The sequence below is a fragment of the Populus trichocarpa genome, chromosome 18 (genome assembly GCF_000002775.5).
Source record: "Populus trichocarpa isolate Nisqually-1 chromosome 18, P.trichocarpa_v4.1, whole genome shotgun sequence".
In the NCBI taxonomy this organism is placed as follows: domain Eukaryota; kingdom Viridiplantae; phylum Streptophyta; class Magnoliopsida; order Malpighiales; family Salicaceae; genus Populus; species Populus trichocarpa.
This window is the reverse complement of record NC_037302.2, coordinates 5,481,975-5,554,063: the sequence shown is the minus strand read 5'-3', so window position 1 is coordinate 5,554,063 and position 72,089 is coordinate 5,481,975. Positions and strand designations below refer to the sequence as shown.

The window sequence follows — 72,089 nt, the reverse complement described above, 5'->3', positions numbered from 1 at the left end:
TGCAAAACCAGGTGTATTATCTTTTCGCGATAAGCTTTTTGGTTTTTGCATTCTGTTTTGATGTAATATATCATGTTACGAACTTTGCTTGGATCATTGATTTTGCGTTCAAAGGCATGCTGGATCAGAAATCATGAATCTAATGATGATTGTCTTTCTTTCTTGGGTTTTTGATAATTATAAAATGTAGGTTTTTTCTTTCATACAATCATGCCACTAAGAAACCTTGAAACCTGCGAAACTTAGCTTGCATAACAGTTCTTTCTATTTTCAACTTGGGAGCAGGAGAGGTTTTGAGTAAAGAGTCTGTTCGTTTTGTTAGAATCTTCGAGTTTATAACCTAGGTTTTTGCATGGAATAGAAGTAAGAAAGGAAATATAGTAACATTTGCTTCTTTTTTCGGGCTAATGTGTTTTCTTTACTGGAATTCCAAGGAATTAAGATGAGCAGCCACTAGATTTTTTAGTCATGAACGTTAGCGGGACAATATACATGCATAATTAGTAGATAGTTGCTTTCCTTATGAAAGAGTCGTTTCTAAACCCAGTTTTCATAATCTGCAGAAAGATAGAGAATGTAATGGCATATTCTGCACTTTCAACATTTGCAACCTGTATTGTGATACTAACTTCGCATCTAAATGATATTACAAGTTTCTACTCTATTGAGACTGGAATATGTCAGCCATCCACTTGACTGAATTCTAGAGCATTTGTATCTGGATCTCGTGTAAATATGGCAGGCCTCCCAGACCGGCTAAGTGTATATGGAATACCTGAAGAACATAACACCATAAGGCACTGCATTCCTTCAACCAGTTACAAAGCTAGTTGTCAAAATCATTCTTTAGGAGCTGGTGGACTATCCTCACTCAAGCAGGTTAGGTATGTATGTTCAGAAATCCGACTTCATTTGGCACGCAAATGCAAATATATACAAACATGAAAATATACGAGCACATGCATTAGGCAAAGAGTGATAATAGAAGAGTGAGGACAGAGTGGTGTACCAGCTTTATCAAGGATCACTTTTAGCTTGGACACATCCTGAATGGCAATGCAAGTATGTCGATCCCGGCCACCATGTTCAGGTCGTCCAGTTAAGGGGTCAGGATTGGGAAGCTCCATCAAATGGATCATTTCAGAACCCACCCACAACCAGGCACCCCTATAGGGAAGTTTATCATGTGGCCTTTCTTCATTTATTTCAAGCCCTAATTTTAAACAGAAAGCAAGTTCATTAATATCTGTTTTTCCATCACGGTTTACCTTGGGGGATAAAGAAGGGGATGATGTATAAACACCGGCCAAGAGATAGTGACAAACCTAAGATTCCCTGATAAAATTCAAGAGACCGTTCAAGGTTATCACACAGCACTCCAACATGGTGAACACTAACAACTCCATAATCTGCAGGAATTCCAGCAAATTAACAGATACAACTTACACCTCAAAAATAGCAGCTAGCCTTTTCAATCGTGCACTCTTATTTAATACGTGATACATAAAGCCATTGTTTAACACAAAAACACACATGTATACGCTCACAAAGAGTAAGGGATGTGGAAATAAATTTGCACCTTCAGATGTAGTCATACCATTCAATTTAGGAAGAGAACTATTGAACTATGTAACTATATATATAAAAGAAAAAAAGGATTTCGTCCTTGTACCTTCTTAAATTTTTCCCCCATCCATACAAGGAAAACAATAGCAAATCCCTCGATTCCCACTTTGGTTGACACTCTCATAACCAAGAGCTTCTCAAAAAATTGATAAAAATGAAACTTTACAGCAGGAGCAGTGTCATTCATGCTTTAGATAATTTTCTCTCTTAAAACCAAACCAAAACATGGAATTGTAATCTAATGGAAGCTTGTAGCATGTAGAACATTTTAATAGGTCCTAACTTTGAAGAAGCATACGTTTTAGTAGCTGACAAGCAAAGGATTAGGCAAAATGCATATCTCTTTAACACTTCATTACAAATCCTCTATGAAGCCACAAAAAATATATGTCAAATCATAACATCGGTTCTTTTCCCAATAAAGCTATCAAAGAACAAGGGTTTAGATCATTAAGAAAACTAATTAGAGTCGAGAAAAATTAGGCAATCCTCAAATGCATTTGACACCATGAAATAGAGAAAATGTTAAACCAATTGTGAAAACTGATCCCATCCTTTAAACATTCACCAAATCATTTTCTGATCGTTACTAACCCAGGCACATAGTCTATTGGATACTTCGTTGTACATACATAGACAGTCCTCATCTATATGTCAAACTTTTTTTCTGAAACAACTCTACCTTCTTTCTTCCCTACTAACTATCTTCCTAGCACACTGCCATAGTTCCTAAATGAACCATGTTTTGGTCTATCAGTATATGTGGAGCTCGCATTGAGTTCTATTTCAATTTGTTTTTGCAGAAAAAAAATCTTGACACTGTTAAAATGCAAGGAAAAACATAACTGAAGGGTAAATCAAGGAATATGTTTCAATTTTTCCCTAATTTAATTCAGTGTTAATGCAAAGAAGAATCATTTCCAAAGGCACGAAATACAACAGAAGGTGTTGTTCAGTATGTGAACAAGCTAGGGTGCAGCAGTTTTCTAATCATGAACTAATTTGTTGTTGACTGTTAGAGGAGTGTGATCCAGTAAATGAGACAGGTCAATTTCTAGAAAGATTGAGAACATTCACATTGCATCCAAATTAGACCCTCCAAATCTACTTGAGCAAGACCAACATGGCATACTGACTTTCGATCCAAATGCAACTAAAATGGAGAAATATCTGTAACATAAAGGAGCACAAAATCAAACAGGAAGAGTTACCGATCTTCTCATTGACACATGTTGATTCTTTCTCAACTATATTTGTTTCAGCAGAAAGCTTAGCTTTTGTCTTGAAACAAAACCTGGGAGACCTACCACTACCAACATTGGTTTGATAAAAATGGCATAGTGAGTTTACAGATATAGGTTTAGCAGTTGCACAATTCACCTGCAATGCAATAACAAAGATGGATTAAAGATAAAAATAACCAATGGGAGCAACAATCCACAGCTGTTTGATGGGCAATATCAATATCAAAAGTACAAGAAACAATAGAATGAGACATGCACGCTACCAATTTATGCCATCAAAAACCTTAACCAACACTACCTACCAAAATGCATAAACTGAACACAAACATCTAGTTCATGAAGGTCTTGTAGGCTAGGGGTCACTGCAACAAAGCGGAACAGTCTATCAACATCAAGAAGTCCTTTGAGGCCTTTTCCCATGAAGATTGTGTGTTCTGGCCGACTCTAGTCTGGATCAATCTTGTTCTTCCATTGTTATTTCCCAGGTTGGAGTAGCTCTTAAGTGCCCTTCAGACAGATTGCAGAAAGGCCAGGTATGGTTTTCATGTCCTCTACTTTTCTTTGAAAATATTGCTGGCGACATAGAGTCATTGTCAACTTCAATCAGTCACCCTAATGTGGTTTTCGTCAAAGATTCTCTGGTGTTAATACCTAAGGCATGTCTTATTGATTCATAAAAAGAAAAGCAAAAAGAGACAAATAAAAAATCCTGGTCTTGCATCAAAAACATTGCAGTAGATCATTTTAGGTGATGGAGCGAATTGTGCTGTGATTGGCAACTATTGATTGGTCGGTGATCGAGCGAAATGTGCCATGGTTAGAGCTAGGTGATAAAGCAGCGCAGCAGTTAATTCAAAACATACGTTGGTGACTGCACTGGTAGGTCATGCTAGTGATACTTTGAGGCATTTGAGACAATGAGGTACAAAAATTAAACTCGTTAACTAGACTATAAAGGGGTAATAATAAAAAAAACAAAAAATTCAAACAAGATAAAAATACAAAATTTGCCTTATATATAATATATGAAAAACAATATGACACTCACTCTCTCTTTCTTGTCAAGCTTTCTCTGTCCCTAAAATCATATTTTCTCTCTTCTTTTGATCCAAATTTGAACCCTAAAAATAATTTATCATATCCTTGCAAATTGAATCAAATAACACAGTTTTAATTCTTAGAAGTGAAAAGTGCCAGTTCAACTGTAAATTATCGGGGCTTTACGTTGAGTTACGAAGTTCTAATTCTAGATAGATAGGATGAAGCATCATAGGCACTGCTGTTTTGATGCCTCACTATAAGACTTGTAGTAAACTTGAACTTAACAGCACCAACACTGTCTCACCATCCTTTTCTTCATTTTTTTCTAAAAAATTTGCAGATGATATTTGATTTTACTGCAACAGTATTGTTCAGTTATGAATAAGAAAAATCAGGGGAAAATATAGCTGAAAGTTTCACCAACTTCTTGCAAGGACTCATGTCAATCCCCTTGAATATTCCTGGTACTGCATTTCATAGATGTTTAAAGGTAAGTATTTTAGAAAACTGTTGTTCTTCTTCAAGGCTTCATTCGAATCACTTCTGTTTATGCAGAACCAGAAGACGGCAATAAAACTAATAACTATAATCCAGAGATTCACAAAGGAGATTTTCTTGAATGGAAAAATAAATGCAACAACCAAGCAACTCATGTTGTCATTATCTTATAATACAACTTTCTGTAGATGCTTTACCCACTGTACTATTATACAAATTGCTTCTCCTACATCCTCAAGTTAACAAGCAGCATTTGTATGCCATTTAATATTAACAAAACGGGAAAACAAAACCTAAATCAAACTTTAAAACTTTAAGAAGGGTTTTTTTTAATTATCGCGTACAGGGTAAATTGCGGCATAAGTTCTGCTAAAGTCTGCCTCAATAATGTCAAACTCTGGAAGCCCACATATGGAAGCTGGTTAGAGTTTTTTTTATGTATTGTAATTTTTTAAGAAACATCATTCTGGATTGTTTGAAGGAAAATGAAAACCCATTATAGATTCTGCTTTTTTTTTTTTTTTTTGAGACAATAAGAAAAGAGCTCATAATCCAAGTTACAGTATCTCCAATTTAATTAGCAATGTATCAAGAATATAATCCAAAAAAAAAACAAGAAAAATCACCAATTTTTCATAAAAAATTGCAACTAGTATTAAGAAAGTATTAGTGTGAATAATATTATTACCTTGTGTTGCAGAGCAGCGGTGGCTGATGGACTAGGAAGAGAAGCCATGGATGGGATGGAAGGGAAGCGAGAATGAGTGATCTGGATTTTGTTTAATTCTTTGAAAGGTCCAAAGCCCAGACAACATCACCCGATAACTTGAGGTGTTAACCACTTGCTGGCTAATTTTTCTGCACCACAAATTTTCACGAATAAGCCACCACAACAAAATGTCATTCACACGATATCAACTTTTATGAGTAATTACAGAAGTTATCTAGGTTTCCTCCTACAAGGCATAAACATAGTATCCCTTCAAACACCTTTTATGAGTAATTACAGGAAAAAAAAAAAAAAAAAGTCTCTAGTTTACCTTGAGAATAATCGCAGAGAGGTTTTCTATGAGTTCTGTTCTTTAAATTGTTATTCAGTTTTTCGACCCATAACCTCTTTTACAAAATAAAATTGTTATTAGTCGAGGTTATTTTTAAATTTTATTTTTATTTAATTTTTTAATATATTTTATTTGCAGCATGTTTTTTAATAAAATTTAAAACAATTAAAATAATATTTGTAAGGATTAAAGAGAGAAGAATTATATATATATATATATATATTTGCTTTGGATAGAAAACATGTCTTCTCAATCTTAAACTATCATGTCATGATAATTTATATGCAGTTGTATAAAAATATAATTAATTTAAGAAAATTATATAAAAAATTAAAATTAAAATAAATATTTTATTATTATTGAATATTTATGTGCAATTTAAAAAAAAAACTTTACATATTATATTCATATACAATAATTTATAAAATAATGACAATAAAAATCTCAAATCTAATTTTAAAATCATGTCATAGTTGGATATTTTAAAATGTTCATTTTAATATTTTTTAAAGCAAAGTTCTATTGTAAAATATAAAAATAAAACAATATAATAAAATAATATATGAAAAGCTAAAAAGATAAAGCTCCAACACATCTAAGCTCGAGTGCCTAGCCCAACCTACATACACTTTGGCTTTTTTAAAAATAAAAAAAAAAACATGCACTTTTTTCTTTTAAACTTAAATCAACTTGGATAAATAATGTAATATTCACCACAATAAATTTTGGGTATTTATGATAGTCGAAAAGAGAATTCTAAGGTATTTAGACTCTAAAAATCAAAATTTTAATTTATTTTTATTTAAAATACCTAAAAATTATTATAAGAACCTTAATAACCTCAAATCTATTTTTACCAAATCCTAAATCATTTTCTAATCAATCTAAAAACTCCAAATTAAATTGAATAAAAAATATTTCTAGTTCCAAATCTATTTTTTCAGCATGATTAAAAGCCCGAATCACCTACATTGAACCATCCATTAAAGTTGAACTCATTGATAACAGGATCATTTTTTATGGTTAAAAGGTGGCTGATCAAAATCTATCTCTCCTCTCTCAATATTTAGAGCATCTCCAAGGGGAGAGCTAAATGAAGAGCTAAATATAAAAAATTGTACTTTTAGCTTTTGCTTCTGCATTTCTTCATTCCAACGTCACAGGCAAACGGATAGCTATTTTATCTATTTGTCCTGTGAAGAGCCATTTCTATATTTCCCTGTAGAAATGGCAAAAGCAAATGACTGTTAGCCAACAGCTATTTTTATAGCCGTTGGCCAACAGTTTATTTTTTTTCCTTTAAAAGCAGGAGGAAAGAACTTGTAAATTTTAAAATTTTGTATTGTGCCTCACCCTTCTCTTAAATTTAGAAAAATAAGAATCAATTATTCTCCGATTAATTAATAATATCGGTTGTGTTAATTAGCTGAAATTAAAAGGTATGCTTGTTTAAAAACTTTTTCTATTTTCTCTTTTATATCTCTTGATTTTTTAGATCTTTTGTTGTTAATTTGATATTTGTGATGATTTTTATTTCTTTGTTATTTTATGTTTTTGATATGGGTTAAGGAAGACAATTTTTATTTATGTTATTATCTTTGATAAAATTGAGAGGAATTAATAATGGTAGTTGATATTGATAAAAATATAGAGTGACATATTTAAAATTTATTTTTGATTGTCTGTTTTAATTTGAGATCAATTATATTTTGTCTTGCTGAAAATGCAATTAAACCAGTATATCAATCCTCTTTTAGTTCCAAAAAATGGTCAAATTGTTATGTTAGAACAAGTAGGAGGCAATGCTTATTATTAATTCACATGTATGGAAACTATAAAATTGTTAGACATTGAATGTGAGCTTCTTTTACACTCTCTTATAAGATTTTAACTTGAGGTTTTTTTTTTAATATAAATGGATTCAAATTTTCCAAACTCTTTTACCAACTTTCTTATGAGCGAGTCAGAAGATATTCTCTATCAACCAAGTGATTCTAATCAATTAATTAATGACTTAACATATTCAAATTTAAATGTCCATTCGGCAAAAAAATCACAAAGAAGTAAAAATTTCTCACCAATGAAAGATAGTTTACTTGTTTTTGCATGGCTAAATACATGCAAGGATCCAATTACAGGAGTTGAACAACAAACAAAACAGTTCTGGGCTCGAGTACATGCTTACTTTGTAGAGAATGGAGGAAACTTGAATAACCGTTCCCAAATAAGCATCTCAAGTAGATGACAAAAAATAAATAGAGAAGTCGGTAAATTTGTTGGATTTGTTACTCAAATTAAAAAACATCAGCAAAGTGGAATGACCAAAGAATCAAGGGTAATTTTAATATTCATTTTCATATTAAATTGTTTAACACATATTTTAACACTATTTAATTTCTCTAATTTTTTACCAGATCAATGATGCTCGACAAATGTATGCTTCTTGCGTTGGCAAACGATTTCAACTAGAACATTGTTGGGTTATCTTAAGAAAAGAACCCAAATGGCAATTTGAGCGTGTAAGTCAACATCAAAGGTCAAACAAGAAACAAAAAGGTCATATCAATGCAAGTCCGGCTTCATCAGCACCATCTACCTCTGATTCTGTTAGTTTAGGAGAAGACAGTGAACCGTTGATTTATCAAGATAGACCAATTAGTCAGAAGGTTGCAAAGAAACGACTTAAACGTAAACAAGGAAAAGATAAAGTTAGGGAGGTAACTGTAACAAATCTCTTACAACAATTCAAGGATACTCTAGTTGAAATTGAGGATCAGAAGAAACAAGACAGAAAAATTATGTTAGAGCAACAAGCTATGATGATTCAACAAAGTCAAGAGAAACAAGAATTGGACAGGATTGAGAAAGAAGAACAAATTATGAAAATGGATATTTCTAATTTGATCTAATTTCTGCAGTCTATTTTCAAAATAGAAAGTTAGAAATTATGCAAAAGAGGGGTTTTAATTTTTAATTAACTAGATTGATTTATTGTTTAATGTAATGCATTTTTAATTAAATATGTAGAAACTTCTTGGTTATTTTAAATATATTGTTATAAAAGTGGTATCAATTCATAATACTTTTTTGAAGTTCTTCTAACACTTAACAACAATAAGTAGGATTAATTAACTTAAAAGATAACAACCATAATGAAAAAAAAAACATAAAAAACTTGAAACTTATGATGACATAAGAAGTTCAAATCTAATGATTCTACTCGTTGCCATATTGTTCCCATAAATGTTCAACCAAATCTTCTTGTAGTTGAGAGCTAGTTACTCTATCCCTGATTCGATTATGAGTTTGAAGAAAATCATGTAGTTCTGGTATTTCACCATGTGACACTGATATAAAGGAATTGACTTCACGTTCATGGTCAAATCCAAGGTTCATTGTTCCTTCATCCTCAATAATCATATTATGCATTATTATGCAAGCTTTCATAATATTTGCAAGCATTTCTTCATCCCAGTATCGAACAGGTCCACGTACAATTGCAAAACAAGATTGGAGCACCCCAAATACCCGCTCCACATCCTTTCTTGCAGACTCTTGCTTACTTGCAAAATATTTTCTCTTTGCTCCTAATGGCCTTGGGATTTTCTTAACAAAGGTTGACCAATTAGGATAAATCCCATCTCCTAAATAGTATCTCATTGTATATTCATGCCCATTAATTGTATAATTGACAAGAGCAATTCGACCTTCAACAATATAGCGAAGATAGGTGACCGATCAAGAACATTAATATCATTTAATGATCCAGGCATTCCAAAAAAGGCATGCTATATCCAAAGATCTTGTGAAGCCACTGCCTCTAGAATTATAGTTGGTTCACGACAATGACCAGTATACATCCCATGCCATGCAATTGGGCATTTCTTCCATTTTCAATGCATACAGTCAATGCTCCCTAACATCCCTGGAAATCCACGTTGCTCTCCAATTGATAATCGACAAATATCGGCCTCGTTTGGTGCCCTTAGATACCAATCACCAAAAACTTCTACGATTGCTTTGACGAAAGCTCTAAGACTTTCTATCGCAGTGGGTTCTCCAATTCGAAGATATTCATCACTAAGATCTACAGGAATATCATATGCAAGTATTTTATGAGCTGCAGTTACCTTTGAAGGTAAGATAAACCAAGAACACCGAGAGCATTTGTCCTTTGTTTGAAATATGGATTATGAGCTTCCACTGCATTTGCGATCCGAAGAAAAAGACGACGACTCATCCTAAATCTTCTTCGAAATTGACTTTCAGTGAATTTAGGATTTTCAGCAAAATAATCATTATATAACCTTAACTTACCTTCCTTTCTATTACGATTGATAATATTGTGACCAAGAATAGAGTCACGATACCCTGTTCTCCAACCTTGATTATTCAATTATTTTTTCAAATTTTGAAATCTTAGAATGTTGGTGGTTAATTTTTGCCCATTTAAAATTTTAAAATTTAAAATGTTGGCGGTTATTTTTTTAAAGCTTGAATTTTTTTTTAAAAAAAATTGAAAATCAAAATTTAAAATGTTGGCGGTTTTTTTCAAAGTCTGAATTTTAATTTACTTTTAAAAAATTAAATTTTTAACAGTAACATATAAAACTGAAAGTTAAAAATATTCATATAAATAAATTTTAAATTTAATTTAAAATTATATCTTTTAACTTTCATATTACTTCATTAATTTTATATTACTTTTATAAATTACTCATATTAATTATATAATTAATAACATCATAATTATATTATATATAAAATATCTAAATTACATCATGATTTAACATGAAATATATTAAAATATAATTAGCTTTTCTAAATAGCTTTTTACCATTGGAATACACATAATCAAAAAGGCTATATTTAAATTATTCAAAAAGCCATTTTATCCATTTGGCTCTTTAATATAGCATTTTCCATTGGAGATGCTCTTAGGGACTAAAACGAAAGAAAGATAAAGTCTTATGACTAAACTATAAGAATTTAAAACTACAAGGACCAAATATGAAAAATTAAAAATTTCAAGTACCAAAGTTTATTTTTCTGCATCCCATGAACATTAAAAATTTACGTTGTGGATTTACAATGCAATCGCTAATACATCTATGTCCGTGTTAAATTAGCTAGCAAAATAAATGTGCTAGCTCTTTTAGTTTTTTTCTTGTATAATATTTCAATCAATAATGTTAATGATTTTTTTTACCATATAAGTAGTGATCCTAATTCTCTCTCTTCCATATTAATTTTGAACTTGGAGTGTGTTTGTTTTTACTTTTTTAAAAAATTGAATTTTTTTTCTTATGCTTCAAATTAGTTTTTCTTAATGATTTTGGATTATTTTGATGTGTTGATGTCAAAAATAAATTTTAAAAAATTAAAAAATATTTTGATATATTTTCAAGCAAAAAATACTTTAAAAAGCAACTGCTACCACAATACTAAATACTATCTTATTGTATCACCTACCTCGGAGAACCCATCCGGGTAAAAATCCAATATATTTAAGGAGAACAATTTTACTTAATGTATTATGTATTTGACATCATCAAACCTAGTTGAGTCTGTTTTTTATCTAGTTTAACCAAAGTTAAGATAGGTTGGATACAAATTTAATTCGTTGTCATTTAAGAGCATGTTTGTTTGTGTGGTTAAACCATGCTTTTTTTTTAAAAAAAAAAATTGAATTTTGTTTAGCTTTAAATTAATATTTTTTAATGTTTTTTTATCATTTTGATATGCTGGTGTCAAAAAAAAAATATTTTAATATATTTTCAAGTGAAAAACACTTTAAAAATAATATTTATCACATTTTTAAACAGGCAACTGCATCTAAAAAGTTCACCCATCTCATCATCTAACCTATATTTGAATGGTATTAATTTTTTTCTTCTTTATATAGATAGTTATTATAAACCTTATAAAACGAACCTAACTATTCCACCTTCCCTTACTAACAAAATCTTACTTTATAAATAAAAATAATTATTATTTTCTTTAATTATTTTAATACATATAATAATTATTATTACAATATTATATTTCAGAACTTGTAAAAATAAGTTTATAAATTTACTTTATAATTGAAGTTTAATTTATAATTATGAATGTATGATAATAGTGTATTTATTAAAAATATGTAAAATTAGTGTATTAGTAAAGTATTTATATATTGTATTCTATATGAAATACTAAATGTTATATGATGTAATTTTAAGTGATTGATATATTCTTTTTAGATACATAATAAGCAAATTATCCAACATTATATTCATAAACATAAAAGAGATACAAAATGATTTATATATACAATTTTATTAATAATTAGTGATATACTATTTATTATAGATAATTAATATACTTAAGATATAATTTTAATTTTCTAATCACATGTAGGTGTTTCACTAATAATGTCAAAAATATAAATAAATATATTAAGAACATATAACACAATAACCAGCGATATAATTAAAGTGATTAAAGTAAAGAGAAAATGGAAAAGAGATTTCAAATATAATGTTTTTATATTTTTCTTAATCTAAAAATAAATAAATAATATGACCATCTTGTGTTATGTGATGAGTATTAGTAGAATTCAATAATAGATGTAGATTATTTGAGATTGTGGTAATCATTAGAAAATGTTCAAGATAATTGGACTGTATACTAGAAGATGATTAATATGAAAATTAATGATTTTGATAACTCGACAATGTTACCAAATGGGAAAATGTTGCTGGATTTTTAGTAAATTATATATAAAAAAATCATAGCAATCTCTATATCAAATGTATATTTAATCCTAGAAAATTGAGTTGTTACACGGTTGTTCTTCATAGACTGAGGGCTTGATGTGTTAGAGACCACTTCAATATTAAACTTGTATTACCTCACACATACTTCAATGAGATTTCTCAATTTCTTGATCTTTATATCATCTAGATCAATGAACTAACTTAAATCGGCTATATCGAGGCTATCTACAAAGAAATGAATCAAAAGTTTTAAACCTAGCTAACTTCTCCTTAAACAACTCACACCACTTACGTCGATGCAACCCCTCATTTCATTTCTTGTCTTTCACCTAAACCGAAAATCATCTTTCTATTTAACAACTTCTCAACTCGGCTTGCCACCTCACTACGCCGATATCGAGAGTACACTTTGTAAGGAGGTCTTGACACTAGAAAGATTTATTAGTATTCTTCTATGTTATGAGTTAGATCAATAAAACCAATGGAGAAACACCAATAAAATGGGTCGAGCAACTAAATTAAGGCTTGGAGAGTAGTCCTTTAAATGGGGAATTGGAACAGAGTAACCAAATTTACTTGACTTTGAATCGTTGTTGCTTATTCAACTACATTCTATTCCCAAAATTCTTACAGCTCCTAAATGGTGTTAATTGTCGGCTAAATATGATACAAATCCAGGAGGTTACCCTGAAAGTTTTCTTTTAAGCAGTTACCTTTTTGTTGTTTGAGAGACTTGGATAAAACCCAGTATTATGATGCCTTCTAGAATTGAGCTTTTCGATCATCCATCCTAAAACATTATGACAAATTAATGTAGTCAAAGTTTCAATTACATCTAGCCTGCCTTTTATGCCCTAACACCGTGAAAACCCTTAAAGTTTGGATCTAACTTGGTTAATTGATCAAGGTAAGCTCTAAGTCTCAACGGGTATATCACTACTTGAGTAGTCATTAACTATCAAGACTAGAAAAGAGAAATAAACATAGACAAGGATGAAGTCCATTGGTATAACTATCTCATGCTTCCTAGCTTCTAGAGGTTCACCTTGTCATGAGCTATAGTGCAGGAACAAGCTCATCGAGAAGCCACTACTTCCTCCCTAATGTGTGAAAATTATTATGTATCGTGAGTGTGGGGGATGGTTCCATATCAATTCCAGAAATAAATCATAATATAAAAAGTTCATACGCAGGTATAATATATATATATATATATATATATATATATATAGACACACACATAGGCAGAGGGGTGTACAAGGCTGAGGGGGGCTGTAGCCCAGGTAAAAAAATAAATCCTAACCTTCAGTGTCCAAAACTCTAATTTACACACAAATGTAGTAATTAAATGCAGCAATTAATAAGTTCTGAAAAAAGTTGTTTTAGTGATCTAATGGGTCTAAATTAAATTTTACTAAAAAAATCCTGATTTGGCATTAGTATTCCCATCTAGTATTATTTAGGATTGCAAAATGATTCTTAGCAAACAACCAAAATGCATAACTCAGTAAAAAACTAGTAGAAATATTGAATTTTTTTATTAAGATTTTATATAAATAATTTATCTTTTATCCAACAAATTGATAAGAATATCTTCATGAAAAAATAATTAAATTATACTCTTTCCTTTATCTTTAATATTTTAAAAAATACAAATTGATAAGAATATCTTCATAAAAGATTTTAGTCAATAGATATTATGGTATTAAAAGCAAGATGTTATTAAATATATTAATCTTGGTTCGGTTAAAATTTAAAAAACTAACCAGTTTTCTCATGACATCCATTAACTAAATCTTGTTAATACATTTATTAAAATTTAATTATTTTATACGGTAATTTATGAGCTTTTACAATAAATTCTCTTATAAAATAGGAAAGATAAATATTAATCGGGAAACTCCTTGTACTTAGTTCTGCTTTAGAATCTAAGGACAACTTTAAATCATTTAAAGTTGATGCTATTTGCTAGCTTGCTAAGAAATTTTATCATGAAGATTTCAATTAACATGAGATGTATTATTTGAGATCTCGGATAGAGTATTATTAGATTGATATGATTCATTATAAGAACTTTTAGAATATGTCTACCATTTCTGAATTATGTCGAGAATTAGTTAAAATAAATAAGTCACAGAATTATCATTTGATTAATAAGTTGATTTGTTTTATTTTTACTTTGTTTATTTTCATTGCCACCATAAAACGAGCATTTTCAGCAATAAAACATGTTAAAACCGTGTTTTTGCAATGAAATAAAAGATGAGTTTTTAGCATATTTTATGATGATTTACATTGAACGAGAGTTTGCTGAAGATATTGATTCGGATTCGATCACTGATGAATTTTATTCCACAAAATATGGAAGGGTACAACTTCGATAGTGTAATTTATTTTTATTTTTTTAATTTTATATACTTTAAATTTGAATTAAAACTTTATTATTAACTTGAAATTTTTTTATATATAAGTTAATAATTGATCTTGAAAAATAATTTATATATATCTGCTTGACAGCCTAGGGCAGGAAATATTCTTGGCTCCGCCCTTGTGTGTGTGTGTGTGTGTGTGTGTATAGACAATTTACAAGCCAACACACTAGCAGACACAACACAAAAGTTAATCATTTAGAAAAACAAATGGAATAAAAAATTTAAAAAATCAAACATATCAACACAAAACCATAAACCATAAATGATGCTTATGACATTCATACACAACTTAAACCAAACAAAATTATGGTCCCTGGTAGAGCCATCATTTTGTTACTCAGGACATGACCTCCCAACCCTGATCTACTTGCGCTCGCTCATGCGGGTCTCTAGTGGTTGCTTTTTAGATAGGAAACCCTTCATGAAATGAGAGAAATGATGATATGACATCACACATTCAAATAAAAGAGTCACCACCTAGCATTAACAATCTTACAAACCTAATAACTAATTTACTAGAGTGTGGGTAAGATGTTGGTTATATGGAGGGAAGATGAACTCAATCAACAATATCCCTCCAACATCTAACTTAAGTCCAGCTGCAGTGAACACATTAATAATCATAGAAAAATTTTCTAGTTATAATGCATGCAAAAAAGAGTGAAATAAAAAAAAAATAAAAAAATATATAAGAATCCCTTTCTTGGAAATATGGTGGCCTTAGGACTCGATGACACGGGTAATAAAATTAACATAGAAGCACATAAGTAAATAAGATTTCAATTATTGATGTATAGGATGGAATTCTTGATTTTTACCACCTTTTAAACACGAGGTGAAACGCCAAACCTAGTAGAACCAGACATAAACTACACAAAATATAATCATCATCATCAACCAACCATATTTCCAGGTTTTTTATTATTTATATATAGCATGCAATACATCATCACATAAAAACAATCACGTAAAATAAGAGAAAATATGCTTTCAAGTGATCAATCAATGGCAAGATGCTAAGGGTGAATCGATTAGAAAACCCAAGTTTTAAAAGGATTGATAAAAAAAAAAATCACTCATGGATGGATTAATTAAACACAATATTTTGAATAGGATTGGTAAAGAAACAAATCGCTCCTGGGTTAACTGATTAAGAAACACAAGTTTTGAAATCAACTGGCCAAAACAAACTTCTCATAAGTGGATCGATTAAACATAATATTTTAAAAAGAATATGTCAAGAATGAACTGCTCATGGGTAAACCAATCATGAAACACAAGTTATGAAATTAGCTTGTCAAAACAAACCGTTCATGAATGAACCGATTAAACATAACATTTTAAAGATGATAGGTCAAAACTAAACCTTTCATGGCAAACCAATCAGAAAAGAAACACATTTTGAAATCAAATGGTCAAAATAAACCATTCATAGATGGACCACTTAAACATGAGATTTTTTAATAAAGATCATTTGAAAATGAACCGTTTATAGGTTAACTGATTGAACATGAAATCTTTTAAAAAAATCAATTGAAAATGAATTGCTTATATGTGAACCGATTAAACACAAGGTTTTGAAATTAACTCGAAATTCATTACACGTTGATGATTAGGACGCAAAGATAATCAAGCAATTGATATATACCAAGTCTTCTCATTTCAGAAAAAATCAAATCACAATCAAAATCAAATCACATTTCAGATTTCATCTCACAAAATAATTCATGATGATGTATATGCAATTAGAGGTGAGCAAAAAAACTGAAAAACCGAGAAAACCGAAAAAACCGAACCATGAAAAAAAACCGATTAAAATTTTGAAAAAATCAGCCAGTTCGGTTCGGTTTCGATTTTATAAGCCTAAAATGGAAAAAACCGAGCCAAACCAGCAAAAAACCGAGCCAAAACTGAAAAAAACAAGTCAGACCAAAAAAACCAAGCCAAACCGATTTGAACCAGTTTTTGTCCTAAAAAACCGAACCGAAACCAGTCGATGTGAACTGGTTTCGGTTTTTTGTTTTAAATTTCGGTTTCGTTATTTTTTTTTATAAAAATCGAACCGAACCGAAAATGATCACCCCTATATGTAATTAATCTATAAATCAACAACTAATCTCATATGGCAACAATTAATTAAATTATATGATACGAGCCTTTTGATCACATGGTCAAGTTGTTAGTTTATATGTCTTGTAGCCAATCAGTTGGTTATGTGTGACATTATTTTATTCATGTAGAACATATTTAATTTTATTAAATAAATGTATTATTTATATTTAATAATTATTTATATTTAATTTATGAATTTAATGTTTGATAAATGAATCTACAATAAGGATAAAGTTCATGGAACAAAAACATTTTGCAAAGAAAATTATAAAGATGTTATAATTATATGATTTTTATTGCATCAAAGTATTTTTCTTAAATGTTCATGATCAATGGTCTCTTAATAATAGATATTTATTAGAATTATTGAGACTAGTATATATTATATTCTTTCCTTTATGAAAGGAAGCATATGATCTCATAAGCTGAGGTATGATAGATACCTAGAACTAATATATAGATGCTTGTCAGATAACATGTACACTGAACTGACCCGCATGAGAATTCCATATGGAGATATCACATGCGTTTATGGAAAGGCTTACATGACGGTTGTGTAAATGATCCTTAGACTTGAAATCACTAAATTATCTTATATAGAGAGTGTCAAGTTTTGATCATGTTACACATTATCCTAATAATGATAACAAATGAGCAAACATTGAATATAAACATAAACTATATGAAGGTATTTGAGTGATCAAGAGAGGATTCACCACCCTAGATGAATTAGGAAAAATATTCTACATGTTCTCAAATAGTATTAATTATTAAATCATTGTGTAAGGTGGAATGAGATGCAATAGGTTCTATAAGAAGATCTTGATCTCGATTCTTTTTCATCAGTTAATGGTGGTTGTGTATATCATAGCCAACCAAGGGGAGATTGGTGACGATAAAGTCTCGAGTGGTCACGATTTTCCCTTTTCCAACTAATTTTGGTGATGTTAGCCATTAAAGCTGGTCATGTTTTAGTCGGGGGAGGCGCTCCTTTTTGTGGTGGTCCAGTAGTGTTTGGTGGCAAAAATATGTAGATACAACTACTGGAATTAACACAATCAAGAAGAGAAAAGAAGGCGTGGTTAGGTTCCAATGTGACGTGGTCTACGGTAAGATCAATGAGCTATTCTCTCTGATTTAATCTAGCAATCTAGATGTAAGTTGTTTTAAGCTGGATCAATGGTTGAGATTTGTCTGGGCTATGATTTGATGTGGGTGAGCCTAGATCAAGCTGATTTGATCAATGACCGAGATCTTTTTAAAGCTAGACCCAATGATTGTGGTTATTTGTAGTTTGATTTGGTGTGGATGAGCCTAAATTAGGTCTATAAATCAACGGGTAAGATGTTTTTAAAGGATGGATTGGGCGACCATGATTTGTTCTCTCATTCTCTTTTCATTTTAACAGCGAGATCTCTTTTTTTTAAAAAGAAGAAGAAGAAGAAAAAGCAAAAAGTAAAGATAAAAAAAAAAGATAAAGTAAAGGGGGGGGGGGAGTGTCAAGAATTGTTCTCGATTGTTCTAAAACAATTTTTTTAAAAAAAACCTCTTCTCAATTGTACACTCGCTATAAATAACCAATGTGAAGTGCAATTATATTTTTAATAAAATTGTTATTATTATAAAATCAATGTAAAAGATCATTTTGACCGCAGAAAAACCAATTTAGACCACCAAAAATTCCCTTTCTTAACTTTAAAAATGCTTTAATCGTTAATGATAAATTTGACCTTGGTAAATCACTTTTTACCAGTTTTGAAGTGGCAAATTTGTTTTTGATTGAAAAAAGATGGTTTTGGTCAATTTTAAAGAAGAACTTAATTTTTGACATGGTAGCTTAATTTTTCCTCCAAAAAGTTTTTTTTTTTTGCCTTAAAAAATCAATTTTTTTGTTTGAAAATATCATTTTATATTTATTTATTTATTCCTATCATAGAGCCAAAACTAAGATGAAACAAAACATAATAAGCATTCTCTCTGGAAACGTATCATTTTTATACCTCTTTAACTAAACATGTTTTTGTTTGTATTATCTTTATCTTTTCTATCACAATATATATAATAAAATATTACATTCTTTATTTATTTAAGGTAAACTCTCTCATTCTTATTTTCAAGAAAAACTTGGGAATTTTCAAGATTTTGTAATTTAAAGATTTCTAAGTTTAATATCAAGTATCAAGGCTGTTCAAATGACCATTTGTGAATTTGTAAATAATTTACAAACCCCACTAAAAGAACGAAACTTTAGAAGCCTCGATAAAAAATTGAAAACAAGAGTGAAGTTTGAACGACAAAACAAAAGCGAGTTTGGAATCACACGTGGGCCAACAAAATCATTCATCCAGCCGATAAATCGGTGCACTTCTGCAAGACCCACCGCGAATCTTATTCTCAGGCTTCAAGATTTGCAATTGTAAGAGGAAATGGCTTGTGTACACGATCATAGCTGTGAAGATCACGATTGCTCCTCTAACTGGTCTCTCTACAAACACATAGACCTCCCCAAGGTGTCAAATTTCTTCTACTTCACACTTGCATCAAATTCTTCTGCGTAGAAATCAACAAAATAATTTATTGTTTTTTCTTTTTGGTTTGTTTTCCTTCAAAGGTATCAGCTTTAAACGAGGCAGTTCCAGGAAGTGCTAAATCAGTTTTTAAAGCTTGGGAGCACCGTCTCGATTCTTCTGCGGTATTTTTCTTGGGTGTTTTTTTTTTTCTGATTATTAATTTAATTTAACACATATGCAATGATAGGGGCATTTGGAAAGCAACGAGGGTGATCCGGAGTTACTTGTTTACATTCCGTAAGTTGCGAATTCTTTTTTTATGTAGCGTGGCCTCTTATTTAGTGATGCTACTAATCATTATCTGGATAATAATGAAATGGGTGTTTACCAAATTATTTGTACCTGCTGGAATCTTGAAGTTCACAGAAATTTAACATTGCTTGTATGTTATTCTCGCCTGTCAAAGAATTTTCTTTGATCAGTTTTCATACCTTTATTTGCCAATCCAGTTCTTATAACAAAATAGCACTTTATTCATATAAAAAATTGCTTGACCTCTTTCAATACGGGTAAAATCGTTCCGCTTTGGTGACCTATGTTTTATTACGAATAAAAATGTTTGGAGACTCGGAGGCTTCAATTCTTAAAATGTTGTTGATGATTGTTTTTAATTGCATCACTTTGATTTGGGGTTTGGATATTTTTTTCCTTCTATCTACCTGAGATAACTTTATGGATTTCTTATGTTTCTGTTGGATTAATTGTGGTAGATTCACATCGGATGTTAAGATCAAGAGCATTTCAATTGTTGGAGGTGCTGATGGAACAAGTCCCTCTAAGATGAGAGCGTAAGTTCAACTTCCATGTTGTGTTGTTACTTCTTCATTGCAGTTCTTGAAATTTTGCAAGCGGGAGTAATTCTGAAGCTTCTACAGATGGTAGATGCTGCTGATTTAATGTAGTTTCCGCAACTCCATAGAACTTACTCAAAGCTGTTTTAATTAAATTATTGAATGGCCTCACTCTACCTTGTGTGTGTGTTTCAGACCCCAATGTTCTTACCATTATGGTAATATTTAGGCAACTTTTAACTTCATATTTTGTCTTATATTTAGATTTTTTTTGTTGCATTCTCCCTGTTTGGTGTGATAATGTTTGAGTGTTAATGCATCCCTACAAAGACAGATTCAAGCCAGCCTTATTGTGCAGCATCAATGAGGCATTACCATCCAACCTAGTTAGCATACTTGCCTTTTTCATTCACTCAATGTATGTTCTTGTTGAGTCATTGGATGTACAATGATTGTTAAGCTATGTAACTTTCCCATCCAGATCAGTTAGGCTAGTTTTTTTAGTAAATATATAAGGAACTGATGTTAAAGCAGTGTTTTGAATAATACAAATTCTCTTTCAATATTCTCTGCTGTGACCGCTTTTTGTAACAAAAAAAACTTAGATTTGCTTGCTCTTTAAAATTATTTAGGTTTATCAATCGAGATGGCATTGACTTCTCAGATGCTCAAAGTATGCAAGCTGTTCAGGTATCGTTTCATCTTTGTTGTTGCTCAGCTATCACTAAACTCAATAATATACCTTACTGACAATAGTGGTTTTTATTGTTTTAAGGAGTGGGATTTGGTTGAAAATTTGAATGGAGTACTTGAGTTTCAGACAAGGTAATCATTCCCTACCGCACTGTTACTTAGCTTATTGAACTCAAATACTTTGTTCCATTTTGTAACTGCCTACCATCTCAATTCTGGAAATCCTTAATTTAATCTCATCTGAACGAGAATGAATACAACAAAGAAGAGTCAAAAGGAATTATATTTCGTTGTTTCAATTAAGTTTGGTTCACCAGCAGTTATCTTGTATTTGCTAATTTTATATTTGCTCACATTAATAGATACGCCAAATTTCAAAGTGTGGCAAGCATCACATTGCATTTCCCTGATAATTTTGGTGGCGATACAAGTCAGATACACTATATTGGCTTCAAAGGTGAAGCCACCCAGGTAAATGCACTGCAAAAGATCAAGTTTTACGGCTTTGTGCGTCTGTTTGGACTAAGGATTGGTATCTAAATGACACTTTCTTTTCTACAATGAACAGTTGAAGAGGGATGTTGTTGCCACCATTGTTTATGAACTTATGCCCAACCCTTCTGACCACAAGTAAGTGCTTATACCTCTGTGGAATATTCCAAGCATATAGGGGCACTATTCAGATAATTATGTGCTTGATTATTGATGAGGATTTGATTTAAGATTTGATGTTGGCATGTCCATTTGAGACACCCTGTGTTTCATGTTATGCATTTTATGCAAAATCATTAGTTCTTATGACAAATTAGGATGCTGCCTGATTATTATTCCTCTTGCTTCCATAGAAACCATGATTATTGTAGTAACTTATAAGTCCAAAATATACTTCCTTATATGCTGCATGATTCTGTTACTCATAGTGACACCTCACTGGTCTAGGTTGTGTTCTCCCAACATGATAGCAAATAGAATTAGATCATAATTCTATTTTAATATTCGTCTTGCTTCCATAGACATCTTGATTATTGTAGCAACTTGTAAATTTAAATGTACTTCCTAATATGCTGCTTGATTATTTTACTCATAGTGACAACTCACTGGTCAAGGTTATGTTCTCCCAACTTGAAAGCAAATAGGAATTAGATCATAAATGCCCTTCAAACGATGTTTTATTCTTCATAACATGTGTAATCATTTGTTGATGGAAATGATGGGTTTGTTCAGGACAAAGGCTGAAAGTGGTGGAGGTTATTCACAGGTGGAATGAAGAAAGGTGCTCTGCTTTGCTTTTAAGGCACGGGTCAAACCTAACCTTATGTTCCATATTCCTTTGTGTATTATCCTTCCCTTTTCCTTGTAATGGAACCTGCTCTGAAACTCTGAAACTCAAACTGTACCTGGCATCTGCTAGTGTGGTGCTTGGTCCTCTGGCGTTTACCATGCAGGCTTCCCATAATGAGAAAGTACAGTTGTTTGAATTGCCTGTTTGCTGTGGTATGTTTATTTTAGGAACTCCAGTGTCTCATGGTTTAATAGAATCATGTGAGAACATAGAATACGAACTTGCCTGTAAATAAGATTTGCATGCAGAAAAGAAACAGTCGGGTGGGTTTCGGGAGGGTCTGCTACATGTCTGGGGATCAAATAAGTGATCAGCAGATGAAGTGCGAGGTTGGTCAGGGTAGGATTACAAATTGTGGTGGTCTGAAGCGGGACCTAAGCTTTGTAATGATGATCAACATCTCAACTGTAAGAGATTAAACTATAAGATCATACAAGCTGAAGCCAGATGACATCTCGCTTGCCCGCTCGAATTCGCTTTTCCCAGTTATTTACGAGACTCGGTTTTTTCTTTTTTTTGTCAATCTAAACGTGAATTTGTATCAGTAAGTGGAAAGGTGTAGTAATGCAATTTAGAAGTAGCAAGGGCTTAAATAATCCACAACTGCAGCTTAGCCAATTCACAGATTATTAGGCAGGGGAGAATCTGGAGACTGGACAATGTGATGCCACTAATTAAATTTGCTTTTCAACACCCGGTCTTGGTAGATGTTAGGAGTGTTTAAAAAAACCGACCAACCGATTAAACCGAAAAAATCAAGAATAAAATTAACCGAAAAAACCGAACTGATAGAAAAAACCAAATAAACCAATTAAAAAATAAAAAAAACCACCCGGTCCGGTTCGGTTCCGGTTTAAAAAAGCTTAAACTGATTGAACCGGACCAAACCGAACTGGTTTAAAAAAAAAGTATAAAAAGAATCATCCCTAACCTTAAATCACTTTCCAATCGCCAACCCTCCCTTCCCCTCCAGCCTTCCCCTTCCCAGAACCTTAAATCACTCACTTCCCCCCCTCAAGTCTTCCCTTCCCAGCCTTCCCTTTTCCCTCTTCTCAACCTTTCCCTTCCAGTTTCATATCCAGATGCGAGGGAACCATTGTTCAAGAATGGTTCTCATAACCGTTGAGAACAATGCTTCTATTAGAATTACAATGAAATTCATGCGAGAAGAATACAGAGCAGGATAGATTCATACTGCGCCATTATTTAATGCTCAAACTTGAAGGGACCAAGGAGTATTTTATATGTTGGATTGAGCAAAGTCAAGGATTCAGTAGCGATCAATGAAATTTTCTCACCGAGAACGATGCTTCTATAGAATTACAATGAAATTCATGCGAGAAAATCTTAGTAGCTCAGTGATGAAGATTAGTCCGGTTTTTCTGGTTTTTATGCTAAAAAACCGACCCGAACTGAACAAAACCTGTTCGGTTTGAATCGTTCTCGGTTCGGTTCGGGTTATATTAATAAGGAATACTATTTTCCGGTTCGGTTGAATTTTTAGATTAAAACCGGACCGTGAACACCCCTAGTAGACACGGTAAAAAAACAATATGGATGGGGTAACCCTATATAGGTCATTTCATTTTTTCCCAGACAAATCCTTAAATTAACTATGCACCCCGAGGTTTAAAAAAAGTATCTCCATCTACATTTGATCATGCATTTCACTATATTGTACTTCTTCGTATAATAAAAATGATAATAGTTTTTGTAGAAAAATTTAACATTCTCTTGCTCATAGAAGGTTTCGGCTGAGAAATCATATTATTCCAAGATAAATCATTGTTGGATATTTTTGACGTTTTCATATCTGTGAGTCTTATCTCCTATCAGGGTTTTATAGTCCTTTTTTGTTATTGATTTTTTTTTCTTTTCAATTATATTCTTTGATGTTGTATTGATTGGAGTTTTGGGTTGATTATTTATTTTAGTTAATTTTTTATATGGTTATCATGGGTTTTTAAATCCATCCTAGTATAAGATTGATGGTTGATTTCATGAAAAAAATCAATATAGTTGTTTGCAAGAAAGAACCAAAATTGAAAGTAATGAACAATAACTAACCTTTTTAATTTTTTGAAAAATGTGTAAACTCTAGCTTTTTTTTTTTTAACTTTGGTGACTGATTTTTTTTTTTAATTGAATCCTTCAATATTGTGTTAATTGAGATTTGAGGTTAATGGTTTATTTCGATTTATTTTTTTTTATATCTTTAACTTTATCTAAAAAAACACCTCGCAATTGTCTTGGTGCTCGATTTAATAGAAAATAATTAGATTTTATTGTTTGTAAATAATTAGAAACAAGGGGACTGAAATTGTCTTAAAGAACAATTAGGAGGCCTTTTTTCTAAAAAAAAGTGTGTCAATGCCTTTTCCACATATTTGCTCTTTAGGTTTTGGCAAACCATTATTTTTTTTAAGATTCATATTAACGGTTCTATTTGAAAAGGAAAGTTCTATTTTAGTATTTTTTCTCTCTTTATTTTACCAAAAAAAACAAAGATCGAAACACAAAAAACAAATTTGGTTTTGGTTGACTTTTTGTTTTTAAACCAATTAAATGCTAATTTAAAAGCATAAATCAGTTTATTGAGATTTCTATGATGTTTCTTAAGTGTTTCTCGATAAAAAAACACTTAAAATAGGTTTTTGAGCCCTTGATATTAACTGCCCATATCCAGCCATTTGTGGTGTATGAATTTTGGAAAAACAGGCAACATTATTTTTTTAAACCTAACTAAAAAGAAAAAAATTATGGACAAGCATGTAGGCTTACACTTAGCCTATTCGCCTGACCTTTTTTTTTTCTTTCTCTCTTTTGATATTTTGAAAATTTATTAGACCCAACTAGTGGGTTGAACTAGGGTAATACCTCCAAGTCAGGAGCGTCAACAAATTATTTATAAAAAGACATTGAAACTAAGTCATTTTGATAATTTTTTTCAAAAAAAAATGTCAACAAGTTATTGAGTAGGTTTCTCTTGGTTGATCGGATCAACTCAGGTTAATCTCTTCCCCCATTTATTTTTCAACTCGGATTGGTCCATACCCTGGGTGGCCTGAGTTCTAGGTTGGCCCATTGAGTCGGTTTAGTTTTTTTAACAATGATTTTTTTTCTTTTCAATTTCATCATTAAAAATTGAATCTTTACTAATTTGTGCTCAACTTGGTTGGTACTTAATTTTGCGAATGAGTATTTTTTTTCTATTGAGTTAAACAAAAAATTATTTTAGAAAGAGCACGGTTGTTAAACTCAGCTGATCCATTATAGTTGCCTTTGAATCATGTATTGCTGGTCATTTGGGTTGTCTTTGAACCCGCTAGATTGACTATGTTGGTTCAAGGCACCTTCTAAATGGTTTTATTTGAAACTCGGGTTAGGTGAGTGACGGATCGAGAGATTTCAAAATTGACTTACTCACTATTAGAAAATTTCATGCAATCTCGATATTCTTTTCTTGCAGCTAAAAAAAATGGTGCGTCATCGTAAGCCACTTATCTAGTTACAACTATATGTCAAGTTAATCTAGAAAGTAGAGGTGTTGAAAAAACAATTGCTCACTTATAATATTTGCATTATTTGACTTGATCTAACTCGATGACCGGGTTTAAAAAATCCTGACCCATCACCTGACTCGTGATATCCATTTCTTAGGTTTGTTTAACCCATTATCATATATATATATATATATATATATATATGATAATGGGTTAAACAAACCTAAGAAATGGATATCACGAGTCAGGTGATGGGTCAGGATTTTTTAAACCCGGTCATCTGATCAATCTAATTTTTGAAACCCATTGTTTGTGATGCAAACCTAAAGGGTAAGAACCCTAGAACCCACAAACAAGATAGAAACAACCTAAAAAAATTAAAATTAGATTAATAAAAAAACTCAACTCAATAATTACCTAAGCTAAGGAACCGAAATTATTGGATGAAAGGCCCTAACTTATTGATTATAAGGAAGAACACCACAAAGATGGTTAATATTTGATAAGTCTTGAAGAGTTTGATGAAAAACAAATAGTATGAGCAACCTCGCCACACAAAATTATTTCTGAATAAACCAAGTCTGAATAAAAAACTTAAATACAAGATAAATAACCCTATTTATATTAGATGAAACATCATAAACAAGGCTGAAAAAATAACAAAAGAGTTCTAAATAGAATAGAAAAAATAATCTTAAACCAACTAGGAAAATAATGCAATTCTCGCACAATAGCTTATGTACTTTATCGTAAAGTCTTTCTGATGTCTTATCACTAGTAAATTTTTACTTTATAGGAAACAAGGTTTTAAGAATCTTCTAGAAAAATTACAACTTGATCTAAGAGTTGGATCAAAAGTTATGCTTATTAGCATAAGAGTTTACATTAAAAGAAATAAGTCTAAAACCGTCTCTGATATCCTTGAATAATAAGAAAACCTTTTCAAAGAAAAAATCCACAAAACAAAAGAAAACACAACTTCTTGTCATCTCTCCCTACACTTCTAAGGCTACTAGATGCTCAAGCTCAATAAGGATCTCATTCCTTTACATAGATCATATTAATTAAAGCTTGTTCATCCCTTGTTGAAGTCTTGAAGCTTGACTTGGTCTAAATATCTTGAATAACCAATTGAATGTCTCTTTAAATTTCTTGTCCCTTTACCTTATAATTGGCTCAATCAGCACCTCTAATGGATTTTTTAGTGATGCTTATTGATTCTCATCATTTCTCCTCTTCTCAAAAGGATTCGATCTCTAAACATCACTTATATTAAATAGAGAAAAATTATAAACATTAAAAGAAACACTAACACTATACTCATCTGAATGATCTATTTTATATGCATTTCGTTTATTTGTTTAAGAACTTAGAATAACCATCTTCTTTAGGCTGCAACTTAGATTTCCTATGAGATGAAAAACTTTTCCTCATATGCAACAAAACCCAATCACCTTGTTTAGAAATAACACGAATACAACCTTTTGTAAGGTTTAGATGTATATTGTTCATTTCTTTTTTATATATGTTGTTGAACTCTCATGGAGTGTCTTCACCATATTTTAGGTAATACTTTCTAAAAGATTCAAACTCTAAGAAGATGATATTACAGTTTGATGTTACTTTCCTAATGTTAGCAGACTAAAATTCTCATTATGAGACTGTGATACGTTATTTTTTTGTAAAGAAAAATAACAATGGGCCGTTAAAAATTACTTATTAATATTATGAAAAAAATGCTACAATCTTATTTGAAAAGTAAAGTAAAAAATGAATGATATTTAATAAAATAATATCTAAAATATATTCTAATTAATTTAAAAAAACATTTTTTTTTCAAATTTTGAGACGACGATATCTTCAATTGATCTAGGTTAACTCGAGCCAATCCACTAAAATCACGACTTAGATCATGAACTCGATTGACTTAATAACATCTTTTTTCTAAAAAAAAATTATTTAATTATATAATAACAAACATATACATTATTAGAAGAGCAACATATTATTAAAAGAGCAACCCAATATTTTTTTTAAAATAATGATGGGCTATAAATAAAAAAGCAACAAAAAACAGGATAAGTGTGCGACCCTGGGTAGCCTAGTCATGCCTAGCTCTCTAAAAAGGCCTATGTCTTTATGTCTATCAAGCTAAGATTATACATCTGTTTTATTTAAAAAAACCTATATAACACACACACACACATACCGGTGATAAGTTGCCTCTAATGATAGGTGAACTATTGTTTGTTGTTACGGTTCTAGTCATTCTTAATGACTGGAAGATTAGGATTTAAGTTTTGAACCTTAAAAGCTTAATTTTCAAGTTGTTTATATCTGAAAGCACCTCAAAAACACTATAAAACCTTCATAAACCACTTACCAGCCCTAAAATATTCTAAATTAATTGAAAAATAAAAAAAATCAAATGAAAAAAAAAATCTAAATGGATCTCATTCTAATTTTTCAAATATGTTTATGGGTAAAAACCACTACCATCAAATTTTTCTTGTCGAAATGTGGCCAACCGATGCTTCTTCAACCATTGTTTTTTGATGACTTTATCCCTCATTTCTCAAATTCATGGACTAATATGTAAAGAAAATAAAGTTCTATATTAAAATGAATTATTCTCAAACTAAAAGGATCAAAAAATAAATTTGACAAAATGTTAAGGCAAAAAGAAAAGGTGTGTTTTGAATAGTTAAAAAACACTTTGCTTAATTCACAATGTCAATTTGAATCTATGTATTTTCAATATTTTTTAATTAATAAAACCAAATTTATTTTTGTAAAATTAAACATCAACCACGTATGAGAACTTGTTCTTGACACTCTAAGAATCCCATGACAAGGTAACCAAAACAAAATTCAACAGGATGTGTAAGGATAGAAAAGAAAGAAAAAGTTTCGTGACTAATTAAAAAGGAATTAAAAAAATAACATTATTTTAATAAACAATGTTTTGTGAGAATATTTGCAGTGAAATCAATAAATTTTTAGGTTTCTCTTAATATTATCTTCACAATAATTTCACCATGTGTGTATCGATGTTGAGAGGGAATTTTGGGCTGCATTTTTTAAATTTTAATTGGAAACTGGGATTGGAGTGACTTAACAAAACCAAGCATGCTAACATAGTTTTTAGACCCGGCCCGGTCTAAGGTTCGGGTTCCAAGTTTTGACTGGGTCACCAGATCGTTCGGGTCAATTTTTTTTTTTAAATCAAAACGATATCGTTTTAGTAAAAAAACAAAAGTCAACTGGTTGAACTGAGTTTTTGACCGGATCTTACCAAGTCAACCGGGTCACACTGAGTTTTTTCTTTTCTTATTTTTTCTTCAACCTAACCCGATTCCAGTCTCGAATCAGTTAAATTCTGGGTTGACCTACCAAACTAAACCGAGTTTTAAACTATGCATGCAAAGATCCTTGGTAGAAAATCTCTTCATAGATTTGAAATTACTCTTATATTTCTTCCGTACTGGAGTGCCGAAGATAAAATAAAAATTAAAATAGAAGAAGAATATTTTAAAATTCATTTATTATCACTTAAAAAAACTTGAAGAAAAGAAAATTTTGAAGCTTTACAAATCACACACCTGAATTAAACAGGATTGATGAGATCAGAATCGAACCTTCCACGTTAAAGACCGCACGGTAATATCCTGGGGATGCGACTACAGTAACATTACCTACAAAACCACAGAATCCCCCGCAGTCGAGTCGTCCATCACGTTAAGGGTTTTAGAGTTCTTCTTTCCTTGCTTCGTCTCCAATCTCAACAGGTAGCAAGCAAGCTAAGGTTAGTTCTCTCTCTCTCTCTCCCCGTTTTTTGTTTTTTTTTCTTACTGCTATATTCATGCTCTCTTATCTGTTTCATAATTCCTACCTTCTATTTGATTTTGAATTTCATACTAAAAATAATTTTTTTTAAAAAAACCCCAACTTGCTTGTGTTTGCCTGGAAAACGTAGCAAAGGATTTAGCCTGAGAACAATTAATTTGGCGACTTTTTTAGATGTATACACTTTCTTTGGTTACTAAACAATGCATATCAACTGAGAATTTTCATCTTTTTTCTCTGCCCATGACAATAATGAAGAAAATGACATTCCGAGATATTCTCGAGTTTGAACCATTTGCTGCATCTTATGTGGGAATTCAGGTTGCTGGCCGTGGCCCTTTTGTTTTGCTGTTTTTGAGCTAGATGTTCTGTTGTATGTCGATGTTATTTGTTTGTTACTCTTCTATTCTCCGGTCAGTTGACTTACATCAGTTGGTCTTCAAAACCATTAGTGAATTCGAGAATTGTTAGTTGGCATTTGAATTGGGTGATTGATACTTGGCATTCTTGTTTTTTTCATGGATTGTAGTAAAACAACAGGGTATCAAACTTTTAGCTTGATTCAGTATGCCCAAAAAGAGTTCTTCCAAGAAACCTACACAAGAACAAGAAAATGCAGATGTACAGCAGGCAAAACCCTCATCAACACCAGAGAAATCAGGTAATGAGATTGATGATATCTTCTCTGGAAAGAAGAGGAAGAAACCTGAACAAATAAAGGCTGATAAGGCAAATGTAAATGGAGAAGAGAAACCGAAATCGATGAAGAAAAAGAAGAAGAAGAAGAAGAGTAAAGAAGATGAAGAGAGAAGATTTACTGACCCACCTTCTAAGTCTCGAAAGAAAACAGAAGATGGATTCAGCATATATACAGAAGATGAATTGGGTTTTAACAATAGCAGTGGTGGAGGTACCCCTCTTTGCCCATTCGATTGTGATTGCTGCTTTTGATGATTCTTACTGATGGGCGTAGCCGCTTCCTAGCTAGAATGGAGTTATATGATATCAATGTAGTTTTGTAATTCTTTATTGTGGTTTGGACGCTTTAGTTTGCAGAAAATTTATGTGCAAAATTTTCCTGTACACTGGAATTTTGGTTGCATGGAACTTGATATTATTGAATCGATTTTGCCAGTTTATTTTTAGAACTCTTTTACCAGGGTGGATTTGTTATATCTTCGATATGCCTCTGATGTGATCCATTAGCAATTCCTGTTGTGATGAATTGGCTATCGAAAATTCATCAGGCACCATGTGTGGTATCATATCTGATATGAATGAATACTTGCAGCTGTGACTGAGTGGTGGTTCTGTTTATCATCTTCGAGGATTGTTTTGAGTATAATTCCCGCTCCTGTGAATCAGCTTAGAGGAATTGTGAGGTTATTAAATGTCCACGGTTGAATCAGATTCACTAGATGAGAAAAATACTTGTGCATGCTTTCATATCAAATGCAATATTTTTTTTTTTGAATTTCCATTTTCTGATTGACTCAGCTTGTCTTTTTGTCCATTTGGTAGTGAATCGAAATTGATCAAGTTCAATTTCCAACAGTCATATAACTGGCAGTTGGATTCTAAACTTCTCACCTGCAGCAGCAGATTGAAACTGGAAGAAAATGTAAAACCAGCTACAAATCTCGTTAACCCTGTTGGAACTCCAAAAATGACCACATGTTGTGCCTATATAACTCTTAAATTTTGTTTTCTCACTTGTTGACCCTTCCAGCTTATCTCCTCTTTCCTGTTTTGTGTCCTTTGCTTCTGTTTATCCATTCCTTCACCTCCTCCTTCCCAGAATTGGATTGTGTTGGTTTGTCGCAGCAAGCTGGCATACTTTACTCCCAAAACGCTCAGCGTTGCTCCTTGTCTCCTCATCATCTCTTGACAGTTCAGGCTTCCATTTATCTTTTCCTTCATCCCATCCTTCCCAAAACCGGATTGGATAGCAAGTCTTTGCACGTTTGCATACTCCACTCCCATTCTCATGAATATCGTTTATTGCATTTCAACTGAAAAATAGTCCCGTGTTCAACAGTGAGAGCAAGCCTCAATTGGTGCTCTGATTAACTCCCGGAGTCGGGCTTCCTGCTTGCTTAGAGACGGTGGTTAACTCCTGTATTTGTGATTGCATGTTCAAATTTCCGTCTGGTTTTCTTTCCTTCGAATCCGGCACTTCATGCTACTTTATAGCCTGTAGAAAAGGCTGTAGAATCAAGAATTTCAAGTCATACGAACCCACCAACTACATCAACGCGGACTCTGGTCCCAAAATGCAGGGTAGAAGTTCAAGCACATTACGGATTCTCTGGCTTGGTCCAAATGAAAGTCAAAATATAGTTAAGCGTTTAGCTAAAGTTTATGATTTGCTCAATGGAAGTCCAAATACAGTTCTGCACCAGATCAGCGATGGCATCAAATCAAAAGCTCAGCCTCGATCTCACCGTTGATGAATAGCCGGAATCACCACTTGACATTTGGGTGCTGTCTAAAGATGAACATGTTTAACAAATTGAGAACGACAAAAAGAGAGAAAAACAGGGAGTAAATGTTTATTTGAAACGACTACAAAAGGACCAATTTCAAACATTGTAAGAAAGACCATTAGAGGATTTAGCTGCTTAAAACTTGAAGGAAGCCATGATCAAGCAATGACCCACCCCAATCGTGAAAGCAGCTCAATTTAGGCACCATGCAAAAGGTGATTTGGCATCAAATAAACCAATAATCACCCGTGTCTGACTGGGTGCCTCCAATTTTTGTTCTTTTTTTCTTTTAAGAAGAAAATCCTTTCAATTAAAAAAGAAGAAAAGATGTAACCGGATTATTGTGTCAAGAAACAACAATGAGTTCCAAGGTATCTTCATCCGGGCAAAACTGAATTTTGGCTCCAAGCGGCAGTCAGATCGCCATGGATCGGCGCCTGCTGTTGACTCTGTTATGGAGCCTATCCATACACATTTGAGAAATTAGATTTATGCTTTACCTATATTGAAAAAACAAAAGTTGAAGAAACAGAGACGTGTCGTGTCGTGTCGTGGCACAGAAAGTAGAGCACGCAGGATGTAGTTTAGGTGATTAGCACAAGCTTATATAGTGGTTCGCAAAAACCCTAAAACAAAGCCGGACTTGCATTTACCAGTTTAGACAAAGGGTTTGCACATGGATTATCTCTTTGACAAGGGTAATTTAAGGAACCAAAAATGGGATCCCACCAAAACGACGCGGCTTTGAGAACCTTCTTTCTTGCAGCAGCAGCTAATGGACAGTTCTTCGTCTTAGACAGCTTTCTTCCTGCAGTTTTGGAGTAGAACTGACAATTATAAGGTTACAATGCAGGATATTATAAGACTTCCTTGGCTGTTTCGGTTTCTTCAGAGACCTTTGGCAAAATTAATCTCTGTGCTCCGTGCTCCTAAAAGTAAAGAAGGGTATGCTTCTATTGGAGGTGGCTCCCCTTTGCGTAAAATTACAGACGAGCTGGTAGAATGCATGTCGTCTTTAAGAATTAGGATTCAAAGTTTTCTTTCAGAAAACCATGTTTTGGTAATTCTGCTGCTTTCTGTCCTTTATCAGTTTTATGTGTGCCACTGCTTCTTCCTGTAGACAAATGCATTTACACTTTGAGAAAATTGTTGCAGGCTGATGGGATCGAAATGGCCTTGCAAGCCAACAAGGGTTTGACCGCCAATGTTTATGTCGGGATGCGTTACCGGCAGGTACCCTTTCACTGAAGAAGCAATTCATCAGGTGAGACTTCAACCTTTCTACAAATTATCAAATCCTTTCAAACTAATTGTGAATCTCCTAATTACATAAACTTTTGATCGCAGACCTATCTAACTTGTATTTTTAATTTTATCTGACACATTAAGAGGGATAGCATAGCAAAGCTTGTTGTGTTGCCTCTTTATCCTCAGTTCTCTATAACCACAACTGGGTCGAGTCTCCATGTTCTCCAGAATATATTCAGGTGTTATATTTGTATCAATTTCTTGTTTTCTTTTTGCAGCACATAGAAAGTATTACCTAAAACCTCTCTCGATGTGAGTGAACTTTCAGAGAAGATGCATATCTATCATGGTTGCCAGTTGTCATTGTACAGTCCTGGTATCAATGAGAAGGTTATATCAAGTCTATGGCTGACTTGATTGGTGAAGAGCTACAAAAATTTGCTAAGCCTGAAGAAGTGAGTTCAATTATTGAATCATTTTTATGCATAATTCTGTGGCGCCCAAAAACAGTCTATTTTCTTAGGTAGGCGTGCACTGGTTATTCTGACTCTTTCTTCTTTTGTATGGAATCTTAGGTCATGATATTCTTCAGTGCCCATGTAGTGGCCATTGAGTTACGTGCAGGATGCAGGAGATCCTTACAAAGATCAGATGGAGGAGTGCATCTACTTAATAAGGCAAGAGTTAAAAGCTAGAGGATTTCACAATGATCATACTCTTGCTTATCAGGTTGGTTATACTATCTAAGTTCACAAGGTTTACCACTCAGTATTGCTCCTGGTTTATGAGTGCTATTCCGGGTTGCTGTCTATTTTACTTGAGCATTCTTTCCTTATTTCCATCATTAGGTTGTACCTTTAACTATGTTTATTATTGCTCATATCTTGCAATATGACCTATTATCCCTCTTTTATATTATTTTATTTTTACCTGACCAGAGCCGAGTTGGACCTGTACAATGGCTGAAGCCCTACACTGATGAAGTTCTTGTTGAGCTTGGCCAGAGAGGTGTTAAAAGTCTTCTAGCTGTACCTGTAAGGTATGCAATTGGCAGTTTCCTTTTTCATGGAATTAATCGCTGTCATTCAGGCACCTTTCAGTAGGTTTATGCATTCCACATTGATCCAAGTATATTATATCACCAACTTTAACGATTTGTTTGGCTGGTATCTTAAACAATGAATGTTCTCATGATGTGACTTCTTTCATGATGTTCGGCATGTTAATACACTGCATTACAATCAGTGGATTCCAGAAACTTGTGATTATTAAATGAAGTCTCGACTCTGAAGATAACTTTGCTTTGTTTGTATATAAAAAGAATGATATTTGACCAATCCATTAGTGTTTTGGAGTCCAAGCAGGCAAGTATGAGTTCCCATCAATGCGCTACAGATGCTACTTTGAAGAATCTCTCGTACCAAAATACTTTATGGTATTATAGGGCTTACAACATGTGGGTTGCTGATCTTTTGAATGTTTCATGCATCTATGAACCTGAACTGTTCCTGTATGTCCTGAAATTCTATTAAATATGGACTACTGGTCCTGCTGTATGGACGGTATTTTGGATTTGACAGCACAAGCTAATTTTCCTCACTGGATTGGTACACATTGTGTCCAGACCGAACGCCCTTGGTGTGAGTTGTAAGTACTTTTTTTCGAGTTTTATAAGATTGGTAGTTGTTCTCAATAAAGTCTCATGCACGATGTATACTTTTTACGTTTCAGTGTGACAAGTTGAAATCTGTTTAGTTGGATAGTACAGCACACTCTTGCTCTAATTTAATTCAAATGAGAACTTTAAGATTGACCTGTTGTTATATCAATTGAAATCGCAGCTGACTCAGTGAACACATATAGACACTCGAAGAGATTGATATGGAATACAAGGAGTTGGCTCGTGAATCTGGAATTGTGAACTGGGGCTGTGTACCTGCTCTGGGTTGCACCTCATCCTCCATCACAGATCTGGCAGATGCAGTGGTAGAAACTCTACCTTCAGCTAAAGCCATTTCAACCACAAGGAGAACCTCTGAAGAAGCTGACCATGACTTTGTAAGCTATGCTACTAAAATGATCTTTGGTCCATTCTTAGCATTTGTCATGCTTTTGTCCCCAAAAGTGTCTCTGGCATTCAGGAACCATCTCTTCTAAATTAAAAGAAGTCTGATACAGGCTGCTGAATAGCAAATTATAACTGCTGTAGAGATTTTTGCAGAATCCCCTTTCTTAACCCCGTCCATATTTGATTCTATACAAGGCAGACATGGGATTTTGAGTTGTAATTTTGCAATTAGGGTATATGATCTGCAATCAGTAGATTAACTGTGGAGTACATTCGAGTTGCGTGCTTCCTAAATGAGTTGCATTATGGATCATCTTCTTTCTTTTATTTATCGTTCACTTTTGTTGAACTTTGGGGTATTTTGCTCTGTTGTTGCTCCAGTGACTGCACAGTTAGTTTCCTCCCAGAGGAACAGTACATTTAATAGAAGTGCCCAAAACGCTGACACTGGCCAACAGCACAAAATACTATCATTTTCACATTCAAGCTCATATTGGAAAAACAATTCAATTGCTACAGCAACCATTTTTGCCACAAACAAAAGTTGCTTAACTAGTTTTCCAAGTTCTTTTGGCCACGGATTGTTTAACAGATATGAGCATCAGTAATCCATAAAAGCAGCAAACATATATGTCAATTCCAGGGTGCTATAGTTTCCACGCAAGTGAATCAACAGCCTTCTCCAGTAAACCATATCAATTTCCTGAAAATGCCATGGTTCTGAAATTTTTAAATCTTGGGCTGGAAGTCATGCGCAGGCCTCAGTCAGTATTAATCCCCCCCCCCCCCCCCCCCACTACTCAAACAAACACTGCTCATAAGGCATTGTATCACAAACAAGAAACAGTACATGATAATTTTCATCATTGCATTTAAAAACTAGAAAGTAACTCATCTCTAGAAAAAAAGTTTTCCCTGTAAGAATTTTCAGAGACGTTATTCTGAGCGAAAGAAATCGGGCCTAAGGGACAGCTGCCTGGCACATGGGCAAATGCAAAGAGAAATTTAAAATACAGAAGATCACAGAAATGAGTTTTCCTGGCCAGTTTTTCTATTTTTATGCAGGATAGTAAATTTAGTATATATGCAATAGTCAATTGCCGACACGATGAAGGGGAAAAACAGGAATCTCAAGCTTTATCAGTTCAACTCCAAAGCATTATCTTCTTGTTTCAGGACTTAGACATAGTAGCCAGTGAATGTAAACCCTCGACCAACTATCTCACCAGCGCAGAACCAAGCAAAACACTCCAGCCCAAACAGAGCAGCAATGCCAGCATCCTCAACCTTCAACTCCTGCCTGTGCTTCCAAAGGTGTTTGACATAATCAAGCTCCTTCCAAAATGCTTCAGAACGCACAGGAATACTGTTTCACATACCCAAATAAATGGATTAATATGACAAATACATGTCTAAGCACAAAGTGCATGAACTGTTTAGGTAATATTGCCTCTCTCACTTCTGCATACAAGAAATGTTCTATAGATTCGCTAAAAAGATGCTACTTCAAAGTATGCATGCAAACAATTTTTAAGAAAGGAATGTGTTCTTTTCCCTTGGTTCACAACATAATACTGATTTGAATACTCATGGAATATGTACAGTCAACACAGGTTCGGTGTTTTTAAATATTTTCTCTGGTTTCACATATACATCTTGCAGGCACCTCTATGGAATCTATCCTTAGCATCTCTACAATATTTCCCGTTCCTAAAACAAAATTATATGTCAAAATTTCCATGAGATTCAACCAGTTAGGAATCCAAAACATTAATGATGTCATCTAAGTCTTCTAGACAAGGAAGAATCGAATGATATAGAAAACTATCAATGTGATTTCCATACTCCTTTTTTGAAAACACATCGGTTCATGACCTTCAGAAAACATGAATATGACAGGAGAAAGAAAACAACATATACGCATGCATCAAGAAAAATAATGCATGATCCGGTTCAAAAATATGCTAGCTGACAATATATACAGCACAATATTACATAACCTTCCTAGAAGGAAACAAAGGATATATATGCGAGCTGGAAACAGTTTGAAGCTATGGAAAGTGTCTGATTCTCCATTTTATAGTATTGGAAATAGTTTAAGCTGTATCTACAGAAGGTCTGACCTTCCATTGGCTCATTAAAGATTCATTTTCAATGCATCAACGTTTACTAGTTCAACAACAGTTCTTGATTAATGCACATAGATTTTCCTATTTCAAGCATCAGTGGGAATAAAATTATCAACAATGCCTTCTTACCTTCAATGAGCTGCCATTTGAAATGGCCAACTTGATTTTTATTATTTAGGTTCAATTAAGTAAGTTGTGAAAGCCATTCTTCTCAGAACTAATGTACAAAGTTCTTAGGCAGTTCATTGATGCATTCTCATAGCAGGATGAAAGACATTCCCTGAATGAGAAATGAGGCTTAAGCTCGATCTAATCCTTTCTCCGTGCCTAAAACCACTACTTGGCTTACCGATGTAATCCAACCAATTCACATGGACACCCACACAAGTAAATGACATAACATGATCTATGGAATATGTTTACAGATTGAGCTAGTCAAATACTGTTTCGTAGGCTAAAACAATCTATGCCACGTTGTCATATTTGCCGATTCCATACATCAGATTAATTTTTCGTAGGCTAAAACAATCTATGCCACATTGTCATATTTGCAGATTCCATACATCAGCTTAATTTTGGACTCACATGCAATGCAAACAACTCAAAACAGATCCGAAGTTGATGGTTAAGATCAGACAGATCATCCAATCCCAAATTTCACAATTAAGCAAAACAGCCACCTAGTACGAGGTTCCACACAATTCAGAATTTTGCAGGCATCTGCAACAGTTTGATAACCTAACAATTAACGACATTCACAAGGTCTTCAATACGAGAAATCCCAACTAGAGAAACAAGTAAATGATGAAAATACCATATCACAGAAATCCAAGATAACAGTGGCAAACTTAAAAATCTATGAAGCATGCAATAAATTGATATCATGTATATGTCCATTTTTTTTGTAGTGGGCAACAAAGTCATGGAATTGGAGTAAGAGAGACCGACCTGGCAAGGCGAGTGTAAAACAATTGCTTGGACAAAAGATTGCATTTCTCAACAGAAGGTGGGTCCTGGATATATTGCTTGTTCTGTTCTAACAACTGCTTGTAATAAGCACTACCGTGTTTAGACACGAACTTTGAGGCTTGACAAGCCTTGGATTGCAATTGAGTTAGCTTTGATGCCATTCCTGCTTACCTAACCTAATCCCAAGAACAAAAAAATCATGAAAGTAAAATGTGGGTCGCAATTAAATTCAGATCTTACCTCGATAAAACCAAAAGAATACCCAATTTCCAGGAATTAGTGAGCTAAAACAAGATTTAAGGCAAGGCGCTTGTGTAATATATTATTATTTTGAATAAAATCAAATGTTGGATTTGATAAATGAAGTTAGAGAATGATTAAAAATAAATGAATAAAGAAAAGCATTGCCAGATTATAGAAAGCTAACCTTTGTCACTTGTGTTCGTGATGGGAGATAGAGTGAGGGAGCGTATGCCGCTAGGGTTTTAAGCTCGGGTTTGACGTCACTACTGTAAGTTTCTTGAATCGGGTTGTAATACTCTGCAGTGAAGATACTTACGGTATCTTACGGTCGCCACTAAACTCTTGCCATATGTCATTTTTTAGATGCCTTTTCTTTCTCTCTTTCTTTCCTTTTCTTTTCTTGGCAAACCTTGAAAATTCCCAACATTTTTTGTTAATTTGTTTTTGTCCATCTTGATCAAATACTCTCATTAGTTTCCATTAATACAATTATTACATAAAATTTGAAACTTGGAATATTTTTTTAAAAAAATCATCATTTATTAAAATAATATATATATATATATATATATATATATATTATTTTTCTATTAAATGCTGTAAGTATTCTTAAATTCACTTAAAATTAATCCATAGTGATGGTGAAAAAAAAGTTAGAGAGAGAAACCAAAGGATTTTAAAGAGAAAAAATGAGTGAAAGAATTTCACTTGAGAGGCATTTATTGAACATAAGATAGACGAGTAAAGTGTTATTTACCAATCATTTCATTTTTGAATAAGGTTTAGTCAAATTTTAAGAAAAATCCTTAAACTTTCAAATTAGAGTTCTTGGTCAAAATTGTAGGAAATACAAAATTCACCTTGAATGGGATTATTAGTGTGAAATAAAAGGTAATTAATGTAAATTTTTGATGAAATAAAGAAGGAAACTATGTGTTTTGAAGGCCTAAGAGCGAGCTAAATTAGGAGGAAAAAAAAAGGGATTGATTTATTTGGTTTAAATGCTTATTAATTTATGTGATTGATATGTATTAATATAAGGATGATAATCGATGATGAATGTAATTATTCTCTTTAGTTATATTTGAATTGTTAGTGTACATTGATTTAGGGTTTTTGAGAATTAATTAGGGAAATGCTTGATCATGGTGTATTTTTTTTAGTGTAATGGATATGTAATGATTGTTGTTAGTGTAAATTATGGTGAGATTTGAGATAAATTAGGGGGGGGGGAGAAGACTTTAGGGTCAAGATTATGAATAGGTCCTAGGAAATCAAATAAATTAATTAATAAATTCTTATGCATTGATGTGATTGTATAATACAAATTGACGAGTTCAAAGAGAGTTAACATGACATCATGCTTTTATTGACTTACTCATAAATTGATAGTCTTCTTTTGCCAATAACAATTTCCTGCTAATAACTTTTAAGTAAGATATTATCATAGATAAGAGAATGAGCTTTATATTCTAAGAACAAGAGTGTTTGTTCTTGTTTTGATATGACAAATACTTCGGGATTTAAATGTATTAATTTCTAGATAATAAGAATTGTGCACCCTTTACCTTGATGGTTCAGGGGGTATTTATAGTCCCTGAACCTTGTCATTTTTTTTTAGAGATGAGGGGCTGAAGAGTCACTCCTAATAGCATTAATGAGGGATAAATATCTCTTACACAATATTAATGAGATGAAAATATGGTAGGCTATAAATAGATTTTTATACACCTATGGGTGCAGAGAGACAAATATCCTTGATAATAACATTTTATGTTAAAAGTTATAAGAATAAACATACGATGCTTTATAACCCAATATAGGGCCTATAATGATCTCTAGACCTTTAGCCCTTTATGTTTGACACATTATCAAGCCCACAATCAATGAGTATGACAACAAAACAAACTCATGCTCAATTACGCTTGACACGTATCGAAGCCCAAGGTCGAGGGTTGAGAGGGTTGTCTAACCCATGCCTAAATGGCCTTAGACGCTTAGGTTCAGCAAGTAGTTAAACCTAAGGACGTTGAGCCTAATAGCTCACTAAATCTATATCTGTTTAGTCTCAAAACGTAGCTGGCCCCAAAGATGTTGGGTTTGACAAATCGCCATATACATGTCCGCTTGAGCTAAGCAAATAGATGAACCTAAGAATATTGAATCTGGTAGCTCACCAAACCTATGCCCTCTTGGACTCGATTCGTAGCCAATATAAAGGTCGTTGGGCCTAGAAACGACCAAGATCCATGTTATCTAGGCCTAACATTCTTCTAAGTCTGAGGATGTTGAGCATGGACGCAAGCCTCATCCACTTATCATTAGGTTATTATCTTGCCTTTAGACCTTTTATACAATAACTTAGGCTCAAAATTAATTTTTTAAAACATATTGATCCATTAAAAATTCAGTGCAATAAAAATTACTAACCTCGTATCTTTTATTATATTTTATTTTTACCAAGATCTATGAAGTTTAAACAGCAAAAATGTTGTTCATGAAAATTATTTAGGCCATGTGTTTTAGTTTTGGTGGTGTGCTAGATTGTTGACCCGTGTTATGTTATGGATTAGATCGATTATTTTTAACATTAAAAAAACATTCAATAATTGCTAGTGTTTTTTTAGTAGAAAAAAAATTTAAAATAATGAGGAGGTTAACTTTAATGTGACTTGGTTGACTTGACAGTTCAAAGGCAAACCGGAAGAGTAGTAAAAACATAATTTGACTAATAAAAACTCAAGACGATATCTTTTTCTTTTTTTTAATATTGAGACAATAATATATTAGATCGACTATGATCAACCCGAGTTAACCTGTCAAATATGTGTAACACGGGTCATGAGACCATGATAATCTCATATAAATCAAATCAAATCAAATTATGAGGTCCAATTCTCAATCAACTAAATATTGAAGGATGAAATTGAAAAAAATTAAAAAAAAAGATAAAAAATGACCTGAGTCCACTTGCAAAACCAATTATTTGAGTCATAAGACTAGGATATCCCGCCTAAAATAAATCAAAATAAATTATGAAACCTAATTCCTAATCAACCCAATGTTAAAAGATAAAATTGAAAAGAAATCAATTAAGAAAAAAGGACAAAAAACTGGAGTCAACCCAGATTAACCCGCCATACCCATAACTCAAGTCATGAGATTGAGATTACCTCATAGAAAATGGAACAAAAAAAATGACCTGAGTCAATCTGAGTTAACTTGTCAAACATGCGACTCGGGTCATAAGACTAAAATAACCTCATAGAAAATAAATTAAAATAAATTATGAAGCTCAATTCTCAATCAACCCATTGTTTATGGGTAGAATTGGAAAAGGTCCATTCTAAAAAAAGAACATAATAAAACGACCCAAGTCTACTGAGGTTAACCCACAAAACTCGTGACCTGGTCATGAGACTGAAATAGCCTTTACATAAAGCAAACCAAAAGAAGTCATGAAGCCTAATTCATCATAAATTCAATGTTGAATGATGAAATTGGAAAAAAATGCTAATTAAAAAAAACTCGAGTCAACTAGGTTAACTTGTCAAACTCGCAACACGGGTCAGCAGACTCAGATAACCACATAGAAAGCAAACACAACAAATCATGAAGCCTCTTCTTTAGTAAATCAAATGTTAAAAGAATGAAATTAGAAAAAGAAAAACATATATTAAAAAAAAAAGCAAAAGAAAAAAAACACAAATGAAAGCGAATTGAATCAAACTATGAAGCTCAACTATAAAACAACTTGATGTTGAATAATAAAATTAAAAAAATTAAAAAAAAAATTGGGTCAACACGTGTTAACCCGCTAATCTCGCGACCATGGACACATGATTGAGATATGCCTATAGAAAGAGAAGTGAAGAAAAAAAATGGATACCAATTCCCCTAAAAAACTAAATGTTAAAGGATGAAATTGAAAATAAATAAATAAATAAATTGACAAAAAAACCTAAAAAAAGACCAAAGTCAACTTGTGTTAATCTTCAAAACTCGTGATCGTGATCATGATCAAAAGCCTCAGACTTACTGTATAGAAGGCAAACAAAAAAAAAACAATGAAGCAAAATTCTTAATAAAAAAAATGTCAAGGTATGAAACTGAAAAAAATCTAAAAAAAAAAAAACCAAAAATTAGATCAGAGTCAACCAAGGTTAACCCTCTAACCCCACGACCATGGAAATCGGAATTGGATAATCTCATAGAAAAAAAAGGTGAGAAAAAAAGAACAAAGACCAACTATAAAAAAAGACAAAAACATATCGGTCTTAACCTTTAAAACTCATGATCGTGTTTATGAAGCCGAGATTGACCGCATAGAAGACAAATCTAAAAAATCAACAAAGCAAAATTCTCAATTAAAAAAAGAAATAAAAAAACATTTAAGCCAACTCGGGTTAATCCACCAACCCTGTGACCATATGCATAAGATTTGGATAATCTTAAAGAAAGGAAAGAAAAAAAAAATCACGAAGAACAATTCCACAAAAATCAAATATTAAAGGATGAAATTAAAAAAATAATAATTTTATAAAAGGACTAAAGCCAATTCGTGTGAACCTTCAAAACCCGTGGCCCAATAAAAAAATGTCAATTGATGAAATTTAAAATAAAATAAAGATCCAAAACTAAATAAAAATATAATTAGTGGAAGGATTTAAAAATATCAAAAGAATGAGGATCAAATATGATATAAAAATCATATGAAACCAATGATTAGGGATGAAATTAAAAAAAAAATTCAATCAAAAGAAGATAAAAAAATAGTAATAAAAAGTAAGGACCAAATTGGATATGAAATATAAAAGGTAGGACACTTCCATATCTTGATCAACTACATTTCCTTTCCATTAATATTTTATATTTATGAAAGACTAATGATAACAAAAACAAAAAACAAAATAAAAAGACAAAAAAACTCCATGAAATGAAGCTTTAATTTTGTTGCTTTTTATGGCAATTAATAATTTAATTGTGCTTAGAAAATAAAAATGTCTAAGAGGCACCTCGATGCAAGTTGATGGTTTTTTTTTTTACATATACAGCTAATTAAATTGTTTAACTATTCATAATGGAAGTTAAAAGTTAAAAACATACCGGTATTAATCTCATAGAAAAAAAGGTGAGAAAAAAAAAAGAAACAAAGACCAACTATAAAAAAAATAGATATAAAAAAAGACAAAAACATACCAGTCTTAACCTTTAAAACTTGTGATCGTGTTTATGAGGTTGAGATTGACCGCATAGAAGACGAATCTAAAAAAACAACAAAGCAAAATTCTCAATAAAAAAAAAAAAAAACATTTAAGTGAACCCGAGTTAATCCACCAACCTCATGACCATATGCATAAGATTTGGATAATCCTCAAGAAAGGAAAGAGCTTTATGCGACAAATATTTATAGGCTTGATTTTGGCATCATTCTCTTGTTAATGAATTTTTCATTATATTATAAATAAAACAAAAAAGTATGGGGAAAATATTATTTCACGCACCTATTAGCACCGTAGATTACATAGTAATCCACAATGTTAGTTTTATATACCTTTTTTTTCTTAGTTATTGATTTTTTTTTTAATTTAGTTTTTATATAATGTGTATATAGGAATTTAGAGTAGATAACTTATTTTAATTTTTCTTTATATGATTATTGCAGTATTAAAAAATATCTCAACATCGGGTTGGTATCAGAAAAATATTCCAGCATTGTGGTATGATCTATTTTTAAAAAAAATAGTTAAATAAAAATTAACCAAACTAATTCATAATTAAAAATTTCATAATTTATTTTGTTTTATTTTTTATAAAATTATCATAATTTTTTTAAAATCTCAACATTAATTTTACGCATGATTTTTTATTTTTTCGTCATATATAACACGCAAGTCCCTCTATCCCTTTTGCTAGAATTGATACATGCAACGTCGTCTTTTTTTTTCTTTTCCTTGTATACAAGTTTTTGGTTGCTAACTTAACAAAAAGAGAGATTGTCCATGGGTCGCGAAATAAAACATGGCTGTTCTATTCAAGAAACAACGCGAGGAGAAAGAAAGAGGAGCGAAGAAAAACTGGAGCTACATATCAAAAGTATGGCATCTTCTGCTTCGCTTCAAGCCACCATTTTAGCCACAAATAAGACTGTCAAATCAGTTTCTCCAAGATTGTCTAACCACAAATAATCAAGCGCACAAAACGCATAGCCACCAACTCCAGGGAGCTTAATGTATAGACTTGAGTCAGCACCATACCCTTGCCGCTCCCCAATCTTTTCTCAAACATATGCTGCCAGTAGCCAGTGAATGTGAAACCTCGACCACCAATCTCACCAGCCCAAACCAAGCAGCAATGCCAGCATCCTCAACCCTCAATTCATGCCTGTTCTTCCATAGCTGCTTGACGGAATCAAGCTCCTTCCTAACGCCCATGAATACTGTTCCACACACCCAATTTGATGGATTGGTAAGATGGATGATATTGAAATTAAAGTCCAAATGAACAGTATATGTACTTTCAAAAGTAAAACTACCTATCTCAATTGTGCATAAAAAAGATTTGTCTACAGATTGGGAACAAAAAAGCTACTTAAAACTGTTCAAAGCAAATACTTTTAACAAGCATTTGCTGGAAAGAGTTGAATTTGGAAGAGACTTCCAACTTCTCCATTCCATTATGGTTTTCCTAATAATGAACTTTCTACTTTGAATCACACCAGCCTGCAGCAACTGCAACCTTTCACCAGCTCTTGAAAGATTCATTTCCAGAGCATCACCACCAACTAGTTTAATGGCAGTTCTTTACTAAGCGGGACATATTGATAAATCTCCACACTTGAAGCCTCAGAAGGACATAGAAGAACGCTACTGCTTTTTAGCTCCAACAAGCAGCTACCAGCTACTTGACTACGGACAACCTAACTTGATTTTTTCAAATCCATAAGACTAAACTGTCAAGGCGTGTCTTTCTAGAAATAACCTGTAAAGTTCTTAGGTAACATACCCTCAAAATGCATTCTTATAGCAGCAGGCAAAATAACTGATTTTGAAATGAGAAACCAGGTCAAGTTCTGCCTAGAATAACTGCGATATCCTAATTACTAGACTAGTCAAGAATCAGAGGTTAACAAAAATGGGAGAACACAGGTGCCAAGCTTGAACAATATTACTGAACAATGTAATCCTTTCACAGTGACCGCGACAAATTTGTAAGCTTTCTGAGGTAACTGACACATTCACATAATTACATTAGTCTAACATTTCCATGCATTATTACATTAGTCTGGAATAGCCAGCTTAATTTAGAATCCAGATCCAATACAAACATGCCAAAATCAATTTGAAGTCCCCGGTAGAAATCAGCTGGGTTATCCAATCCAAACATTAACCACTGAAATTAACTAGAAAATTATAAAATAGTTCAATTTTTTGTTGACAAACGCGGTTGAAGAATCAAGTTTGACATTAGCGAGGTCTTTCATACTAGAGATTACCCATATCTTGACTTTAAGCAAAAAGAAAAAAAAGGGGGGAAAACAGAGCATACAATTCCAAGAAAATTTAGCAAAACCCTAAATCCATAAAACATGCAGTGAATTGGCAAATACTCACTTGCTAAACTAAAGTTGCGTGATTGCCCTTGCCTTGCAATTGCAGTACAAACACATGATATTTAGACAAGATAGAACAGGGTTCGAACCTGGCGAGGCGAGTGTATAACAATTGCTTTGACAGAAGATCACATTTCTCAACGGTGGGCGGGACCTGGATGCATTGCTTATTCTGTTCTAGCAACTGCCTGTAATAAGAACCACCATGCTTTGCCACAAACAGTGAAGCTTGAGCAGCCTTGGATTGCAACTGAACTAGCTTCGATGCCATCACTTCCCCTAAATGTTACCACAGCCACTAAAAAAAACAAAACAAAAAATACATTGAGGGGATCAATCTCAGATCTTAATGTTGAAACGCACATGAGAATTCAGAGCCTAAACAAGAAAAAGATGAATCAAGTTAAGATCATACACCTCAAAATCTCGACTGCTCGTGACAAGAGAGATAGGGTAGGGTTTTTCGAGGTTTGATCCGGACTTTGTGATACTCTTTATTCTTGATCTGCCTCGAAACACTGTGCAGTGAATGAGCTAAGGTGACCACTATACTCTTGCCACATGTTATTTTCTCTTCCGTTTTTTTCATTTTCATTTTGGGATCGGACTGTCTAATTTTCTAGACCGAACCAAAGCACAGCTAGCTGTTCATGGTCGCTTGAATGCTCCCATACAAATTCAAATTAATCCATCAAACCCTCCAATGATTCTAATCTCACAGTTTTGGGTAAAACTTCCTAGTCTCTTCTTGCTCAAACTTTCTGCTATAGTTTCTCCCTGCAACTTAAATTCTCTTCTTGCTTGCTGGCGAGTTTGGGCAAACTTTTTACCTTCTACTCACTTATAGATAGCTCACGGGATTTTAAACACCAAAGCAATTGTTTGGCGCCATTGTTCATAAAAATGCGCGCGCGTACACTACGGAAATATAAGCATGGAATCTCATAGCATAACAAACAAGACAAACGTTGCTTCGAACTTTTACGGAAATAACTACCGGTAAGTTTCAGTCAGCTTTGCTCGCATAACTGGAGTCAGCAATCCATGACACATGCTAAGTACACAGCGAGAGAATAAAGAAAAACACATCATCTTAATGCACTACAAAAACCTGTCTACACCTAAAGCACTATCACATGAACCCCATTTGACACCCAATATGGGATCCTCCAACATAACTCAACTTTGAGGTGATGCTTTAGCAACTCCACTCTGTTGGGCGGTCTGTGATGCTGGTGCTGATTCATATGTCCCACGACCATTGTTAGTTGCGTTGCTGTCAGCAGAATATGCAGCAGGCTGAGAGTAACCACTACCATAAGAGGTGCCGCTGTAGGGGGGAGGCCCCTGTCCATAACCTGGTTGGCCAGCTGGTGGGACACCATAGGGAGGAGCATACCCTGGCTGAGCACCTGCGGCACCATAACTCGATGGTGGAGCACTCTGGGAACCTGAATCTGGTTGCGCATAGCCAGATGGAAGTGGCTGGGAGTGTGGATATCCTGGCTGTCCAGTAGGCTGGCCATAGCTTCCAGGGGTGGTGGGTGACTGTTGGCTCTGCCCATAAACAGGTGGATTGGCTGGAGGTTTCTGTGATTGAGGTGCTCCATAGCTCCCATATTGTGCAGCTGGTTGACTCCCATAGCCAGATTGGGAAGATGGGGGCAACCCATAACCAGGCTGAGCAGCTCCCTGAGGTGGATAACTTGCTGGGTTTGGGCTAGGCTGCTGGCCAGTAGAATAACCTTGCTGCCCCATTGCAGATGGCTGAGATGACCCTTGAGCTGAATCTCCTTGAGCTCCATATGAAGGAGCATGTCCTTCTTGAGCTGGGTTGGCCACATTGCTGTAGCTAGGAGCAGAAGTATAACCTTGCTGTTGATCGTAAGGTGGTGGCTGACCATACCCAGGCTGCTGATACCCACCATAGCCATCTTGGCTATAACCCTGCCCTTGTTGGTTATAGCCAGAAGCTGGTGCCTGACTGTAATTATAACCAGTGCCATCTGCTGGAGCTGCAGCACCACCAGAAGTTTGCTGCTGGGATGTAGGTGGCTGACTATAGTAATCATAACCCTGATTTTGCTGATTTGCCGAGACAGATGACTGGTCCCAGTTAGGGGGGTATCCACCAGATGGTTGTTGTGGAGGATAGCCTGGATAAGCTGGCTGAGACGTATTATACTGTGCTGATGCACCAGGGTATGCTCCAGCCTGCATGTAGCCATAACCAGCTTGTTGCATTGGTGGACCAGACGATGGACCCCAACTTGTAGGTGGTCGTGCTTGATATCCTTGCTGAGGATAACCTCCACCCATGTTTGGATTCCTCATTCGATTCTGCAGAAAATTGATGCTTCATATAACCAATGTGAACTTTAAAAAATGCATTGCAAACCACAGGACGCATGAGCAGATATAAACATAAAACAGCTAAAATGAGAAAATATAAAGTCTGCATAAAACAACATAACTAAACAAATAGGTCCAATTAAGGGATTAATTGATCTCATATTTTACCAGGAAGAGGTATGAATGCCTACATACCGTACGTGGTTGGAGGAATTATTGAGTACTCCAGCAGAAGCCCAACCTCACCCTACTTGAAGTGAATGGGTACAAAAGAAGCCACAAATACTATACAAGCTATACCACAAAAAGAGGAGAGATGCGTACTAATTGACATGCATCCTTGAAGGACCTTATCTATGGGGACATGGGTCTCATTAATGATGCATCCATTGATTTAAAAGAGCCTAATAAGCTTTCAGCAATGTAACACTACCATCTTCCCAGGAGCCATTGCATAGAAAATGCAAGGATGCCATGGTACCTTTATAAAATTAGTAAATACATATAACCTAAAAGAAAATGCTTAATAGAAAGCAGTCTAATTAGCTTCACCACAAGCACTTAACTACAAAAACAGTATTTCACAAATATGTGAACTGAATGTACATGAATCCTTCCAGAAGAATACAGGAAAAGAAAGCAAAATGGAGACTACACTTTTGCATGCAATGGCAAAGAGCAATAGAATGCATAAATGTGATCTCAACCTGTATAATTCTTTAACAACCTGTTACCCTTGAATCAGGGTCACCAAAAGAAACTTGGAATCCACATTGGAAAAGCAAGAATATAATGTTAGGCAACTTACTAAAGAACTGGAGTGTAGCTGTTAGGGAATTTACCAATAGCATTATTGATAACAGAAAAAAATTCACTAAAACAATTTTCCAACTCCGATAAAGAAAAAATGACAAATTAAACATGTTATTTCTTCGAACTTCAATTTTTCAAAAGAGAAGTCCAAAACTACCAAAGGTAACAATAGTAATTGCCATGATAACCACAAAGTCAAACACTAGACAAGATATTGGAGGAAAATCTTTAAGATAGTGTTTGGTTACTGTGTTAAGACAAGAGACAAAAAAGATGAAGACTATGGGGGAAAGGAGAGATGAGACTAAGACAAATTGTGTTTGATAATGGTATAAAAGATTGAGTAACGCGGTCTCTATATCTTGTTTGGTTATGGTGGAAACAAAATTAAAAAAACAATTATTATACCTTTAATATGTATTAAGATCAAATTCACATATTTTAAAAAATAACTACACTATTATTTTTACTTTAGTTTACATTGAGTATTAAAATTAATAATATTATAATAACCCTAGTTATAAAACTCGAACTGGCGTAGCAAGTAGATCCAAGGCCTAAGCTTATCCGGGTTTAAGAGAAAATAAAGTATTGACCCGACCTGATTCAGTCAAAAACTCAGATTGACCAACAACCTGGGTCAACTCAGATTAACCATCCCGACCAGTGACCCAAGCATTGCCCCAGGTCAACCCTCGAGTCAGGTTCTAAAACTATGACTAACTATTTTTATTTTTACATTGACTTGGGTTGACCCTCCCAACCCGTGATTTAGACCTTATCTCAAGTCAACCCCCAAGTCAGGTTTTAAAATTGTAATAACCATTTTTTACTCTTACGTTGACCCGGGTCACGGGAACCCAACTCGTGACCCGGGTCACGGGAACCCAACTCGTGACACGGGTCAACCCCTAAGTCGAGTTTTAAAACTACGATAATAATCATTTTTATCCTTACATGTCTTAGTTTGACAATTTTGAAATTGATAATTTTTGCAATGATGTTTTAGAAATAAAAAATAAAAAATATTATCTCTCCATACATGTCCCCTTTGTACCTCCTATTTTGGAACTACAAAAATTCACTCCAAAATCATCCAATGACAGATTTTTTGTCTCTTCGACCAAACATTTTTTTGTCTTCATTGTCTCTGTCTTTTTTATCCTAGAACAGTAACCAAACGCTAGCTAACAAATGAAATTGTCCCGAAGGCTAAGATCTAATAATAAGTAATCCAAGCTAAAAGAGCATTCCCATCACAAGCAAGCTTACAACTCCTCTCCATTAATATCATTTACTAAATATTAGAAAATGGGATTTAGAACCATACCAAGGCATTCCGAGCGGAACACCAACATAAAGGAATCCATGTTGGTGTCGCCAAAACTCCAACAACACTAATCCTACAATAGTTCTCAATAACAATATCAGTAATATGACACAATCAATAAGCACATATGGTGGTAGAACTATATCCATAAACCATTCACTTAGGGATCCAACCAAGAATGACCAAATATTTTGCTCAACTAATTATTGGCTAAGGATGCCTTTACAATGCTTACCAACCTAACCAAGAATGACCAAATATTTTGCTCAACTAATCATTGGCTAAGGATGCCTTTACAATGCTTACCAACCTAGGCAGAAGTATGAGACATTGTATCACTGAAGATCCAATGGTTCAACATAGCACTAAGAACTTGATGACAACCATAATCACTCTCAATTACAGCTTGACACTTCAAACTTTCAAAATAAACTTATGTCAGAGTCTTAAACCATATATCCACCATCCACCTCAAGAGATATAGCAAGATGACACTAACTGCATATATATAAGAGCCTGACACAATTGCAACCAGAAAACAGCAACGGTTTATAGTCTTCCTATCAAGTTGATCTAAGAGAAATCCAGATGTATATTGAACAGTACAAATTAAATGGCATCCAATTCCTAATTGAACCATAAAACAGCAAAATATTAATAAACAAACCAAGAGTATCCACCACAACAGTTAGCACTGAACAGTCACCACTACGCTTCAAGAGCTTGGCTTGGCAAAGGAAAAAAAAAGAAAAAAGAAAAACTCTCCACCAGCTAAGCACGCTCTTGCCAAATGGGTAAACAAGCAAAAGCAGTCTGCAAGTCTAAATCTTAACAACCCAACAAGTGAATAATAAAAAACTGACATGCTTATGTCCCAGAAGCAGGTCTTATAACTTTTCAGTATTACAATAGAATAAGAAAAACAAACATATCTATGAAAATTGATTGACTTTGAAGCATGAATGGAAAAGTTATATCAGCTTCTTCCCATGAAATTCATGAAGGAAAAGGAAAGGCAAAAAATGTTCTTGATTATAGAAAGGCGCCCAAAGTTCCTTGAACGACACAAGAATAAATGTTCAAGATATGGTCCAAGTTCATTATGAAAAAATTAAGCAAAAAGAGAACAGCCTAACTAAATAATACAAGACTTAAAACAGATATTAGAAACACAATTGAGAAAGTGCAAGTGCTAAAAAAGCAAAAACTATTTGACTTGAGAAGGAAAAAAAATGCAAAAGCCAGGATATTTTATGAACTTGAAGATTATCAGAAAATGTCTAGAATATTTCTAGGATGATTTATAATATTATAAGAAAAGAGAAGCCAAAATAATTTTATGTGAGATATTTTACCAGACCAACAATAAGAATCCCCTTCTGACCTGCACTGGAGCATACAATATACGAAGACTAATCTGAAAAATATACCTAACCCTAAAGTAGCACAATAAAAGAGAGGACTGAAATGGATGCTAGAATTACTTATCATATGAACAGAAATCTGCATGCTAATTTTTATATCATGATTAAGAAACTATATTGTCAAAAATAATAACATAACTAAAAAAAATTTAGTCACATAAGCACAGCCAGATCACTAACCCTAAACAAAAAGGCAATAAAAAAAACATCATGGACATGCATATTGAACTGTTTCCCAGAAGTTCAATGTTCCAATACAACAAAAGGTAGGAGTTCCTAAAAGCCAACCCCACAAACTAACATCAACAACCATACATACCTCACTGGTGACTTCATTAACCAACTGTTTTGCAGCCTCAACTTGTTCACTTGTCCCCTCTATGTGAACTGTCCTTTCTGTAGATGTATCACCTGGGGGCAGATGCAAAGGTATAACCTGAAGAAGTTCAAAAATATTGACCTAAGTAAATGATAACTGAACATTATATACTCAACCAGATTAATAGACAGCATGAACAATAACCAATTTACCATGCACCAACTACCAAACTTCAAGAGAAATACATCTCTCATGAGAAATAATGATGCAATAAAAAGAAGATACGAGAAAAATTGGTGAGGATGTAATTCAGAAAACAAACCTGAATACGGGCTCCAGACCTAGCTTGCATGTTCTTAATAGAATCACCACCTTTGCCAATGACCAGACCAACCTGTATTCAACATGCATCACAAATTACCCTGAAAGAAACCACCCAAAATAGTAACAAAACACAACTACTTCCACACACCTTGTTATTGGGAATCTTCATTGAAAAATGTTCAGAACCACCTTGTCCTGCATACCTTCGGGAAATTGTACCAGAACCCCCTGCATCAGCCTGTACAGAGAAACATTCACCAGTAAGTACCAAAAACAAAATTTTAGTTATAACCAAACTAGAAAAACAAAATTATAGTTGTGGGAAGAAAAAACCCTAGAAGAAATAATCCTATAAAGCAATAAATCAACATTAAAGTACACCATGAGAAATCATCAATGACAAAAAACATACAATACTTGCAGCTAGAAATGCATGGCATCAATTGATTATCACTAATTAAAATCTCAAACTATTGAAATAAACTATCCCATGTGGCTGAAAAGCACAAATGAGTATACAAGTAAAGCAGCATGTACATATCACACAGTTAGAATTCAAAGTCAGTGTCCTACCTCTGCAAGGACATCATTAATCAACTGTTCTGCCTTGGCAATTTGTTCAGGTGTACCCATAAGCTCAACAATCCTATATGGGGAGTTGGGATCAGCATCCATGTCTCGAGTGACCTGAATTTTTGCTCCAGACTGAAGCTGAAGATATTTGATAGTCTCTCCACCTTTTCCAATGATAACACCAACCCTGCCTTGTGGAACATCAATTTTTTTACTCAAACCAGAACCACCCGGGTATGAGCCATATGAAGCCGGAATTGACGAAGGGGCTGAGTTTGATATGGTAGACTTCATATCTGTAGTCAATCAAAGAAGTTAGTTTGAAATTCCAAATCAAACCTGAATATGATCTTGAAGCTGGCAAAAAAAATCAATAAATCTAAAAATTTTGTAAGAAAAAAAACCTCAAAATCAAGTTGGCAACCAACATTGAAAAAAAAAATTACTGATACAAACCATAAACATCATAAAAAAATATGTATAAGAAATATAATAGAGAGAGTATCAGAAACTGGAAAAACAAAAAGGACCCTGGCTACAGTATACTAACATAAACAACCATTAGCCACACCTACAGCAACAACCATTAGCTATATTTTTTTAGTTTTTTACATAATAAATGAAAAAAGGTTACAGAACGGGTACAATTCATGGGCATGGAACCTACAAAACATCAGAAACCCTAGCTACAATACTTGCAAAAAACAGCCAACAGAAACAGCATTGCACAAGTGTCAAAGTGACAGCAGAATTTCATAAAATAAATACGCTAATAACATTTAAACACCCACACAAAGATTCAAAGTTCAAACAATGTAATAAAATGAGAGCGCATGTATCCACAAATATATATACAAATATATACATAGAGAGAGAGAGAGAGATTGAACCTGGAGGAGCAGAGCTAAATCCCTTATTACTCTCAACAGAGTCAAACCCACTCGCACCGTTTTCAGCCCTAGGTCGCTTAATATCAGCACCGGCACCACTCATTATACGAGCGGCGATCTCCTGAGCTTTCTGTTTGGCCATCTGGATCTCGTCAACAGGGGGCGGCACGCTGTTGTAAGATGGTGGTGGAGCGGGATCGGAAATCGGAGATGAGAATCCTGTTTGCCTCCGAGTTGAGGGAGGCGGTGCTGATTGGTCATCGAATTTGCGTTTATTGGACGATGGTGGTGTGGTGTCTGTGGCTGTCGAGTATGTAGATTCGTCTGCCATTGTTGAAAGAAACCCTAGGGGATTGAGAGAGAGCGAAGTTGGGCGATGTAAGAGGAAGGAGTGGGGATTTTAATTCTATAAGGGGAGGTGGTAGGGCACGTGATCTTTAACCTAAAAAACAGGCTTCGAAGCGAGCCCACTAGCGTATGGTTGAAAGTGAACCTAATTATCAAAGAGCTGTGAAGCCAGCCCACCAGTGCTGTAAGCTTTCATTCTCGGCCTTTGATCATATGCTGCTACCTTCAGTTTAACCAGTAAGGACTACAATCTCCGCGCCTGCAAATGCCAGAGCCTAGAAGCCTCTTCACGCCTTTGAAAATCCTTGATCATGTCCTCCCAACACAATACATGGTTGCTCTCCTGGATGAAGGAGTCAAAACCAAACCATTGAACTTTCCACGATCATTCTGGCGAGATGCTCAAAATTGGTCTACTTTCAACTTCTCGTTACAAGGGGAGGCTGTCTTCCCACTCAGGGTCTTTCATCATTGACTCGCAGAATTTGTTGGTTTACATGAAACTCTGCTCATCAGGTGATGCTTGAGAAAGACTCCCTGATAAGTGTCAAATTTTGTATTAACGCAGAGCTTCACCTTGGGAAAGCACGCCCAGGATCTGCCCACCAAGTATCTTTCCAACTAGGCAGCATCCTGAGTGGACAATTCTTTAACAATTTTTCAAGCAACAGTTTAATGCGTGAAATAAATAGTTGGAAGCAACAAGACCAAAGAAGCTACTGCTCTAAGACTCAAAAGTCCAGGGAGGAAAACACCCAAAAAGAGTAGCTTTACACGAGCTCTTTATTCAGTCCACGGGTCATCAAGACAATACAGCTTTTTGAGAATTACACATGCAAGCAAGACAACGGGTAGTTTAGCACATCTGGTAACAAAAAAGGTTTTAGAGGGTCTGCAGCCACAGTAAGAGCTCCGGAGAATATAGGGCATGGATCTATAACCAAAGAGTGTATTAACAGCCTCTCCCTTCACACAGCACTCGGGAAACAGTTTTATGCCAGCAGGGAACCAAACTTAACTCATTTGGTCCACCAATGGAGGAAGTCCTTGGGTCTATGGATCTTCTTCTGCAGTTGGAGTAATCCGTAAAGTAGGGCCTCGGCAGTGGGTGGGCATCCTGGAACATAGATGTATGTCTACAGGGACAACCTGTCGCAACCACGAAAAACAGAGTATGAATAGTGGTAATATCCACCACCGTTTGCACAGCTGCCCATTGAGATGACCCACCTAGGCTCTGGCATTTGATCATACACCCTGTGAACAACTTTCAAAAGCAGTAGAAACTTACTCCCCTTTCATCATACATGTATGTCTGAACTGACAGAAAGGAATCTAATCTGAACGCTTTGCCTGTGCCAATTGTATTTTGAAGCAAGTTCCAACTTTAAAAATCAAGGTATATGACATTAGAAGAGAAAATTCAACCAACTCTTGTTTAAATTGACATGGAGGGGATCCAAACATCTTTCCTAGTTACAAAATGTATTTTCAAAAACATCTTCTCTAATTACAAAATATATTTTGAAAATTAACGAGTTCAAATTATTCAATGCTTTTAAATTTCTAGTATGGATTCGTTTTTCTCTCTCAAAACCTTATATTTTCACATCTAAATCTTACTCTCTAGACTTTCAAGGTGAAAGCAAGAAAAAAAAAAACAAAAATGTTCTTTTCTCTTTTGTTGCACATCGTCGGGTTATAACAAAAATAATAGCCAAAATAGTCTGATCGTTTTCTTAAATTGGTCTAACCATTTCTCAAAATGACTAGACTATTTCTACTTCTATTAAAATATACATATTCAGTCATAAATTTTTCTTTTTTTGAACTCTTTTTCCTCCATTTATTCTATTCATTTTCTTATTTCATTTTATTACACCTACAATTTCTATTATATTATTCTTAATTTTATCCCGGGTTTTACAATCCATGCCAAGTAGGGTCCCCCTATATTTATCAAAAGCGTTCATGATAGCATTAAAATCTCTCAAAATAAGTCACAATCTAGACTGAAATGCAATAGCATTACATTATAAATAATCTCATAAGGCCTAGCACCTCATAGATGTATTAAGGTCATAAATAAAAGTGACAACAAAAAAGTACTCATCAACCAAATTAGACACCCCATGGGTTATCCATCAAAGAGAAGAATGCATTAAAGAGACACTATACCATCGGGTCCTAACCAACAAGAATATGACAATTAACTATATCCGAGATATTAGATAGAAACTGTTACGATGAAGGATTAATAGTTGTTTTAACCCTCCTTCATCTTATTAGAAGCAATCTTAGTCTCAAGAAGACCAACAAAACTGAGTTTATACTTATTAATCCAAACATTTATTGCTTTATGATTTTGCGGGCCATTTAAACTCCAAATATTTCCATAACCTAACATATATAATAGGGAGTAAAGAGACAATAAGAAGCAAAATCAACAGTCCTTAGACCCTTTCATCTTATTCTTCTTACCAGCAATTTTAGATGGTGGGTTTGATTGTTCTAGCTAAAGCTTATCTTTAACTCTTGTGTTCACATCCAAAGTCGTAGCAGTACTTAGGGTATCCGTAGTCTCATCACTACTTGACAAGTTTAGAGTTTTGCTAGTTGTTTGAAGAAAAGAACCTTGGTTCTTTTCAAGATGTGATCTGAGTCTTGATCTAACCCAGCATTATCATCTAAAGCATCCTCTCTAGTAGTTTAGGCAAAAGGTTTAGCAATAATGAGCTAGTCGATCGGTTTTTAGAGAATTTTAATCGGTCAACCGGTTTTTTAGACAGTATCTCTCAAGGCTTTTGTCTTGTCCAATCGGTGGTCCAGTTCCTGGTAAGTTTGAACTGGTTAATAAGTTTTTTGTAGAATTGTATGTCTGAGATGTTGATTTTATTGTAGCAGCACATTTGAAGGGGATGTAAACCCATTAGCAATATTAAGTAAGGAGCTACAAGCATGCAAAGCATCACCCCCATTTTAGATCTTACATATGTCATTAACAAAAAGATTTGGGGCCTCAACCGAGGCCTTGCAAGAGTGCCTAAATACTTTACAAGTGTCAGAAGCTCATGATTTCCATTTATACTTAACCATAACTATGATAGGGTCCAAAGATAACTTCAGCTGGAAACTGTGAACCATTGGCAATGAGGCATCTGATTTAACACAGAAATAGGCATAGCCAAGTCGGGTGCCATTAAATGTTTGTTCATCACAAGCCAGAGGTCTTCCAACCATGGTAGCGGCCATTCCTATACTCATTTCATTCCAAAAGGAAAAAGGTAACATTTAAAAGCGGACTTATGCTAACACTTTAAAGATTTTATTCTTGTCAAGAACAAAGTGAGGGTGCATAATTGAAGGATAATGGTCTTTCCCTCAAACATCCAGGACCCTTTTTCCATAACCGAGTGAGCATTATCCTTAGTCTTGAAAAAAAAAAAAAAAAAAAAACCTTGTTGTGTTATCATGACATTCTTAAGGCCATAATTCTTCCACACGTAGAAGGAAATAGAGTTGGTCGTATGGTAGGGCATCCTATAACCAAGGAAGAACCCCACTAATCACCGGTTCTATTTTGATGTACTCTCATCAATGACATTATCCTAGATTTGCAAAATAGTTTCAGTCTTTTGTCATGGAAAAGAGGCTATCTTAGCTCCGGGTTCTTGAGTTTAAAACTTTCACTCTATCAACCTATGAGGTGTTGGGTAGAGTTGGTGGTGTTTAATGTCGTAGTGGCAATAAGTTTTTTTTTGTGGTTTTGATTTAGAGTTAGGTTTGGTGTTATAGGAAGGTTGAGTGATGTTTAAGGTGTTTGTGTTATTTGGGTTGGTGGTGTTAAAGGTTTTCTTGGTGTCTATGGTGTTTGTGTTATTTGGGTTGGTGGTGTTCAAATTTGATCTCCATCATTCATAACAAAGAGGAAACTTAGGCAAACCCCCTGAGAAATTTAAAGCATATCCAACAGTGAACGAAAAAGAATTGAGTTGAAGGTTATGGCTGTCCAAAACTCGGTTTTTCAAAAATAATATGGTGGTAGATCTCTCGAACAACAACAGTCAGCAAAATCCAAACAGTCAGTCTGTAAGGTATAACTTGGCACACAATATACTAGAACCCCAAACAAATCCAACGGTGGATGACGAGGCTTTAGTAGCTTGTTTCTCTCATTAATCTCTCTTCAGACCTTCTCTCTCTAAAAGGTTTCCCCTCCCCACTAATTTTGATATGAAAATGATCCCTAGATGATCCATTCATGAAAAAACTAGATCCATGTATGATCCTTTTTTATCTATGATTATGAATCCTTAGGTGATCCCTTTGTGTCCAAAGTTAGATCTCTAAATGATCTTTTTTATCCCTTTATGTTTAAAGTTGGATCCCTAGATGATTTTTTTTTCCTGAAAAATCTTTGTATTTTTCAATAATTGGGTAGATCACCCATAAAAATTAGACCATTCTGAAAAATCTTTGTATTTCTCATTATTGGGTAGGTCACCCATGAGAATTAGACCATCATGATAAATCTTTATATTTTTCACCAACAGGTAGGTCATCTTAAGAATGAGATCATTTTTTAAAATCTCTGATTTTTTCACCAGTGGGTAGGTCATCCAGTAAAATGAGAACATCTTGAAAAATCTTTGATTAGAAGGCATATAACCTGAGAAAAACCAAACCCGAGCCATATTCAACATTCTCGAGCCGTCGCAATGTCCATCGAGGTATGACAAAATGGTGACTCCATTTTGGTTTAGGGTTGAGTCTATTGCTTGTGTTTTTTTTAATTTGTTCCTTTTAATTTCTATTTATTTTTGGGCTTTTATTTTATTTGCATTGTTTATTTTCATACAATTTGTTTATTGTATTTATTTTACATGCATGCATATTATTTATCTGAGTTTTCACACACTTCGTAACAAACACATAAAGTTTTGGACCTGAGCTCATCCCTTGTAAGATCAAAAAGGAAGATTCAGGTGGCGAGTGTGACTTATGTCTATTGATGCTCATTTAGACTTCTACTTAAATTGAAACTCACCCTATGCATCAAGTATCATGGAGTTTCTCCCATGCTCAAGTTGTATAAGGTTACAAGACTAGTTATCCCACTAATAATTCAAGCAATCTAGGAATTTGAGAAATCTATAAGAATAAATAGGCTAGGACCAAACCTTTATGAGCTAAAACCCTATCTAATAGTACAAACCCTTTTAGGACACAAATAAATAACAAGTGTGCATATTCAATTTTATATTTTACATTCATTTGTACATTCTAGAAATATAGGTCTACCCTCCAAAGTCCAACTCTTCCTCAAGATCCGCAACACCTTAAAAAAATAGGATAAAAAGACTCAACTATGACATAATCGGAATAAATTTTTGATAGGGGAAATGGTTTACCTAATTGATCTGCTAAAATAGACATTTTGCTTTAAAAGTTTTAATTGAGAACCACTTCACATAAAAAATCAATATTGTGAAATACAATGTGGAAATGCCTCTATACGTAAACTGGAAAACAAAACCACATTTTCCAAGTGACATGCCTCCATGTACCAAACTAGAAAACAAAACCACCTTTTTCATAATGAAAAAACCAGCTATAGCTGTCAAAGATCTCAAAAGACTTTTCCTTTCAAGAAAAGAAAATTATTTGATCAAAGTACATTACCTACATCTGATGGAGCATTTCATTGTGAAGACATGTTTAATTCTTTTAATAAGAGGACCAATGGCAATATCATGGTCTCAGGTGTAAAATTGATTAATTACTAGTTATTATTTAATTTGTTCTTTATAAGTTTATGTTTAGACTTTGCAGTTGCATTTAGGTTTATGTGAATAATCCTAGCTCATTTATACAGAAACCGAAGCATCATCCTCAATAACATGCCAACATGCATCTCTAGATTCAAAAGACTGTAATGATATGAAGTTTGTAATGGTAACCTTTCATATGAAAGGATGCGTTAAGGGTGATGTCTACTTTTATTTAAGCATACCTAATCTAGTGTTTGAATCTCTAGAACTAGTATCAATTTTGGGATTTCTAGTTCCCTCAAATTACTAGATGATGACTCTAATTCTCTTATTTCCCCCACATTTTCCAAACAAATCCAATAATCAATGGAGCCATTGCGACGGCCACCGAGGTATGACAAACCCTAAACTTATAACCCCCTCTTGTTAATGACTATCTTAGCTTGTTATATTGTTCCTAAATCGAACAACCATCTTTGTTAATCTCTCCAAAGAACTCCTTTCTCTAATTTTATTGTGTGTTAACTTGTTAAATATGGTTGTGTGTGTTTAAAATTGAGGGGAAAATACTTCAAATGTGAATTGTGAATGTTATGTTAAAATTTCTTGTTTAAATTGGTTGAGTAATTGATTTATGAATTTTTGAAAAATATTCAACAAGTTGATCTAGTTATTTAAATTAGATTTTGATTGTTATAAAATCTTAGTACAAGGGAAACATAAATGTGTTGTACCTTATGGAATAATAAGAAATTTAATGATAAATGCATATTATAGTAGAAATTATGTAAGTTTAGTGTCTAGGTGATATTATTATGTTGGAATTGATTTGAATGGTAATAGAAATATAATTAAATGGATAGTAATCATTGTGGATAAATTGTGTTGAGATTTGTATGCTTTTATAATATGATTGAATTGTGTTTGAGCTCAATTGAGATTTATGTAGAATAGGTTATTTTGGTAATGTGTTTTTTTTTTTTTTTTTGGCTAATTGAGTAAGAAGAAAAGTATGGAAATTAAAGAAAATTTATGAAATTTTTGTTTTAAATAATGTTAAAGATGTTTAAATTTGATTGAAACATTTTAAATGGTTGTCTTGAGTTTTTCTAAGTATGGTCGAAATTAAATAATTATAAAGATGGAAAATTTAGAAATTTGATTTAATTATGTTTTTTTATATACATATATATTAATTGATGATATGTGAAAGTAAATTATTATAAGAGTGATGAAACTTGAGTTATACCATGATTAGATATTAGTGGACAAGTTTTGAAAAATATAGGAATGTGAAATCCTAATTCTGTTGTGGTTGAGATGTGTATTGACTAGGGACTTGGTTAACTGATGTTTGGAAATTGATAAATTAAGAAACAAATGAAGAGATTTTGTCAACTAAAAGGTTTTAGTTAGATATGGCCAAAATGTTATTTTAGAGAATTCCAAAAAAAATTGATCTTGGTTTTGTTTAAATCATTTTGTTGCAATGTGTTGTATGTTTGGTTTTTAGTGTGAGTGCGGTAGGGTTAATTATTTTTGTGTTTTATTATGAAAAATGAAAATTTAATTATATAAGTGAGAGAAACTTCCATTGTTGAATAAAATTATGAGTAGTAAAGTGTTGGGTTGAAATTATAGAAATGTGGAAATTTTTATGTTAAAAACCCTTAGTTGATAAAGTAAATATTAATTATTAAGTTGTTTAAACATGAAATTAGAAATCTAAAGTGTAAAGGTTCTAAGTGAGAATTTAAATTGTTGGCATGAAGACTAACTTATAGACTTTAGTACTAGTTGATGGTTGAGATGTTGAAATTTCATGTTGAATGTAATAAGCAAGGAGTTTGTCGATACATATGGTGATTGTGAAATTTTGTGTTAGACTTAAATAGTGTTAAACAAGTAATTAAGAGTGTATCAGGTTAAATGAACATTAATTTTTATTGTTGGGAGTTGTAGAAGAAGCATTTCATAGTGGGACTTGACTTCTCAAAAGCTTGTGTAGCAGGAGCTCAAGGTAAGGGTTGTCCCCTTGCATTTTTAATTATTTATGATGTTATTGTAATTGTTTGATTTTCATGAAAAATTATTGTATTATGTAGTGTATAATTTCTTATTATAAGATATAATGCCTACGAGGCAGAAAATTATATGTGGTTGATACTCGATTGCAACGATGGTTACCAATACCTGAATGTGATCGATTGTAATAGTGGTGGTAGATATGTGATTTGTAACCGACTGCAATCACAATAATTTATATGTGATTCACAATTGATCACCAAAGTGGAAATCAAAGTGTGAATTCAAATTCAACCGTAATGACAAAAAAAATCAAAGTGTAAATTCAAAATTGACCACAACAACAAACATCCAACTGCAAATTATAATTAATTGCAATGTCATAAAACAATGTGTGAATCTTAAATAGACCACAACGATGAATTTGATAATGTGATGGATTTGGTATTATAGTTGAATATTTAGACAAAGATTATAGATATTAGTTGGTTGTTTGGACATAGACTACAATGATGGAATTGGTAACATAGTCGGTTGTTTAAGCGGAGACTATGGATACAAATATGTGGATTAGTATTTAAACAGAGATTAATGTGATGGACTTGGTCTTATCGTTGATTGTTTAAACATAGCTTACGAATACAGACATATGGATTAATCAGTTATTTGGGTAGAGACTAATATGATTGACTTGGTAATCAGTTATTTGGCCATTTGGATGGAGACTATGGATACATATATATGGAATAGTCGATTATTTGGAAAGAGTCTATGATATGAAAAGTATTTAGTCATCCGTATGAGAAGGGGTGTGAATTTTAAAAGAATTAAGCTAGTATTTATTTTGAACTAATAGGTAATATGCGTGGGCTAAAGGCGGTATGAAAATTGTAGTAAATGGAAAACAACTAGACATAACAGATATTTAAGATTCAAAAATGCATGAATGACCTATGAATAAGGCATAAAGAGTATTTGATATTGAAAAATATATTAATGCGCCAAAATTAGGTATAAAGGATATTTGAAAATGAGAAATATTTGAAGGAGTCATAAATGGGCACAAAACATTTTAAAAATGAAAATACATAAATAAGCAATGGAAATAGCATTTGACCAAAATGAAATAAATGTATACTTGGAAAGTAAAAAATGGAATAGAATGTGCTAGGTTGGAATAAATTATAAATGTCTTGAGCTAGTATATAAAATAAATTCAAGAGAAGCTTAAAAGGTATAAATTTTGCTTAGACGAAATAAATGCTGAAGTAAATGGACACATGATTAGTCAAAATAACAAAATAAATGTTTGAAAAAATGGATAAGTAGTGGCAAAAAAGGGAATGTGATGAATATGTAAATAAATCAAATAATGGGTTGATAGCCCAAATGAGATATAAAGAATGCTTGAGATGATTTAACTAGAAATTAGTTGATCTAAATGGTAGAATAGGGGTTGAGGTGAACTACAGTGATTAGTTAGACAAAAAAGATGAAATAAGTGTTTGCAATGAATGAACATAGTTGGTGAACCAAAGTTTTATCTATGAACACTAATAGAAATTAAATGGATTGATGAATCCAAAACTTAATGAAATTATGGATTGGAGGTAAGATATAAGATCAATGAATCCAAAACTTAAGTACGATTTAGGAATATGGAAAAGAAAAATGATATGGAATATATACATCGTAAATTGAAATATGATATGGTTTAAATGTACAAGTGAAAAGAAATATGATATAGATTAAAAAATGGCAGCACAAGTGTCATTTAATGAAGGGAGGCTCATTAATCCATAAAGTGAATGAAATAAATGGGATTCATGGCATAGACAGAAAATTTAATGAAAGGATACTAAAAGCTACTTAATGAATATATAACATTTTATTTTATTCTTAGAGTTTGATTTATTGAAATGATACTTAGTGCTACTTAATGAATATATAGCATTCTATGTAGGGGTGATCATTTTCGGTTCGGTTCGGTTTTTATAAAAAAAAGTAACCAAACCGAAATTATTTTTTTAAAAAACCAAAACCGAACCGAAACCGGTTCAAACCGACCGGTTTTGATTCGGTTTTTTTGGACAAAAACCGGTTCAAACCGTTTTGGCTCGGTTTTTTCTGGTTTGGCTCGGTTTTTTTTCGGTTTAGGTTCGATTCGGTTCGGTTTTTTCGGTTTCAGGCTTATAAAATCAAAACTGAACCGAATCGATCGTTTTTTTCAAAATTTTAATCGGTTTAATCGGTTTTTTTCACGGTTTGGTTTTTTCAGTTATTTTTTCCTGGTTTTCTCGGTTTAATCAGTTTTTCGATTTTTTTGCTCACCCCTAATTCTATGTTATTCTTAGAGTTTGGTAAAGTGATTAGTTAAAAAGGAGTATTCGTATACTTAAATCTTATTATATATTCTTATATGTTCTACAAGGGTTTTCCATCCATCTAAGGTATCTCAAGATCATGTTTCAAATCTTTTTTAATTGTTTTATTCTAGGAAAGATCTTGTAAAATTAGTTAATGTTATAGAATGAATTATTATATGTAAGTATGCTGAAAATGACATATAAGTTGTAAAATAATGAAAAGAAAGGATGAATATCTTAATTATAGGAATGTGAGTATATATGTATTACAGAAGGTGTCGTATTTTTCTATATTTAAAAATTAAGTATCATTATTTTATGTCAATGAAATTGAGAAAATGGTGAGCATGAGCCTGCGTGTGTGTGTAATTTACCTTATTTTTAATGTACACAACAATTGAAAATGTAAAAATTACATTTAAAAGTTTGGGTTGTTAGAGTGTTACTCATAAAAAATTATAATATTATTTTTAAAAGATTACGAATTTTTATAGGGATATTATCAATTATATTATAAATAATTATGTATTAGCTTGGTATATAGAGTTTTTAAAGTAATTTGCTATAATAAAAAATTTTATTAATTTCTTGAATGTTATTGTTCTCATTCTTTTAAGCTAGTTGTAGTGAAATAATTGATTCATGATCTTTTTTAATTAAAACTTACTTTCACAATTAAAATGAATTCTTGCTTAAAAAATAATGCTCCTTAAAAAACCATGTTTTCATTAGGAATTAAAAAATAAGTGAATAAGAAAATTTAGTTTTTTTTATTAAAAATATTCGTCTTTTCTTTTATATTTCAAATAGTTATATTTTCTTTAAAAACAAATTTCTGATTGTTAGTGCTTTTTATTCAATGAACTATTCTACTAATAAAAAAACAATTTTTATAATCTGAACAAAATACATTACATGAATAAAAAAGGTAAACTTCGATGAAAACATACATTTCTCCTCGATAGTTTTATTTGTAGTCTTTCCTACAACTATCTATTTTTATAATCGCTTAATGAAATAAAAAAAAATTCTAGAAAGCAAGGTTATTAAACCCGGCTAGGGTCATAACCTAGATCATGAGTTGGACAAGTTAACTGATTTAACCTAGATCGATCCAAAACATCATTATTTTAATATTTTTTATTAAAAAAATATTAAATTGACAACATTTTTCTTTTTCTTTTTAAGAAGTCAAATCGAGTTTTTGCCAAGTTGACTAAGTCGTAGATGTGCTCGTCAGGTCGACTATGTCATACTGGATTAACTCTCGCTATGTTTACATTGAAACTAGACATGGTATTGAAACCATGTCTACAAATAACCTTATTGATTCACCAAGCTTGAATGAATTAATAACATTAATGAAAAATTTCATGTGATTATACATGAGCAACTGACCAATTTCAAGTATACATTGTATCAACAAATTTATCAGATATTTTTTGCCTGCTTATCATTGAAAATCAAGAAGCCCATTAGGCACTTTATTGATCAAAACAATGAACAAATAGCATGATTGCTTACCCCTGCAGGTCTTAGCTTAGACCATGAAAAACCTATAATATTTGTAGTTGTTCTATTATTACCATCTCAGCACTTCATGTCCAAGAGCGTAGACATAAACCTAGAGCCAAATCCATTAAATTTAATGTAATGCTAGTTTTACTAATGTATCGATAAAATTTAAAGGTGGTTTGGTACAATGGGACGAGTCGTGGCCAACACTACGTTTGATTTGTGTCATGGTGGCTTTAGGAGGTTGGGAAGGCTAAATGTCTTGAAAAGGTATTAGGAAAAGATAAGATCGCTTATTGTGAAATGGGATATATAGTTGGGAATGTTTGTTCATCCACAAACATCCTAAACACATTTATGAACTAGACAGGTTTTGGTGCTGACCCTTATATGGGAACTATAGGCTCGTCCTCAACTTAGACAAGTTGGGGTGGTGATTCAGACCTGGCTATGAGCGTTTTAGGACCATCCATAAGCTAGGTTAAGTTTTAGATGTAGTTATATTATATGACTTAATGTTATAATAATTATGATTTTAGTTTAAATTTAATAAAATGTTGTTTGAGTCATTGTGTTTAATTATGAATTGTTAGTTTCGATGAATTGTAAAATGTGTTAATCTTATAATTATGTTGGGGAGTTGAATTGTAAATTGAGTTTCTGAATTGTGAAGTTGGGTTTTCAATTGTGAAGCTGGTTTGTTTTTTGGTAAGGAAGTTAGAAAGGCAGGAAAAATTGGCTTAGAAGCATTTTTTAGGGGAGTCGCAATCCTCAACTATACTTAAAGTCATAGATGTGAAATGTAACTCGCCAAATTGTGTTATTACTCTAAATATTTTTAGAAATGTATTATTTCTTCTTTTTTTTTAACTATGCTAAAGTCTAAAAAAACTCCACTCATAAAATGATACACTAAAAATGATTTCACTTGTAACACAAATGTCTAGAAAAATGGAGAGGGTTAGAACTAATCATTACAATCTAGCAAAAATTGATAATAAAAGAAATACCAAATAAATACGTAAAAAAATAGTTGGAAAGGAAAATCAAGTTCCTCAGGTTCATAGCTCTAAAACTCTGTTTTGTAGCAGAACTTATGAATTATGATTCTATCAATGGTAGCCTATCTTTTCTAATCTATGATTTTCACACCACTAAACATTGCAAGTTTATTTATTAGAGATATATTATAGTAGCATAATGATTTTAGAACAAAGAAAATTGATTTTGGAAGTATGCAAGCAAACATATGCATCCATAATTGCACATCTTGTGTCAGTTCATTAAATTAAAACCACCTTCCCTCCATGATCTCTAGTAGCAAGGTGGTTACCGGTTTTATTAAATCCAACAACATATATTGATGCGGGACAAAGAAAGATTTGAAGCTAAAAAAGAAATAAAAACTAATAAGCCATAAAAAGAATAACATGAGCTGAAGAAAAGAAGAAAGGATTTGAAGAAGAGAAAGAATAAGGGTTGGAAAAGTTTGAAACTCTATAAATTTAATTCAATTAATCATAAACTCTTTATAATGTAAAAAATTACAAATAAGTAAAACTCTAATCATAATCAAACTTGGGCTTAAAACTTACTAACTAATAAAAGTCTAATAGAAAAACATGAATTAAAGTTCAATAAGAAAGCTAAATAAAACTCAGTAACAATGAGTTGGGTTATCCTTCATCATCTTTGTCCATATACATGCATAACATATTCCATGAATATGGTGTCCTCACCAACTCTCCTAAGGTTGGAGAAACTCGACATCATCGAGTATAGTTCAAGGTGACTCCAATAATGCTCTCAAAGATAATGATCAAGCTATTATGATATCTCTCGGAGAATCTAAGTATAATCTGAATATGATCATCTAGCTTATGAAATGAGATTCGTTGAATCTCATCATCCTTGATAAAAACAACTTGTGCATTCAAAATAGCATTAATATGTTCCTTTTATGCTAATGATAAGGAAAATGGGGTAGTGGTTTCAAAAGAATCATCATGGATATGTTGTTGTGTTTTATATATAATGAGGTCTTTCATGTAAAAAGTAGAGTTAATATCAAAGTTTGATGGAAATTTAATGATATAACACTTTGAATGTTCTAGTACTACTCACTTATAGTTTTTTATTGGATTCCAAAGGATATTGTTCAAGTCTAATCTATATCATGAAATAATCTTTAATATTAAGTATATCATGATATTTATGTAAACCAATTTGAAATTTGTATTATCCATTACTTGCTTGAAGTTGTTCAATGATCTCAACACGCAAATTATGAACTTTACATTCAAAAGACTCAGTTAAATTAGATATTTTAATATGAGGAGACATAGAAAAAAGATTTACAAGCTTTTTAAGTTTGTAACTATGAACACTATATGATAGAGGGTGCGAAGTGGAACAAACATTATTTAAAGCCTGAGTAAATTTAGTTTGGACACAACCTAATAAATTAAGATTATCTTCATCTTTCTCATCACATGTCAGGGGCAATGGATCAGAGAGCTCAACATGTTGCTCTAAACTAATGACATATTAGATATCAAGTATGGGGTTGAGGAATCAAGTAGTTTAAAAGGACTTATATCATGACACTCTTCTAAAACCATACTTACCTCTTCAGACAATTCCACTGAAGAGTTTCCTAAAACTACTTCCTCTACCACTAAAGTAGGCTCACTATATTCTTCATTAGTCTCCTTTTCAGACTTATTTGGACTTATTGTATTAAGTTCCTCTTTTTATATATTAGATGACTATGATGTCATTGCATGCAATGATATCTTAGAGATAAAATCGAGATCACAAACTATTCTTGCAAGTGAAATCACAATACAAATATAAGGTTAATGCTATTTTTTTCCTTTTAACGCAGAGATTAATCAAGAAAAAGATACACTAAGAAGATTTTAAATATGTTTTGCTAGACCTTTAAATATAAGAGATTAATCAAACAAAAGGTCACAAGAATGAACTCACAATTAATAAGAGGACTAGATGTTAGATATCAATGATGAAAAATGTTGATAAGCAAAAAATTAACAGATAAAATGCCAAATGAGATATTTTTTCTCTAGGCATAAAAGGTATTATCAACGACAACTTTGAATAACAAGTGCAATACCAAAACAATAAAATTCAATGTATTGAAAGGTAGAGTAATTTATTGATCAGATTGCTTAACGATGATGATAAACCACCTGGATTGTCGTTGATGATGTAATATTGCTAATGTAGTGTACCAAGTGACCTACAAATGTCACCAAATTGCTTGATAATGATGATATACCACTGAAATCGTTGTTATTGATGTAGTGTATCAGTTGACCTGTAAATGTCACATTTTTTACTTTAGACTTTTTTTCTTAGCTTTTATTACAGTCACTCAATGCTCAATTCCTTGCTTCTTATATGAACATTGAACCAAATATAACCTGAGATTCTGTTGCTAGTTATGCCTCGTGAAATCCTCCAGCATGTGGGTAGTGATGACTGTCAGGAATAAGTTGTTGAGTAGTGGTGTGATTTATTGAACTAATTTTTTGGTGATGATCTGTCATCATGAGAGACACAATGGGTTTTTTTTTTGTTGTGAAGTCACTGTGATGGCGGGTGGGTTCGAAAATGACTAATGGGTTTGATCTGGTAATGGGGGATGCGACTTGATGTGGTGGGTGAATGGTTAGTGATATGTTTTTGAGAAATTATGAATGAGTATTGTAGTGGTTTTGAGATTTGTTAATTGGGTGTTGATTCTAATGAGTCGAGTGGTTGGTAGCTTTTGTTTGTGATGGATGGGTGGCCGATAACTATTGTTGATGTGTTGGATATGTGTGGTAGTCTGATTTGGGATGATGTGATGGCTACCATGGGAAAATTTAAGAGTGTTGTGGATAACTATTGAAGCTAATGGTTGCAACGAATATGGTGTTTGTGGAGACAATAGTGGTTGGGGATGGAAGTGGAGGCGAAGAAAAAGACCAGGCTAGGGGTTTTTTAGGAAAAAATTATTTAAATGTGTGTTTAGCTAGGTTTTTTCAGGTCACTTGACCTTGTATTTTTTTTTCTTTTGATTGTAAACAGAAAGAAACACAAAATAAACTTTTTTTTATCATATATTGATTTGATGAGAGCTCTTATAAATTTAAGGCTTACAAAATGGATTAAATGTATGAAATTTAATCAAGCCTATAAATCATTTCATTATGAGAAAAATTAAAAGAATCGTGCTTTGAGACCAAAGCTAATGCGGGACAAAGAAAAATTTAAAGTTAAAGTGATGCAAATCCAAAGGATAAAAACCCTAAAATCCACAACACAAGATAGAAATAACTCTAGAAAGTTAAAATTAGATTGAAAAAAATCTTCACTCAATGATTACCTGAATCAAGAAATCAAAGTTATTGGATGAAAGCCTTTATTCCTTTGATCATAACGAATCAATAATTGAAAGTATAAAGATGAACACCACAAAAATAGTTAATCTTTGATAAGTTCTGAAGAGTTTGATGAAGAACCAAGAGTATAAGTGACATTGCTTCGCAAAATATTATTATGAAATAATCCAAGTTTTTTTTATTTATAAAAAACCCTAAATATTAGTTAAATAATCCTATTTATAGTAAGTAAAACATCCAAAACAATACTGGAAAAGTAACAAAAAATAATTCTAAATAAAATAGAAAAAATAATTCTAAATCTATTAAGACAATAATGCAACTCTCGCACAACAACTTCTAGACTTTATCATAAGGCCTTCTCGAACTACGATTGCTATGAAAATTTAACCCTATAGAAAACAAGACCTCTTGAATCTTTTGGTAAAATTTCAGTCTGATCCAACAATCGAATTGAAAGTTACGTTTGCTGGTATAAAACTATATATTAAAAAAATAAAGCCCAAAACTACCTTTAATGTTCTTGAATAATAAGGATTGTTGTTGCATAAAGAATTTGCAAAATAAGGATTGTTGCTTAATTGATTTTTTTTTAAAAGTAAGGAATCCTTGTAAAATAAGGATCTCATATATTATTAAATCCTTACCTTTTAAGAATTCACAAATCACATGGAAAACAATTATTTTCTGACTTTACTTTTCTTATTTACTAGCAGGTTTCAAACATGACTTCAATCACATTGTTCTTTTTTGTTTGGATAAGTTATTAGACCTACCATATATGAATACAAAGTTTGAGATATGTAGTTTCCAACCCAACTAAAATCATATTAAAATCTCATTTGTAGCTTTATATATGTTTAAAAAAAAACATGAAAATCTAGATTAGCAGATTTGCAACTTTTTAACCCTAGCATCTTAATTTAGCCCATTAAATTTTTCTTTGATCTTCTTAGTTTTAAATCCTGTAAAAAACTCAATTGGTACCTTCTAACTCAACTTTGGTAATGCTTGCTAATTCTCAAAGAAAAAACTAAAAAGCCAAAAAGATAATAACTTGAGCCGGAGAAGATAAAGAATGGAGGTTGAAAAATTTGCAACTTACAGGTTTTATTTAATTTATCATAAACTCCTTGTAATGTTAAAATTACAAATAAATAGTAAAATCCTAATCAAAATAAAATTTGAGCTTAAAACTCATTGACTAATAAAAGTCCAATAAAAAAATTTAAATTAAAGTCCATTAACAAAGCTAAATAAAATTCAATAACTTGAGCTTGAATACATTCAATCTCGAGCTCCGTCCATGTACATATATAATCAATGTCATGGATTTCCCATAGATATGCTATCAAAAG

The 72,089-nt window shown here is 32.9% G+C and overlaps 4 protein-coding genes and 1 pseudogene across 6 annotated transcripts; 2 read left to right on the top strand and 3 right to left on the bottom strand.

The window, feature by feature from the left end:
* Positions 1 to 493: 493 nt before the first annotated feature.
* On the bottom strand, positions 494 to 5,551 carry LOC112325087 (glyoxylase I 4). Of its 3 annotated transcripts, XM_024590765.2 has the most exons (6): positions 5,450 to 5,551; positions 5,098 to 5,267; positions 2,838 to 3,006; positions 1,326 to 1,409; positions 1,010 to 1,213; positions 494 to 775 (listed from the first exon to the last, which is right to left on the bottom strand). In XM_024590765.2, exons 2-6 carry the CDS (start codon positions 5,143 to 5,145, stop codon positions 681 to 683), a joined length of 600 nt encoding a protein of 199 aa, XP_024446533.2. In that variant the 5' UTR covers positions 5,146 to 5,267; positions 5,450 to 5,551; the 3' UTR covers positions 494 to 680. The 3 variants fall into 3 exon arrangements, with proteins under 3 accessions (XP_024446533.2, XP_052305143.1, XP_052305144.1); XM_052449183.1 differs by lacking the exon at positions 5,450 to 5,551 and having other exon boundaries at positions 5,098 to 5,358; XM_052449184.1 differs by lacking the exons at positions 5,098 to 5,267; positions 5,450 to 5,551 and adding an exon at positions 3,173 to 3,458.
* A 13,430-nt stretch (positions 5,552 to 18,981) lies between these two features.
* Positions 18,982 to 22,304, top strand: LOC7463738 (uncharacterized). Its single transcript, XM_002324130.3, has 9 exons — positions 18,982 to 19,282; positions 19,384 to 19,464; positions 19,530 to 19,579; positions 20,053 to 20,130; positions 20,766 to 20,823; positions 20,909 to 20,958; positions 21,189 to 21,297; positions 21,395 to 21,456; positions 22,051 to 22,304. The coding sequence occupies exons 1-9, from the start codon at positions 19,199 to 19,201 to the stop codon at positions 22,091 to 22,093; spliced, it is 615 nt and encodes a 204-aa protein (XP_002324166.1). The 5' UTR covers positions 18,982 to 19,198; the 3' UTR covers positions 22,094 to 22,304.
* A 6,916-nt stretch (positions 22,305 to 29,220) lies between these two features.
* LOC18107603 (ferrochelatase-2, chloroplastic-like) lies at positions 29,221 to 35,646 on the top strand (annotated as a pseudogene).
* Positions 35,647 to 36,166: 520 nt separating this feature from the next.
* On the bottom strand, positions 36,167 to 39,011 carry LOC7476646 (uncharacterized). Its single transcript, XM_002324719.4, has 3 exons — positions 38,845 to 39,011; positions 38,397 to 38,593; positions 36,167 to 36,685 (listed from the first exon to the last, which is right to left on the bottom strand). Exons 2-3 carry the CDS (start codon positions 38,576 to 38,578, stop codon positions 36,499 to 36,501), a joined length of 369 nt encoding a protein of 122 aa, XP_002324755.1. The 5' UTR covers positions 38,579 to 38,593; positions 38,845 to 39,011; the 3' UTR covers positions 36,167 to 36,498.
* An 8,211-nt stretch (positions 39,012 to 47,222) lies between these two features.
* LOC7463740 (uncharacterized) lies at positions 47,223 to 54,703 on the bottom strand. The gene is made up of 6 exons (XM_002324720.4): positions 54,298 to 54,703; positions 53,408 to 53,703; positions 52,983 to 53,072; positions 52,833 to 52,904; positions 52,511 to 52,627; positions 47,223 to 48,612 (listed from the first exon to the last, which is right to left on the bottom strand). The coding sequence occupies exons 1-6, from the start codon at positions 54,626 to 54,628 to the stop codon at positions 47,452 to 47,454; spliced, it is 2,067 nt and encodes a 688-aa protein (XP_002324756.2). The 5' UTR covers positions 54,629 to 54,703; the 3' UTR covers positions 47,223 to 47,451.
* Positions 54,704 to 72,089: the final 17,386 nt, after the last annotated feature.

Bases quoted from the DNA above. Each gene is read 5' to 3' on its own strand.
- LOC112325087 (XM_024590765.2), bottom strand. From the start codon at position 5,145: ATGGCTTCTCTTCCTAGTCCATCAGCCACCGCTGCTCTGCAACACAAG. The intron at 1,214-1,325 runs GTTTGTCACTAT...GTTTAAAATTAG, and splicing joins ATTTTATCAGGGAATCTTAG to GGCTTGAAATAAATGAAGAA. The intron at 776-1,009 runs GTACACCACTCT...TATGTTCTTCAG, and splicing joins AGTGATCCTTGATAAAGCTG to GTATTCCATATACACTTAGC.
- LOC7463738 (XM_002324130.3), top strand. From the start codon at position 19,199: ATGGCTTGTGTACACGATCATAGCTGTGAAGATCACGATTGCTCCTCT. The intron at 19,283-19,383 runs GTGTCAAATTTC...TTTCCTTCAAAG, and splicing joins AACACATAGACCTCCCCAAG to GTATCAGCTTTAAACGAGGC. The intron at 21,457-22,050 runs GTAAGTGCTTAT...GGGTTTGTTCAG, and splicing joins CCCAACCCTTCTGACCACAA to GACAAAGGCTGAAAGTGGTG.
- LOC7476646 (XM_002324719.4), bottom strand. From the start codon at position 38,578: ATGGCATCAAAGCTAACTCAATTGCAATCCAAGGCTTGTCAAGCCTCA. The intron at 36,686-38,396 runs GTCGGTCTCTCT...TATGTGAAACAG, and splicing joins TTTTACACTCGCCTTGCCAG to TATTCCTGTGCGTTCTGAAG.
- LOC7463740 (XM_002324720.4), bottom strand. From the start codon at position 54,628: ATGGCAGACGAATCTACATACTCGACAGCCACAGACACCACACCACCA. The intron at 53,704-54,297 runs GTTCAATCTCTC...GATTGACTACAG, and splicing joins ATTTAGCTCTGCTCCTCCAG to ATATGAAGTCTACCATATCA. The intron at 48,613-52,510 runs GTATGTATGGTT...AATTTTCTGCAG, and splicing joins TTAATGAAGTCACCAGTGAG to AATCGAATGAGGAATCCAAA.